General features: G+C 38.4%; 1 protein-coding gene across 1 annotated transcript; it reads left to right on the plus strand.

Moving 5' to 3' along the window:
- The first annotated feature begins 9,254 nt into the window (after nucleotides 1–9,254).
- LOC131150177 (F-box/LRR-repeat protein 4) lies at nucleotides 9,255–59,338 on the plus strand. The gene is made up of 8 exons (XM_058100766.1): nucleotides 9,255–9,654; nucleotides 18,011–18,256; nucleotides 37,450–37,856; nucleotides 38,305–38,490; nucleotides 54,367–54,559; nucleotides 56,519–56,595; nucleotides 57,783–57,933; nucleotides 58,749–59,338. The coding sequence occupies exons 1-8, from the start codon at nucleotides 9,388–9,390 to the stop codon at nucleotides 59,043–59,045; spliced, it is 1,824 nt and encodes a 607-aa protein (XP_057956749.1). The 5' UTR covers nucleotides 9,255–9,387; the 3' UTR covers nucleotides 59,046–59,338.
- Nucleotides 59,339–72,089: the final 12,751 nt, after the last annotated feature.

The raw sequence follows: 72,089 nt of genomic DNA on the forward strand, positions 1-72,089 counted from the left end.
TGTTGGTTATTTGTAGAACTGTGGTTCACGGTCTTGAGTGCATTTTGGTTACTCATTTGGAGGAATCTAACAGGTAAAATTATGGGTTTTTAATGTTACAATTTTGGGAAAAAGGGGGCGATGGGCTGCATCCCTGGTTTTGTTAGAAAACCGTTAATACGTTGTGATATATAATGTATTATAGGGATGGTCGTGCCTTGACTTGTTTAAACTATATATGTTTGAAAAATCATGATTTTAGATTACCAAATGGGTGTGGAATTGTTTGGTTATATGAACATGCATGTGTTGTGTTTTGATGAAATAAAATAGGAACGGGGTTCCGAATTGTTCCAAGCTTTAAAATCCGGCTTTCACCGAAGAGTGCGCAATACCACTAGATCAGGCGGCTTTTGCCGAAGGGTGTGCGAACACCAGATCTGCACCGGTTCAAAGCTGTGGGCTAATGCTATGCCAGGTTACCGAGGGCACCGGCGTTTGCCGAAGGGTGTGAAATATCACCATACTGCCGGAGTTTGCCGAAGGGTGTGAGATATCACCAGATTGCCGGTTTTTATCAAAGGGTGTGAAATATCACCAGATAGTCCAGCGTTGAGCCGAAGGGTGTGACGACACCAGATTGTATTGCTTGTTTTGTGAAAAAATATTGGAATTGGTTTTAACTGTTTTGACTGTTGAACTGTGCATGTTAGTGTGTCATGATAACACTCATATGCCACACACCGATGTAACCTGACTCTTCCTTACTGAGAGGTGTCTCACCCCTGCTATACGTACATATTTTACAGGTCCTTCAAGTAACCGGAACTAGCGTCCTTGTGTTGGGAGCGTAGTGGTTGGTGTACTGAGAGAGGTGCTTGGGTAAGTACTAGGATTGTACTGGGTGGTCTTTTGTGGTTTTGGCTGACACCCGGGTTTGTCTTGTATTATGGATCCTAGTCCTTTTTGTATAGACTCTGGTATGGTACAAGACATATATGTATAGAATGACCTTTTTCCGCTGCGCATATGGTTTGTACATTGATGTGTATAGGGTGCCTGGGAACCCCAAGGGGTTGTACCCTCATTCATTGTGATGTATCGTTGGATTTGTATGATATAGAGACAGGTTAGGTCACTAATTCATCCCTGGGTCCCATTACTAGGTTCGGGGCGTGACAGCTTGGTATCAGAGCTAACCAGGTTGTTAGGTCTTGTAAACTTGGTTAGGCATAGTTGTGTATACATACCAGAGTATAGGATGTTGGAAATGGGTAGAGTAGGTCGAGGGTTGTTTTGTTGCTAGACTGGGACTCATTGGCGGTGTTATGTGTTTCTCCTAGAATGACAATTTCAGTAAAATCACGGCAAAACATTGATGATTTTCGTGTTGGTGTGATAAGACGGACTTGGACCTGTCGGGTGGTAGTTAACATGATTAGTTATAGATAATTGTGTTAATTGTACGTGTTGTAGGAGTACTAATAGCTTCCTATTGTGTTTTCAGAATGAAGCTCAAGGACCTGGGAAGTGGTTCCAAGGAGATGACGAGTGATGAGTCTCCTTCTGTGCCTCAGGGGTTGAGGAGGCAGGTTCTGTAGGAGATCGGGTGGAGTGTTAGGAGACCCGAACGCTCTCCTATGGCTGCGGGGTGCACCATTGAGAGGTTCTCACGCATGCATCCTCCGACGTTCTCAAGAGGACCTGATCCAATGATAGAAGAGGACTGGGTTAAGAAGACCGAGAGAATCTTGGAGGTCCTACACTGCATAGATAGGAAGAGAGTCCTCTATGCTACATTCTAGCTGTTTGGGGAGGCAGGGCGATGGTGGACTGCGGTGAGTCTGCTAGAGAAGCAGAGTGTTAGTCCTATGGAGATGACGTGGAGCCGTTTCAAGGAGGTGTTCTTTGACAGATACTTCTTGACTTCCACACATGACGCTAAGGTGGATGAGTTTTCTACTCTAACTCAAGGAAGTATGACGGTGCAGGGGTATGCTGCTCAGTATATAGAGCTATCTTGTTTTACGCTGTGTTTGATCTCGAACAAGTATGAGAAGACTCAGAGGTTCAAGAAGGGCCAGAGGGTGGACATCCACATATTAGTGGGTATGCTTCAGATCCTTGAATTCTTAGTTTTGGTTGATAAGGCCACTGTGATTGAGACCGATATACAAGAGGATGAGGTGGATCAGGAGCCGAGGAAGAGGCCAGTACTTTCTGGTTCTCAGTCTGTACCTCGTCAGGGATTATGGAAGAAGAGGAATAGGGGCTCGGGTCACCGTCAGAGTACCAAGAATTAGGGTTCTCAGATGAGCCAATTGCATGATCGTTGTATCAGGTGCCACAAGTGGCATGACGATGCATACTAGCCATTTGGGGGTAACTACTACAACTGTGGCCAGTTAGGTCACATGGCTTAGGATTGTCATACACCAAAGAGGGGTACGCCTTCTTTGAGTCAGAATCGGGGAAGTAATCAAGTATCCCGAGGAACATTTTAGGTGAACACAGCTCCGACAAGGGTACTCGCTTACTCCAGCGGATGTTGAGCATGCGGGGAATGTGGTGACAGGTACTATGATGTTGCTTTTAAATAGAGCTGTGGTTTTATTTGATTCGGGTGCGACCCACTCCTTTATAGCTATTAATTTTGTTAAACTGTGTGGGGTGAAGACCCAAGTCATGGGTGAAGGATTGTCTGTAGCTACACCATCTTAGAGTTTATCATTCTGTAGGAGGATGTTAGAAGGCTGCCTAGTGGTAATTCATGAACCGATACCCTTTGCCTTGTATAGATGATCTCTTTGACTAGTTGCAGGGAATGCAGGTCTTTTCGAAGATTGATTTACGTTCAGGGTATCATCAAGTGAGGGTCAGATCTGAAGATGTGGCAAAGACTGCTTTCCGAACCAAATACGGCCACTACGAGTTTTTGGTCATGCCTTTTGGGTTAACGAATGCTCTGGCAGTGTTCATGGATCTTATGAACAGGGTTTTCCATGAGTACCTAGACCAGTTTGTAGTGGTGTTTATTGATGATATTCTGGTATACTCAAGGAGTTCGGAAGAGCATGAAAACCATCTGAAGTTAGTATTACAGATTCTGAGGGAGAAGAAGTTGTATGCTAAGTTGAAGAAGTGTGATTCTGGTTGAATCAGGTTGCATTTTTAGGCCATGTGGTGTCTAAGGACGGAATTTCAGTTGATCCTAGTAAGATTGAAGCTGTGGTCGACTGGGTGAGGCCGAAGAATGTGAAAGAGGTTCGAAGTTTTCTAGGACTGGCGGGTTACTATCGTTGGTTCGTGGAAAGGTTCTCTAAGCTGTTTGGGCCTTTGACTCAATTGACTAGGAAGGGGGTGAAGTTTGAGTGGACCAGTGATTGCGAGCAATACTTTTAGGAGTTAAAGCACCGATTGGTTACTGCTCTGGTTTTGACCATTCCGTCTGGGGATGACAGTTTTGTGATTTATAGCGATGCGTCTGTGAAAGGTTTGGGATGTGTGCTTATGTAGCAGGGTAAAGTTGTAGCATATGCTTCTCGGCAACTGAAGGAGTACGAGAAGAATTACCCTACGCATGATCTGGAATTAGCTATTATTGTTTATGCACTGAAGATTTAGCGACACTACCTGTATGGTGTGTAGTGCGAGGTTTTCACTGATCACAAAAAGCCTTAGGTACTTTTTCACGCAAAAGGAGTTGAACATGAGGCAGAGACGTTGGCTTGAGTTGATCAAGGACTATGATTGCACCATCATTTATCACCTAGGTAATGCCAATGTGGTTGCTGATGTGTTGAGTTAGAAGTCGGAACATGTGACTGTATCTGCAGTAGTAGCTCAGCATCACATCAGACAGGATCTAGAGAACTTGAATATAGAGTTGGTGGCCAGTGACCATCAGGCTTTTATTGCTAGTTTGATGATCCAGCTGACTTTGTTTGAGGGTATTAAAGTCGCGTAGGCTAGTGATGCGGAGTTGGTAGAGGTTGTGGAGAAGGTAAAATAGTGGTTGGCTGCGGAATTTAATATCTCCGAGGGAGGCGTGTTGAGGTTTGGGACCAGGCTATATGTTCCAAACGATGATGAGATTAGAAGGACAATTCTAGAGGAAGCGCATCGTTCGTTGTATACAATACATCCTGGTAGTAAGAAGTTGTGCCGGGATTTGCGTGAGACCTTTTGGTGGAGTGGTATGAAAAGGCAGATTGCTTATTTCGTGGAGCAGTGTCTGATGTGTCAGCAGCTGAAAGCTGAATATCAGAGACCGGTAGGTTCGTTACAACCCTTAGCTATTTCGGAATGGAAATGGGAGCATATTTCCATGGATTTTGTGATCAGATTGCCGCCAGCACTTCACGGGCAGAGTGCTATTTGGGTGATCGTGAATAGGTTGACGAAATCTTCTCACTTTTTATCAATGAAGGTTAGCTATCCTTTAAGTAGGCTAGCAGACATGTACATGCATGAGATAGTTAGAATGCATGGAGTACACGTGTCCATTGTGTTAGATCGAGACCTGAGATTTACTTCTCAATTCTGGATGAACTTGCAGGAAGCACTGGGGACAAAGCTTACTTTCAGTACATCGTTTCACCCTTAGACTGATGGACAGTCAGAGAGGACAATACAGATCTTGGAAGATATGTTACGGGCTTATGTGTTAGATTTCGGTGGTAGCTGGATACAATTTATGCCACTGGTAGAGTTCACCTATAACAATAGCTTCCAGGCTAGTATCGGGATGGCATCGTTCGAGGCTCTGTATGGTCGGAGGTGTTGATCTCCTCTGTATTGGGATGAGGTTGGTGAACGTCAAGTGTTAGGACCTGAACTCGTGCAGCAGACATCTCAGAAGGTGGGTTTAATCCTAGATAGGATTAAATCGACTCATAGTCACTAGAAGAATTATGTAGATGTTCGCCGCCGTGAGTTAGAGTTTGAGGTGGGGGGTAAAGTATTTCTGAGGATCGCTCCGATGAAAGGGGTGATAAAATTCGGAAAGAAAGGGAAGCTGAGCCCGAGGTTTATCGGACCATTCAAGGTTCTTGAGCAAGTGGGTCCAGTAGCCTATAGGATTGTACTACCCCCTAGCACTCTCGAGGATCCATGATGTGTTTCACGTATCCATGTTGAGAAGGTACGTGTTGGATCCATCACATATTATTAGTTACAAGGACTTGGAGATTGGAGATACTTTTGCGTACGAGGAGGTACCTGTTAAGATTCTGGACCATAAAGTTCAGAAGCTACGTACCAAGGACATACCGTTAGTGAAGGTATTGTGGCGGAATCACGAGATTGAGAAAGCTTCTTAGGAATTGGAAGCGGAAATATGCCGGAAGTATCCACAGTTGTTCTGAGTATATGTACATTACCATACTTTGTATTGGAATAGGTGGTTAGTCGTTGGGAGTGCGTATTTGTGAACTCCTGAGACGGTTTATGTATGTAACCATGGTATTCGTCTGCTATAAGTGAGGGTATTTATACATTGTGATAGGCCTGCATTGTAGTAGTCGTGATTTTTTTTTCTAGAGTTGAGTGTGTGTTTGATTATGTGAATGAGTTTGTGAATGAGAGATGGCAAATTTCGAGGACGAAATTTTTGTAAGGAGGGTAGGTTGTAAGAACCCGAACCATGATATATGGATTTGATTAATGAAGAGAAGGGTAAAATGGTAATTGAGCAAGTTTCGTTGACGAAGCCAGAGTTCGTCGACGAAAGCCTTCTGTTACTCAGCGACGAAATGCAAAGGCTCGTCGACGAGGTCATCATCTCTTTCGATGAATTATCTTTAGTGCCTCGTCGACGAAGACACCATCTCGTCGACGAGGGCAGCAGAGTCAAAGGGCTATAAATATCCATTCTCATTACTTCTCAACTAAGAAATCTCAAATCCTCTCTCTCTATCTCTCTAAGAACTCGAAATACTCTCTCTCTCTAGATTTCTTCTTCGTATGTTGCGGGAATCGTAGATCCGACGTTACCACGAGGATCTGACGTTACCACGAGGATCAGGGAAGGATTCTCTACAAGATTTATGGATTGGATATTTATTTCGGGCATTTTGGGGTTTTGGCTCGAAATCGAGGTAAGGCCCGATTTTCAATTCTGTTCCGGTAGTTATGGAGGGAATAGAAATGTGAGTCTATTCTATACTGTGGTTTATAGGTTTTGGGAACTCAGTGTGCTGTTTAGGGGCCATAGAGTTCGAGATTTGTCATTTGGGGAAAGGTAAGGGGATCCAATTTATGTTGGTTATTTTTGAAATCAGATTCGGTAGAACTGTGGTTCACGGTATTGTGTGCATTTTGGTTACTCATTTGGGGGAATCTAATGGGTAAAATTATGGGTTTTTCATGTTACAGGTTTGGGAAAAAAGGGGCGATGGGCTACATCCCTAGTTTTGTTGGAAAACTGTTAATATATTGTGATATATATTGCGTTATAGGGATGGTCATGCCTTGACTTGTTTAAACTATATATGTTTGGGAAATCATGATTTTAGATTACCAAATGGGTATGGAATTATTTGGTTATATGAACATGCATGTGTTGTGTTTTGATGAAATGAAATAGGAACGGGGTTCCGAATTGTTCCAGGTTTTGAAATCCGGATTTTGCCGAAGAGTGCGCAATACCACTAGATCGGCCGGTTTTTGCCGAAGGGTGTGCGAACACCAAATTTGCACCGGTTCAACGCTGTGGGCTGATGCTATGCCAGGTTACCAGGGGCACGAGCGTTTGTCGAAGGGTGTGAAATATTACTAGATTGCTAGCGTTTCCCGAAGGGTGTGAGATATCATTAGATCGTGGATTTTTACGGAAAGGTGTGAAATATCACCAGACATTCCGACTTCGAGCAGAAGGGTGTGACGACACCAGATTGTATTGCTTGTTTTGAGAACTGGTTTTAACTATTGAACTGTGCATGTTAGTATGTCATGATAACACTCATATGCCACACACTGATGTAACCTGATTCTTCCTTACTGAGAGTTGTCTCACCCTGCTATACGTACATATTTTACAGGTCCTTCGAGTAACCGGAACTAGCGTTCTTGTGTTGGGAGCGTAGTGGTCGGTGTACTGCGACAGGTGCTTGGGTAAGTACTAGGATTGTACTGGATAGTCTTTTGTGGTTTTTGCTGACACCCGAGTTTGTATTGTATTATGAATCCTAGTCCTTTTTGTATAGACTCTGGTATGGTACAAGACATATATGTATAAAATAATTTTTTTCCGCTGTGCATATGATTTGTATATGGATGTTTATAGGGTGCCTGGGAACCCCAAGGGGTCCGACCCTCATTCATTGTGATGTATCGTTGGATTTGTATGATATAGAGACACATTAGGTTACTAATTCACCCCTGAGTCCCATTACCGGGTTCGGGGCGTGACACAACTTTTATTTATTTCATTGATCTATGAAGTGAATGCTGTAAGGATAATTGAGAATGGAGCAAAGGTCATCGTCAAACAAGGATATATATATTCAACTTTCTTTTTTACAAAAGAAAGATGAAAGGACTCAACAAGCTGGTTGACATAGTGGAAATTTTCACAGACGATTATCAATCTGCATAGAAGGAACCTTACAAGTTATTCTTTGGAGATTTAACGAGAAACATAGATGCAACTAGGAGAAGAGAACAATGTCGCTTCCATGAAAATGAAGTCTTGGGAACAGGGCAAAGCGGGTATCGCAAGATCAAACACCTAATTCTAGATGACTCATTTGGTGGCGAATGGTGATAAAATAAGCATGTTTAGCAATTGACATGCCCAACAATTTGAACTTGGGCTTTAAACGCCTCTAATAGCTTGGGATTATTGAGAGACATATTCTAGTTGGAATAGAGCTTTTAGAATATAGTGCTAGCATAGAGCAATCTCCCATGGTACCCATACATGTCTTTTGATATTCTTGGAGGTAGGAGTCTAAAAGAAAGATGTAAGAGACTATTGGTAGTTCCTTTCTTGAATGGGCTGTAGGAGCAAGTTTGGTTGCACAATAACGGACATTGGTAAATTCTTAGTTTAAGTAGTGTTGTTGGAATGAATAAAGCAAGAAGAGTGGGAGGAAAATGCCTTTCATATAATGTTGGGATCTAGAAGTGGTGCATCTTATTGACTTGTACATATTCTTTGACTTTTTTTTGGTGGACCATTAAGTTTTCTCATTGTCCATAACAAAAAAAATTAAGGATTAGATAGCAAAAGTAACAAGAAGTTTTGTTTTTTTTTTTCAATCTAAACTTAAAATTTGCGAAATAGTGTAAAATGGTTACTGCATACACATGCTTGGGTGGAGTCCACAACAATTCAATTACTATAAAATTGTCCCTCCATGCTATTGTGTCCCTATTGAGATTTATTTTTCCTAAATAAATAGTACTTGAAATCTTTAATATCAACTTTTAGTAAAACAATTAAAAAAAGGTAAAAAAGTGGAACTTTTTCAATTTTTCTCGATAAAATTAATAAAACAAGATAAATTTGACATTTTCTTGTAACAAGAAAGGCCAAAAATCAAGTAAGAAAACTCAATTTTAAGTTTTTCTATCCAACACTAGAATTTGTAAATTATAAGACATTATAAAATAAAATTGTCTGACCATGTGATTGACCCTTGGTTGAAACTAATTTTTCATAAATAGTTTTAAGATCTTTCTACCATCTCTTGAGAAATAATAAAGTAAAAAGAATAGAAAGAGGAAATTTCTCATTTTCTTACATAAGAGTAACAGTAACATAAATATGTTTGATATTTCTTAGAATATAAAATTGAAGGATTAACTACAATAAGTATATATTTTATTCTATTTTTTTGTTCAAAAATAGAATTTACAAATTACGAAATTATATCAAATTGATAATTTTTCTACGGGTTCGTGTCACACTTAAAGGTTTTTCTGTTTCAAACTAAAAGTCTTTTAAATCTTCAATACCATCTCTCAAGAAACAATAAATTTTTTTTTTAATAATTTCTTTAATAAAATTGATAAAAAAAATTTCTTTAACAATTCCCAAACCAAAGAATTCAGAGATTAACTAACAAAATTTAATTATAATATTTCATCATTGTAAATTATGGAGTTTTATAGGATTGATCCTTCTTCCGTTTTCTTTGAAACTGTAATAATATTTGGGCATTTCTTTTATAATTTTTGAAGTTGTGAGAAATTTAAAAAAAAAAAAAAAAAAACTTTACAGAATAATAGAAAAGGGCTATAAAAACTCAGCCGAGCCTTCCCGAGCTAACCGCCGATTACACCGACTGCCTCCACACTACGAACAAAGGGTACATCGATCCCCCCAACTCCCGCATCTGCGATTTACTTCCCTTCTCTTTTTCTCTCTTTGTCTGCTCCGGCGTAATCGCCTCAGCAACTGCGATGAGAGGCCATGATCGGATCAATACCTACCTTCCGGATGAGCTGATAATCGAGATCTTGCGGCGTCTCGAGTCTAAGAGCAGCCGCGACGCCTGCTCTCTCGTCTGCAAGCGGTGGCTCCATTTCGAGCGCCTCACCCGCCGCTCCCTTCGCATCGGTTCCTCCTCCAGTCCTGACCTTTTCATCGGCATCTTGTCTCGCCGTTTCGCCAATGTCTCCGCCGTTTACGTCGACGAGAGGCTCTGTAACCCTTATCCCTCCCAATGCGTACGTCCCTTCATATTAACCCTACGATTCGTTCTTTCTAATTAGTTTTTTAATTATTGTCTGAACAGTGTACTTCTAGACGTGAAATAGCTACAATTGACTTGTGTAGGGGCGTTTCAATTGTTTCACGAGGAGTCAGAACATTGCTTTTTATTTATTTATTTATTTTAATAATTCTTTAGAACATATTCTGGTTCGGAATGTTTGAATATGAGATTTTGAGTGTATCGGTGTTTGCTTCGTTCATAAGAAAAAATGTAAAATTTTGCAAATTTTTGGGCGTACTAATCAACCTGACCCACTCCTATCACTGTCTAAAACCACTTGTGTCACAATTGAACGCATTGATACACCCACACTGTTGGGAGAGTTAGGAAATTAAAACAAAAAAAAACTTGACATGGCTTTCCTAATTGAGTCATGTGTGCGGCACTTGAGCAGCACGTCGCACCATTTGATGTTCTTTCAAAAACTTAGATTAGTGAGCCTGTGTGATCACTGTGATGTAGGGCAACAACTGAATATCAGAATCAGCGAGAGAGTTGAGAGAATCATGGGGGAGAAGTGGACAGAAGAAGAGAAGGATGGGAGAGAATAAGAAGATGCTGCAGGCAGAGCAGATAACAGAGAAGAAAAGTTTAAGACAACGGTGAGTTAGAGAAGAACAGAAATAGATAGAAATTAGACAGTACATAATAGAGTAGAGAAGGGAGGAGGAAGAGGAAGAGGAAGAGGAAGAGGAAGAAGAAGGAGAAGAGCCTGTACGACAGAGAGGAAATGAGAGTCTTGGAAATCCAATTCAATTCAAATTGATAACTAACCGTCTGATACAGTACAAGAAACTTAGAAAGCACTTATACCCCAACATTACAACAAAAACATATAATTACAAATTGACCGAAGAATACTTTAAAATACACAAAATAAACCTAAATTAACTAAATTTCTAGAATAACCAGAAATTTTCTCAAACTAAAATAAAAGTCTTAGCTGCAATATAAACATCTAGTGTTCTCTTGGTGGTTCTCTGTCAAATTCCCCTTGTTAGAGAAAACTCGACCTCGAGTTCTAAAATGTCGTAGTAGCTTTAATTCCATGAGTGGAAACATAGTCGAGTATGTAGGCAAATCAAGAGGTGGTTTGAACTGCATTGCATCGTCAATCGCCATCGGGAGTATCCAAAAGATCCTCCAGTTGCAAGTAGCATAGAAGGTTGCAATGTTCTCTAATAATAAAATAGCAAGTCCTCCAAACAAGAAATCAATTTAATATTCAAATCTATTGGCAGCTTAAGCAAATACACAGTAGGTCCATATTCTAGAATGATGGATAATGTTTTACTTATTCAACAATAAGATCCATGATTGAACATTTTTCAAAAAACTTTGGAGCAACTAATTGTTCCTCATTCCTTGCGTTAGAAATGGAAAATTGAGGTTGATGAGCAAGGTCATTGACGAACAAACTTATCTCTCCTAGTCGTTGGTAACTTATCTTGAAGTTCATTGCAAGTCACAACAACCAAATTCGGTGGCAATCAAAGCCATCTATGGCCAAGAGGCACCAACAGTGATTAGGGTCACTAAAGACAAGTCTAAGGCCCTATCTTGATAAGATGATTCATGACTCATTCGTTGAAGAATAAAAAATTTGTGAATTATTAATATGCAAGTCATTTATGTAGTCATGATACTTAGTTATGCAACAATTTGGATGGTCAATCTCATATTTGATTGTTTATCCTCAACAATTTGAGTTTCTCTTGAACATCTTAAGGACTATCTCATGGCCATTGAGAAAGTGTTCTAGACTAGTGGAACCCTTTAAGATTGGAAGTGGTGTTATGAGCTGGTAGCGACAGAAATATCTCAGCTTCCAAAGCCATATGATAAGCCTTGAGTAGTGGGTGTTTTCAAACTTGATAAATAATATGCTTTTTGATTTCATCCCTCAACCCTTTTTTGACCATAATCACTACTCTACGTTCCTCACTAAGAGCACAAGGATAAATGAAATCTTCAAATTTAAGATAATAATTGGTGAGACTAGAAGAAAGTTTCCTGGGACACAATTGGTCCACTAATTGTTGAGAATTTCCCACTAGGTGGGAACTAGATATGGATTGGTGCAAATTCAAGGAAGTACTAATAATGTAAGTGACATTAAATCAATTTCGGTGGCGTCCAATAAGTGTAAGTTTATGGAACCTTACTAAAAGGTGCTTAGATTCTATGCTCAAATTAGCAGAATGGTGCTGGCACACTTAGTTTGTTGTTCCAAAGATATGTATTAAACCATGGTTTTTCAACTCGGACTGGGCCAGTCGGTCTGACTTGTCTGATCAGCATGCAGAAACCAGATTTGTGTTAAACCAGTGCTGACCTGGGCAACTCGGCCAGATCTGGTATGAACCGGAGTCAATGGCGGTTCAACCCGCCCATACAACATTCACGCTTCTTCACCAAAATAAAAAAGAAAAAAAGGAAAAGAAAATGCATTTGAGTAGCAGGCGGAAGGATTTGAACCTGGGATGCTAGGCTGATACTACCCATCCACTTCCACCTGGCCCAACTTTGCTATTGCACCTTTCTTCACATAAATGATAAATAGTCCCAACTAAGTAGTGCTCATACATTAAATATTTTTTAATTGTTTCACTCTTTAATAAAATAATAACTAAAATCATACTCTTCTCTGCCTTCTAATATTTGTTTGGTTAACTTATATAAAATAATTATAGTGAGTTTAAAATATATTTTACTATTTTAAAAAACTAAAAAAGTAAAAATTTATCTAAATTAATTTTATTAATTATTTTATTATAATTAGTAAACAAATGATTATGATCAATATCTTTACAATATTATTTTTAATGAATGTAATATTGTTATTGTAAAACTTATACATAAATATATGGATTCTTCATATATATATAATATCACTGGTTTGACCGGTTGGACCGACTCAGTGCTTTAACCGAGTTGATCGCCGGTCCAGGTTTTAAAACCATGTATCAAACAATCAAAATTGGATTTCTTGAGGCCAACATCAAAATTTTGCAAGGGAAAACTAATTTGTCTCAGTAAATCTCAAATACAGCAGCTGTGCCTCAATCTGAATGCTGGCAGGCTTTCAAAGCTTCAAAATTTGCATTGGTCATCCAAGCCAAAATATTGCGAAAATTACAAAGTATTGTGACCAAAATTCAATTTCTTGCAGTTCTGGAAAATGCAGAAGAGACTGGCGGTTTCTCCCGTACACTGGTGTTTGTACAGCTGGCGAGGCTCCTCCGGCAATGGTATTCTAGATTATAACAGGTCGAGGGGTGCTCATTCTACTCGTGGTAGAGGTGTGTTGAAATTACTCAAGGAAATGTGGAGTTTTAAAATGTAGTTGGCTGGGAGAAGTTTTGGTGGTGCGTGGGGCCACAGTCGGATGCAAATGAAATTGCAGGGGAAGCCTTTTGGGGAGGTCTGTTACTGATGGTGAAGGAGGTGTCGTGAAATGATGCTTGTTAAAGGGTGTTCGAAATTTTAGGGGACATGATTGTATTTCTGGGAAAATTTCTGATGATGAACAGTGCTTCAAGCCTTCAAATTTCCTTGATTTCTGTGCTTAGTTGTTGAATTATCTAGTTTGAAGCAATATGGGCAGAAATTGGAAGTTAATTGCAGTTATTTTGGTGGTTGAGGTTCAAATTTGGATGGTCATTTTAAGGAGATGATAACGTACAGTTATGGATGAAGGGCAAGGAAGATTGTGGGTCAAGTGAATGTGCTCTGATACCAAATTGATGTAGGGCAGCAACTGAATATCAGAAAGAGAGAGAGAATTCAGTGAATTATGGTAGAGTAGTAGATAGAAGTAGCGAAGATGGGGAAGAAGAAGAAGCTGCTTTAGGCAGAGCAGATAAGAGAGAAAAAATTAAAGATGGCAGAGAGTCAAATTCAAATTGACAGTTAAATGTCTAATACATTTCAAAGAAAGTATTTATACAGTTATACCCCAAAATTACAAAAAATAACTGGAAAGCACTTAATACACAAAATAAACCTAAGCTAACTAAATTCTAAATAGCCAGAAATTTTCCTAAACTAATATGAAAATCTTATCTACGATATAAACATCTAAAGTTTCCCATTGGTGGTTTTCCATCAATATGGTTGGTAGAATTTATTCAATTTTATGAACAAAGAGCATAGAAGCTGTGCTTCCCAATTTTCTACTATCATAGCCCCTTTTTTTTCAAGAAGCATATAGGGGTATTCATTATGTACTAATCTATCTTGCTAGATGTCACATGTTGAATAAGTTCTGAAAGAGTGGTTTGAGAAAACTAGAACTTTTTATAGATTTACCTATATAATGTCTCTGCATAAAAATTTTTCTAGTATCTTACATTATCCCGTTGTGTATGTGTGCAAGTTTATTCTCGATTTACTCAATGTATTTCCTTATTTGGAAGCATTACTGCTAATTATCTGGTTTCATCCTTAAATATTTAGAAATGGAAGTCATATATAAATTTTGCTCTTGCTATATTTGCACTCCTTTTAAAATACTACTGTGTTACTGTGTTTTCTGCGTGCAATTCTGCTAACTATGTAGCATCTTCTTTTTCAACCTTGAAAAGGTTCTTTTTTGCTAGTATTTCAGATGCTTGTGCAGTTGTGCCATAGGAATGTGCTCTTTTTGGATAAACTACTGTTAAATAGGATACAAACAGCGATTTAAGTAGATAGAAAAATAGGTTGAAGAATGAGTCACAAATTGTTGCTTATTTGTGGTCGTAGTCCTGTTTCTGAGTGGCATTTGAGCATGGGGAAGTGAGTTGGATTTTAGGCATGGTCTTGTTAAGTTTGAAGTTTATGAAAGGCAAATCAATTTGAAGTTTGGGAAAGGGAAATCAATATATTGGTTAGGATTGGAATGTTTGGTTTTTAGTAAGTTTGCAGATGAATCTCTGAATTAAGATTGCTAGATTTGGACTTTGGATTAGATGGATAAACTGTCTGGAATTTATGCAGCAGAAAGTTGAATGTGAGAGGCAAAATGGTTCAGTAGCTAGTTTTTTTTTTTTGATAAATAAAGTAAGTATATTAGATGGCGAAAAAAGAAGGTACAATGTGTGGGGACAAGGAGTCTGCCATAAAAACAGAAAAGAAAGAAAGAAAAATAAAAAACATAAAAACTGAAGATCACACCATGAAACTTGATAACATTAACCAAGAAAATCCCTTTTCAGACCCTTTCCATCATAATTTACCAAACTCTTCAAATTTTCTATTCTCTTTGACTTTTCAATTTACGAATTTTGCCACCATCCAAGCGAACCTCATTTCCTCCAATATCACTCACCCTTCAATCCAACTTATCCAAAAGATCTTGAGCTTCTAAATCCTCCTTGAGAATTTCCTCCACAGGAGTAGGCAATATTCCATCCCTATGCTGTGAATTGTTGACTAAACCCTCATTTTCAAAAATAGGCAGTCCCTCCAAACCTTCCAATGGGGCAGTATGAACATAAGATAAATCCCCTACTTTGTCTCAAGAATCAGAAGCATACCCATATTGTTTCGGAATCTCATCCAACAATAACCCTCCACCACAGTCAAATTCACTCAAACCATTATTTTTGAATCCGAAATATCCCCTCGTTTCTTAACCTCCTTTTCTTTCCTTTCCCCATTACTGCACCCGACTTCCCCTTTGTAAGAGAGTTTTCCACTATGCTAAGTTCTTCCTCTAGAGTCTCTCTTTAAAAGCTTTATCCTTGTCGCACCAAATTTTTTTCTCTCCTCATCAAATACCTTCCTCATCTCGGAGCTCATACGAGCTAACTTCCGGTGAGCATACACTCTACCCTCAAATCTATCAAAATTCAGGAACAAGATATCATCAATCACCCCCATAATTGCTCCTGGATTTTTACGTCTCACCTCCACATTTTTTGAACACTGTTCCAGCCTTGTTACATTCTTAATACCACAGTCTAATTCTAGCTCCGAACTATTAATAATTTGGGTATGTACCAGCCTGACTTGAAGTTTGGAGTGCTGGACTCTGAACGTGAAGTTTAGCCTCCTCCTTCTCGCTGCTCGTTTCCTGAGTTTTAAGGACTGAAATCTGGTCCTTCCCATTCTTGAAATCCGGCTCTGGCTTGTCGGATTCCCTGTTTCTCTGTCCAGCATCCTGATTTCGCCATTTACCTTCTGAATAGAACCCAAGGAATGGGGACCTCCCCTAGACTCCTCATTAGAGCCCAACTTATATAAACCTGTCTTGGGCTTGCTTAAGTCAATGGCCCAGTTTATATAAAAAAGAAATACCCTTTTCATCGATTAGTTGGGCCAGAATCATTCCTCCCGGCCCATATCTCTTTTCTTCCTCCCCCATGAATACAGCCCTAGCAGCTTCTGAAACGAACGACTCCTCCGTTGGAACCCTAGTTACGGTAACTTATCTGGCAAATCCGACTGGTTGACGAAGATTGCAGCCTTCGGAGGTTGCTGGCTGTTTGATGACTGGTTGGCTATGGTTGGTTCTGGTAGATTAACAGTGAGTGCTGCTGAATTCAGAAGGTCAGTCTTGTTCATCTTAACTACACTGCCACATGTACAGCACTTGTCCTCCTTAACGGCTGCCAGAACTTGATCTCCAGAGAGGGCTTGACGATTGCGACCCTTGACTCCATCTATATTACCTTTCAGCATGACCTGCCTCCACGATCTGAAACATGGATGACCATCTGCAACCATAATACCCGAATCTTTTTGTAGCTCCTTTGCCAAGTTGCAGAAAACACTTGCGAAGCATCTCCATCCCTCCCCTTTTGCGCTGTCAGGAATGAACACAGAAAATCTCCTACAATTCCAACCCAATCCTAACTCTAGGAACTTTCCCACCTTTGTCCACCTAATTGACAGCCAATAGTTTGTATTACTCTTGCAAAAACTCTCCTCTCCATCCGACCAAAAACCAACAATCCTTCAACAATCACGAAACGGCCGCCAGGGATGAACACAAAAAATCTCCTACAATTCCAACCTGACCCTAACTCTAGGAACTTTCCCACTTTTGTCCACCTAATTGACAGCCAATAGTTTGTAATACCCTTGCAAACTCCCCTCTCTCCATCCGACCAAAAACCAACAATCCTTCGACAATCACGAAACAGCCTCTTCTGATAACCTAACCCATCTATTACAAAAATCATTCTTCTTGGACACGAGCAAAGATTATCTCCCCTCACCTTTGTCTAGACACAGATCGAAGGATTTTCCTTTGATTAGAATCGCTCGGCTTGTCATAACTTAAACCAATCTTCATTGCAGTGAACACACCGGGGGGGGGGGGGGGGAGAGGAATAGTATTGCGAGGGGGAGAGAGAGGCAAATAGGACCATGATGGTAAGCACCATTTCATACATCTTCTGCAAATTATTGGTAGCTAGTTTGCATTCTGGTCATTGTTTGCTTGCTAGGCAATTGTAAAATGATCCTTATGTCCTTGACTGCTCATGGTAATATGTATTAGTTATGTCATTATTCAGGCTTGTGATGTCATCATCTGCAGTTTTTAATTGAATAGTTTGTCATTTTTTATATACGACATCGTTGACACGCTGAAATAAGACTCAGGATTCTACTATTTATTCATTGTTTCTCTTATTGGTTGAGATTGTCATTGATGGACAAAACTTGTCTAGGTCAAATGAAGTTAAAGTCAGTTGTTATCCTCCTAGGTTAATTGTGGGTTGGAAACAATGTGCAAGATACTGACATAAAGCAGAAAAATTTTGTGACAGCACAACCATTCATGCCAATTTCTAACAGATAAGACTAAATTGTATACAAATTAGCCAATCAAATTCGATGGAGTGGAAATTGCTAATGTCTCAATTTTTTGTGGTTCTCTTATCTCAATGGACATGATATAGATGCCTCTTCATTTTATAGCATGTTTAGTTTGTGAATTTTGACCATGTACACCAAAAAAAAACCTATCACTCACCGTGCTAACTTATATGCTACATCCCTTTTCCCTTTGTATGGCCTCTCATGTGGCCTCCCATATGCAGGCGAGGTCTTTGTACCATGAGCGGAATTGGTTATTCTTGTTTAGTGTGTTGGTGGAATATTGAATTTAAGGTGTTCACCTCTTTTTAATACAGTTTTTCATTCCTCCCTCCTAATACACAGCTTCAATTTAATGTCCATCGACTTTCTTTTTCCTGTGTTCTTAATTTTATAGAGAAGGGTTTTAGTTGATCTTCTTACTACTGGATTTGAGTAGTCATTTTTGTTAGGAACTTAATATATATGTATATAAATATATTTATTTCTTTCTTATGCAGGGAAGAAGGCGTGTTGGTGATCAACCTGTAAATTCATCTCATAAGTTTCATCAGACTAACAAGAAAGGCGGGTCTGAGAGCCGTGAGATTGAACAATACTGCTTAACTGATGCTGGGTTGACTGCTATTGGTGAAGGCTTTATAAAACTTGACAAGTTGAGCTTAATTTGGTGTTCTAGTGTGACAAGTATGGGGTTAAAATCCTTAGCTGAGAAGTGTAGATCCCTAAAGTCTTTGGATTTACAGGTCAGTTTTTAGTTACAAAACTTGGAACCTTTTTTAGGCAGTAGTTTCTCTATCTAAAGTTGTCTCTTTCAAATTCTCTGCTGATGTTGGATCCTTTGAACAGTTTCAGCATCTTTTTGCTCTATTTTTAGTATCATGCACTGTCATGTGGTAATCTTTATGTACACAGCAACTTCATAATTAGAATTGGCCTCTTGACTGATGCGTATCCTTTATTTGAAAGTGTTCTGGGATTAAACCTCTGTGAGCCTGCAACTAACATAACTTGATGCTCCTTGTATATTATTTTCAAGTCTTGCTTGTCACTGCTGTTTCTCAATCAGGTCAAATATGTGCCGGCTGATTTAGTTGATATTTTAACTTATCGCTTTATATATTCATTATTGGTTAATGTTAGATTACCACCTTACCTAAAAACTTTAACAGTTAACACTCCCTCGTATGTGCAGCCTGAGCACTTGGAGAGGTTAACTAATGATAAGCAACATCCATTGTAAGGAATAAGATATTCTTGACAAATAAATAATAAATGTGGGCAACAAGACAAGAACTCAGGACCTCCTGACAACCTGGCTTTCATACCATGGTAAAGTATTTGGTGAATTGAAAGATCTAACATCAATGATAGGTCTCTCCCTAGATACCAATAACCATAATACCCTTACTAACTCACACTAACATTACTCTAGCACATAATAATAATGCTAAAAAAAAAAAAAAGAGCGGCTCGGTGCACAAAGCTCCCGCGTATTTGGGGTCCAGGAAAGGGGCGGACCACAATGGGTCTATAGTTCGCTGCCTTACCTTACATTTTTGCAAGAGGCTGTTTCCACACCTTGAACCCGTGACCTCTAGGTCACAAGGCGACAACCTTATGATTGTGCCTAAGCTCCCCTTCACATAATAATAATGCTAAATGACCAAAATAACCATTAATAATTAGTTCAAGCAATGTCTTAATATGAAGTTGTTATATTTTATATGCCGGGATTTTTGGATGTCAAACTATAGGTTTGAACTTTGAACTATTAAGGTACCACTCTGCCCTAAAAGTTTAAGCAGAAAAAAGGTTTTATCTAACACAGCCCTCCTTGCGCAAGTCCATTTGGCTTGAAAGCATGGACAAGGCAAATGCCCACCATTTTCCATGTGTGTATACGCATTAACAGAATGGAGTTGCTGATAGGAAGAATAGAAATTTACCTGACACAGCCTGGTCTTTGCTTTTTCACATGCTTGTCCGCAAGATTTTCTAATGCTGTTCTTACAGCTTGTTTTTGCTTAACAAGATGCCTTCCAGTGTCTTGTGTTTTTTTTGTTTTTTAAATTTAATTTAATTTAATTTTTTTAATTTTATGGTGGGGCTTCAGGAATTCCCTTCTCCTTTGCTCATTATTTTCTGTTTCCTGTTGTGCCTTGTGTATTTGGTTCACATGATTCATGTTCAGCATTGTCCACCACAAAATCAAATTCCAATTCAAATCTAAGTAAAATTAGTAAATAGGAACCTCTTATAGTTTTGCAATGATTTGGAGACCAAGAATATAATCCCAGTTGGAAATAATTGTCCTTAAATTTAAATACATGAATGACCAAGAACCAAGATCACGAAATTGGAACTTGAAAAGGATCCAATGCAAGTTGTTAGGCTTCAAAAACAAAATACAATTATAAGATGGGGAAGCCACTGGAAGTGCAATTTACAAATTTTTCTTGAATGATGAATTCAACATGCCATGGTTCGGGCTTTAAACTTTGGTGCATCCATTATTTCTTTGAGAGAACCTCCGATTTCGAGACTAATTTTTTCTCAACTTCATCTTGAGCTACTATCTTTTGTAGGCTTGAAGGAAGGCAATTCTTCTATTCCCGAATCTTCCATCAGATCCTGATTAGGATTAATGATGGTAATGAGAGAGAGTCCAAAGCATGGATCCAAACTTGATCATTCTGTATCAAACTTCTCCAACTTTAGCAGCCAAGATAAGTGCCATTTTTTTTTTTCTCTGTTTGCCCTCCCCTTACTTTCTGGCTGGTTCAGACTACTCTGGTTTTGTTTTAATGGACCAGCTGGTTTAGGATATGTAGATGGATTGACAGTTTAGGGTGGGTCCAATTTAGTGTTAGGTTGAGATTAGATTTGGATTTGGATGAGTTGGATTCAAGTAAAATCAAGCTGCCTGGTTTCTTTCAATCCCCTTCTTCAATCAAACTCAAACATATAAAACTGCCTATTTGTCAAACTCTGTTTGCCTGTGGGCTGTGAGGGGATGAATCATTGTCAGGGAAGGTGTGACAACTGACAACAAATGGCAGCACTCGGCTTTGTATGTGGTGAATGAAATGAGTGGCAATCACATGACAGCCAATTATGTATGATGATGTGATATGGGGTTGATGCAGTGGTAAAGCTTGACAGTGAAAATGAATCCCTTATTTGGTTTGTGGAATGAAATTGAAATAGGAAAGGAATCAGGGAGGAATGGAATCAAGGCAAGAATGGAATTGCTTTTGGAATGCAATTACTGCGTTTGGTTAGAACATGGAATGATCGGAAGAATCCAGTTTTGATTTCTTTCCAACATTCTGTATTCTTCAGTGGCTTCTATAATGGAATGAAAATAAGTCATTTTTCTATAAAAACTCTTAGTACATAATTATTTAATTGTAATTATTAATTTTTATTTTATGACAGTGATTTTCATTAGTGTTAATATTTTTTTTAAGTTATTATTATTTTTTTGTTTTTTATAATAATAATTATTTTTTTTATTTTTTATTATTATTTTTCTTGTTGTTATTATTATTTTTGTAGTAATAAACGTTATTGTTATTGTAGTATTATTAGTTGTTGTTATTATCTTTTATTATTTCTATAATAAGTATTATCCTTAAAATAATACTAATTGTTATTATTTTTTCCTTTTTAATTGTTATTCTTATTGTTGTTATTATTATTTTATAGTAATAAATATTATTGTTATTGTAATTATTATTTGTTGTTATTGTTTTTATAATTATAATAACAATTAGTGTTATTATTTGTTGTTCCTTTTGTTTGGCTATTATTATTATTATTATTATTATTATTATTTTCATAATAGTGATTATTATTAGTGTAATTATTTTTATTTATCGTTATTATTATTTTTAATTATTTCTATAATGATTATAATACTTAAAATAATAATAATTATTTTTTAATTTTTTATTATTATTGTGCTTCTTGTTATTATTATTTTATAATAATAAATATTACTATTATTGTAATTATTATTAGTTATTAGTTTAATGTTTTTATAATTATTATTTATTATTATCATTAAAATGATTATTATTATTTTTTTGACTGTTTTTGTTATTAATATTGTTCTTGTTGTACTTAATATTTTTATAATAATAAATATTATTGTTATTGCAATTATTAGTTGTTTTATTATTTTTATTATAATAAGAATAATAATTAGTATTATTACTATTTGTTGTTGTTTTTATAATATTTTTTTATTATAAAATGAGTTTGATTCCAAGGAATGAAGATGGATTCCAGTCAGTCCATTCGAGCTGGAATCACGATTCCCTCATTCACAGGAATCGTATTCCAATTGGAACATGATTTGATCCTTTGATTCTGCAAATTGGACGCAAGAATGCCATTCTATTTATAAAATTTGATTCCATTCCAGACTTGATTTCGCAAACCGAATAGTGGGAAGTTCTCATAAGAACTTGTGGTCAATGATGAAAACTCTTGTATTTTGGCAATGATAATGTTGACTAGCAAAGAGGCAATGAAGAGAATGAGATACTTTAGTTGCTGAAAAGCTACTTCAAAGGGCTTTGACTAATATGAACTATCGTTTACACTGGAACTGGTTTGGAAATTTGGGGTTTTGGAATTTGGATTAAGTGAAGAATTAAGTTCTGTGATTTAGGGGCCAAAATTTAATGGATAGTGAGTAAGACTTCAATCATTGCAAGATTGGGGATTAATCTTTGATATGAGCTTTAGCTTCGATTGTAGTGGTGGCTAGGTTGTGTGAAAATGGAACAAGAGGCTATGTCTTGCAAAAGCATATGTAGCAATGGTTGTTATGATGAAGCTAAAATACAATTGTGATGACAAATGGTGGTGGTATCAATGTGGGTGAATGGTGTGGTGGTGCAATAGTGTGGTGGCAGTGGAGGCAATGCAAAGCAATATAAGTTGAAATTGCAAACCCTATGAGTTTGAGTTAAACTCACATATATCCTTATAAAACATTGACTACCATGGTAATTTAAGTTGATGCCACAAACACCTAAAAAAAAAATATGCAGCCATGTTGGATTAGAACATACTTTGATGTCAATTGATTTTGTCTTATAGGCAATAAGTTTGAATTCAATTCTAAATTAAATTAGTACATGGGAGCCTTTATAGGCTTACACTGCTTGGTGAATAAGAAAAATAATTTTAGAAACCAAATGATTTAATATAATAAGAATATCCTAATGCCCTAATTGAAAAAAAATGGAAATTCAATAAAAATTTTGAAAATATAATAATATTTGTCTTGGTGTTGCATAGTTAGCGCACTAGTCAAGACAAGTTATTTCCTCATGTTGTGAAGTGTGTCCTTATCATGTATTCCTTAACTCAAAAAGGCTTTTAGTGTAATGATCCTTAGATTCATAAATGCTATGTTAGTACTAGTGTGACTTTTTTTTAGTGAACACCATTTTTTTTAGCATCAGATGTTCTTTAGATGAATCTGTTTTGGGTGAATCCGTTTTGAGTTATTTTTATTCTTGTCAACATCCTTGTACCTCTTATCATTCTTTTGCAAGAAACCTCTACTATAGTTCTAGATGTTAGACCTGTTAAGACAGTCACTGCTAAAGAGGGAATTGGTTGCATTGCGGGTCATTGAGCTGCCTCCTCCACCCTCTACTATAATTGATTTTCCTTCTCATGGGCTTGTAATTACTTATTAAAAAGGTGCTAGGTATTCTACTCGGAAATCTTTGGTGTCACCTAACTTGTTGCTATTTATTTTTCTGACTTATATTCTCTTGTTATTCATTCTTTTGACTTGTCTATTTCTTTTGTTTTTTCTATCCCATCTTTTTTTTGTTGATGCCGTTGCAAACCATAAGGGAGTATACTATGGATCTATCAATAAATGTCTTTGACTTATTGAGGGACATAGGATTTGGTAGATCTTCTTTTGGTGTATATACCATTAGCATCTTGTTGGTACTGTTGGAAGGCTGAAAGTTTGGTTGTTGCCTAGGTTATACTTAGACTTGTGGTGTTGATTATTTCAAGACACTTTATCCTGTAGCTTGATTGGATTCTGTTTGGGTTTCGATATCTTGATCTCCTTGGCAATTTATGTTAATTAAATGTTGGAATGAATTCATGTACAAGCTTGGAGGAAAGAGGAATCTTCAAGGTACATTGTTCAATGGGAGAGTGGCAAGGTTTGCAAGTTGCATAAGGCCATTTGTGGTTATACATAGTCTTGTGGAGCTTGGTTCGACAAATTTAACGTGGTCATTGAGTTGGATTTTTGTATAGTGTTATAATGATCAATTTGTTTTTGTCAGGTGAGAGGAGACAAGTGTGTGCGTTTGTTTATTAATGATATCATTTCAAGCAGTGATCCTATTGGAATTATAGATGTCAGTGTTGGCTTCAAAACTAGTTCTAACTTAAGGATCTGGGGACTTTTCACTTTTTCGTTGCTATTAAGGTTGTTAGGTGCAGTAGCCTCAAGGTGATGCCGTTTGTTGAATTCTTTGATATCTTTAAGAGTTATTATTGTACCAAGGGGTTGATGTACATGTTATAAGAGTTTTGATTTTGTTGGATACATTGATGTGGACTAGGATGGTTCAGTTGGAAGATAAGGTCAAATATATTTGTAGGTGGGAATCTTGTCACTTGAAGAAGCAAGAAGAAAGGTACTATGGCGAGATCTAGTGATATTGAGTTCCGAGTTAGGGCACATATAGTTGGTGAGCTTGGTTGAAGTCTTGTATGATTGGAATGGGCTTGTTCTGCAATGAAACCCCTGATTATATTTTGTCATAATGAGGCTACTATATATATTTCAAACAATCATTACAATAATGGAGCATGTTGGGGTTGATTATCATTTTGTGGGAAATGCAGTGATGAAAAAGGCTGTTGCTACACTATTTATGAAGAGAGGAGATTTTGAAGAGACTCAGTTGTGTGCAGGAAGATCAGGTTGCACTTGGGAGTGGGGGGTCTAGACTAGAACAAGGGCAAACAAATTGCCCTATTGGAGGGAGAAGACTTGGAGAATGAAGTAGATGCTCTCAACCCTATTTCATTAGACTATGAAGGGCTCCTTATTGACAGTGCTCACAAGAAGAGTGAACTCCTCGAGAATGATCGGTGCATAGAACTGGAGAGTCTCAAAGTTGGGGTTACAACCATTGATAGGGCATGCAATTATACCTTCTAGGATGTTGGGAGTTCACATGAGGTTCATTCTATTGTTATCCAAAGCACTAGAACCCCATTAATCCATATAGCTTCAACTGATACCTTGGATCCTTCCTTTGTACCTAATTCCTTCCCAAATCACCAATCCTTTGATTTGGGACATGATGCTCTAGAAACCATGCAGGCCAGACGTGCAACTTTTGTTTGTAACCCACTTTTTCCATTGGAATCTTAGAATAGCTTGGAAGCACTTTTGCGCCGTAGGGAGCCATTGGGAGGAGGGTTCTTCCTTATCCATAAACTTATTAGAAGATGAGAGGGATAACTTGGAAACTTAGGAACTTGTGGAAGAGTTGGATCTAGTTTTGATTAATTTGAGGGGAGAGGTTTAGGCTTAGAAAAGGGGATTCTGGGGATAGAAAAAGGAAAAGAAACTAAAGAAGGAGTTGGATAGATTGTCTTTGTCACTTAAGTACGATAGGGGAGGTAAGTCTGTCCTCTAGGGCCCTTACATGTGTGAAATGAAGCTAGTTTCTTGGAATGTGAGAGGTCTAGGTAGCTGTGGCAAGAGGAGTGTGGTTAAGGGGCTATTATTGAAAGCTATCCCTGACATATTGTTTCTTTGAGAGACCAATCGAAAGTTGATTCTTTCATGAGCAAAATGATCTAGAACAATAGGAACAAAGACTGGGTGTGTCTTCCATTGTTGGGCGTCAAAGGGTCAAATTATTGTTCAAGACAGAAGTGGCATCCATTAAGGGGTCTTATTCTTTGTTAGTCCTCTTAGATATTAGAGGTGTAGCTGTGTAATGGAGTGGTAGTTCCCTTTTGTGTATGGAATGAATGCTGTCCCTTTGAGAAGCCAATTCCTCGTGGAATTAATAGATGTTTTTTGGTTTGTGTAGTCATCATTGGATAGTATGATAAGACTTCAATGTATTTCACATCTCTAGAGAGATTCTAGGGATCCCTGGGACCTTTACAAGCATGAGGGAGTTTGATTTATTCATCTTGGACCGTGGCTTTATAGATCTTATTGATAATGATATTTCGCTTGGGGGCTTCTTGGGATATACAGACTTGCTCTCACATTGATAGATTTATGCTCATTAATGAGCGGGGAGATGATTAATGGGTGGGGGGATGTGTTTCCACATCTCGTTTAGCAAATCCTCCCTTGACCTATCTTTGACCATTACAGTCTCCTTTTAGATTCCAACCCTATGAAGTGGGGCCCACCCTATCCCGTTTTAAGAGCATGTGGTTGTATCCCTCCTTTTGAGAGAATGTTAAAGGTTGGTGGGGCATTTGTGTGGTAGAGGGGTGTGAGGGTCTTAAATTCATGAAAAAGTTGGAATTCTTGAGGTCTAAGCTGAAAAATTGCAACAAAGAGACTTCCAAGAATGTCAAAGAAGCAAAAAAATTGTATCCTTTCTGAAATCATGGGGTTGGATAGGCTTGAGAAGTGTGATATTTTAGAGGAAGGGGATAGGAGCAGGAGGGCTGATCTTAATAATGAGTTACAGGTGCTCTTATTGATAGAGGACATGAGTTGGTATTAGAAATCTTGAGTAAAGGGGGTTAAGGACAGGAATTGTCACTAGTTATTTCCAAAGGGTAGCAAATTGTTGGAGGAGGAGAAGTTACCTTAAGGAGTTGATATTAGACTTGGGTTAGGTGGTGAGGATTACTAATTTTTTTGATCTTTTGTTTATTGAGGAAGCCCCTTATAGATTGATGGTGTAAGGCTTTGATATGAAACCAAGAATGTTTTGATTGGTGGCTTGAAAGGCTTTTTAAGGTAGAATAAATTAGAAAAACGGTTTTTGATATGAGCAGAGATAGGGCTCCCAACCCAGATGGCTTCAGAATGGCATTTTTTCAGGATAGTTAGGATATTTTGGAAGTTGATACCCTTTTAAAGGTTTTTTGAAGAATTTCATTGAAAAGTGTGGTGAATACTAGTGTGAACTGTACATTTATCACCCTTATCCTAAAAAAGGAGAGAGCTTGGAAATCTAACCGATCAACCTCATTACTAGTTTGTATAAAATCTTGTCAAAAGTCCTTGCTAATAGACTTAGTGTAATGACCCCAAAAATTATGGGCATGGAAGTGTAAAAAGAAAAAAACAATTTATTAGGTAATTAATTAAATATTATTAAATTGAATTGATTAAATAAATAATATTAAATATATATATATATATATATATATATATATATCTGTGTGTGTGTGTGTGTGTGTGTGTTTGTGTACATATACATATGTAAGGATAAAAGTAAAGAGGAAGAATATAATATAATATATTTATATGCATAAAGATATATATATATATATATATATATATAATATTATATAATATATATATGTAAAAGTAACTGAAGGATCAAAGATCCTTCAGGACATTTCCTAAGAAGTTTAATTTGAACCCCCCCAAGCGTGCTTCTCCACTCTCTCTCCTCACTGTCTCTCAACTTTCTCTCTCCTCGCTTCTCTTGCCTCTCTCTCTCTCCTCGATTTTTTCGGCCAAATGTGCGCTGATCAGAGAACGGAAAATACACCTTGGGTTCCATTCTCCGCCACCGACATTTTAATCGAAGTCGATTTGTTGTAGGAGCGTTGTAGGCACCACTCCTAGGATAAGGTAATCTTTCTCTCTCTCTCCTCAATTTCTCTCAAATCTACAGCCAAGTTGACGATCAGATACCATCACAGGGTCCTAGGTTTGATCCTCGTTATGTTAGTTGGAGCAGATTTTTGATTTGGGGATCCTAGGCACCACTCCAAGGCTAAGGTGAGGAGTACAAATTATGTCAATTATTTTAGAAATTCAACCGGTTAAATATTTTGGAATTAGATTAAACTGCGGGGATTTGATCATATTGGTATTTTTAAATATGATAGAAATTAAGTTTGAATATGGAAAGTGGATCGAACCCGCGTTTTTAGAATTTAACCGGTTAATGAGAGCGTGTGAGCCTAGAAATACTAAGATAATGGTAATTCTGGGGCTGAGTTGATTAAATTGGGAAAATGTGATTTCAGGGTTTTGAGTTCCGAACGCCGCGGGTGTGGAATTAGGAATTAGGAATTTTAGCAGGCCTTTCAGTAAGCCAGGTAAAGGGAATAAATTATAACAATAGTTTTTGGGAAATTAAATGATTGATTAAAGTATGTGAAATGCAAATGTAGTATATAGTTTTGAAAACTATGATATAGATATCTTCCCTGTGATTACTATATTATGATTATCAGATAAAAATTATGTGACATGAGAAATGTGAAATAATAGATTTATACTGGGAATGTGATTTAAACCGAAATATGTGATTTGCACTGAAATAATGATATTATGATACATATTGAAATGTTTTATTTAGATTTGAAGATATGAGAAACCAAGTATTGTTTTGTATAAATATGATGATATAGGATAATGAAGCAGATATGTTTTGCTGGGAAATTATGAAATGTGAAATACAGATATGTTTTATACTAAAACGGTGATATGAGAAATACAAATATGTTTTATCCTGAAATAGATATGTGTTGTACACAAAGGTATTTTATATAGAAATGTTGAATTGATATATGTACAAATATGGGATGAGATATATACATAGATATGTGTTATGCAAAAATGATGAAATGAGAATTATACAGAAATGATGAGAATGATACAGAAATGATGAGAATTACAGAAATGACGAAATGTGAATATAGAAATGTGGCAAAGAGAACCCCGATGGACCATAGTATACAAAGCACGGTACTGTGCTAGATATGTATTAGTGCAACCACACGTTTGGTTCAGAGTGTGGCGAGACAGTCGATTGGGCTAGTGAAGGGTTGTGTTGCTCCCTGGAGGCCGGACCAGGATTGGGCAGGCCAATCGTACTACAGATGCGTTCCCTGTTTTGATCTAACCGGGTAGGCCAACCGCGGTTAGGTCCAGCCTTTGGGCCGCACAACCCGATCATTAGGGGTGAATACATAACGATGTGAATATCCTCAGGGCAACCATGAGCTACAGACGCGACGTGTATTGTATACTGGTGGATGCTCATAAGTTAGAAAATGTTATGAAAAGTGAAAAGCAAAATGAACAGCCGTGAGCTACAGACGCGACGTGCTATATGCTGGTGGACACCCATAGGCTAGAGAATGTGAATATGAATATGAGAAATGAAAGAATGTGAAATTAATATAAGAAATGAACAGCCATGGGTTACAGACGCGACGTGCTATATGCTAGTGGACACCCATAGGCTAGAGAATGTGAATATGAATATGAGAAATGAAAGAATGTGAAATTGATATGAGAAATGAACAGCCGTGGGTTACAGACGCGACGTGCTATATGCTGGTGGACACCCATAGGCTAAAGAATGTGAATATGAATATGAGGAATGAAAGAAAATTTGAATATGAATATGAGAAATGAAAGAATGTGAATATGATTATGGGAAATGAGAAAGTATGTATATGAATATGAGAAAAGAAAAGTATGTGTATGATATGAGAAATGAATGGGTACGTATATGATATGAGAAAGGAAAGAGTATGTATATAATGTGAGATTTGAAAGCACATGAATAAGATTTGTGAAAATGAAAATATATGTATATGATTATGAAAGTGATATGAAAGCTTTTGAAAATACGTTTTACATACATATATGATTATGAGTACATATTTGTATATTTTTCCCAGCTGGTATACTTATTTAAATGGATGTGTATAATATATCAAAACTCATGTGTCACACACTGTCAATAATTTATTCCGTATTACTGAGAGGCGTCTTACCCAAAATCTAAACATTTCAGGCAATCAGGACAGATCAGTAGAGAGAGCTCCGAGATAGAGGGGAGCTGGTACCCTGATAGACAGGGTAAGTGTTTTGAGTTGGGAAATGTGATTTATGAAATTTCCTGGTATATCTGGGTAGATTCTTGGAGTTGTATATGTGTATGTACAGATGGGCGGTACTCTGGTATTGTATTGTATTTGGTTGGTATTGTATATTGGGCTCAGTTATGATATGTATTCCGCTGCATGAGTATTGTGATTCTGGATGGACTGATCACCCGGTACCCCACTTCGGGTCGGGTCATATCGACATATGGTATCAGAGATGTTTGTGATATTGATTAATTATTGTTGTTTATTAGAAAAATAATAATGGTAGAAAAATCAGGTCGTCACACTTAGACTAGTCTTGGGGGATGCTATCACTATGGAGCGGTCCACTTTTATTCACGATAGATAGATTTTAGATGCTGTGTTGATGGCTAACAAGGTGGTAAGAGGACATGAGGAGGGGAAGGAAGGGGCTTCTCTTTAATTTGGACTTCTAGAAAGTCTACAAAAAGGTAAATTGGAGATTCTTTGACAACGTGATGTGTAAGAAAGACTTTGGGGACCTGTGGAGAAAGTGGATCAAGGGGTGCTTGAGCTTGACCCATCTGTCAATCATTGTTGATGGTCAACCTAGAGAGGTTGGTTTAGGGTCTTTAGAGGTCACAAAGGGATCACTCTCTCCTTTGCTGTCGACTCTTTTAGCAGACACCTCGAATAGGATGCTTCTACATGCTCAAGGGTTGGAGGTGATTAGAGGTCTCCATGTGGGGAGGGGAGGAATTGGAGGTTTCACTCCTTTAATTTGCTTTTGACACCTTGCTCCTTCTCGAGGATAACATAGCAAAATTTTGGAAAGCCATTTTTCTTTTCAGCATATTTTGGGTTTAAAAATAAACTCATTCAACAGTGGGATTGCTAGCATCAATGTAGGGATAGGGTCTTATGGAGCTTCAAAATATTAGAGGGTTGTGCTTCCCTTGGGTGGTCCCTCTCCTATCTCAACCTCCCTTTTGGAGGTAATTCAAATTTTGAAGCCTTTCTGGGCCTTGTTAAAAAAGGTTGGTAGGAGACTAGAGGCTCGAAAGAGGGCATATTTTTCTATTGGGGCCATGCCACACTCATTAGTGTCATCCTATCCAACATCCCAATCACTACCTTTCCCTGTTTAAAGTTCCTTCGAAAGTAGCTAGATATTTAAAGAGGTTGACGTGTTATTTCCTTTGGTCTGGTCTAGAGGAGGGTAGGAGAGACCATCTAGTTTGCTAGGAGGTGGTTAGCAGACCTAAATCTAAGGAAAAGGGGGGGGGGGGGGAGGATTTGGGATCGGTAATGTGGTATCCAAAAACATCTCCCTAATAGGCAAGTGGCTTTGGAGGTTTACTCCAAAATTGATTCCCTATGGCATAAGGTGAGAAAATGAAAATATGGGAACCCACAGAATAGGTGGTTAGCAGACCTAAATCTAAAGAGGGTTTGGGATCGGTAATGTGATGTCCAAAAACATCTCCTTAATAGGCAAGTGGCTTTGGAGGTTTTCTTTAGAGTTGACTCCCTATGGCATAAGTTGATAAAATGAAAATACGGGAACCCATGAAATAGGTGGAAAAATAAATGGCTGGTATCATCTATTATGTGTGTCCTTGGAGCTAGTCCATTCTTTCCTATTTGGTTAAAGGTGGGTAAGACTAGAAAAGTTCGACTTTGGGAGGCTGTTTGGGTAGGTTTAGTTATCGTTAGAGCTGAAGGTGCCTTGTGTATTTAAACTTTCCTCATTAGATAATGCTTCCATAAGCTCTTTCATTTCTTTCGAGGGGGGTTCTTCTTCATGGGGTTTCCAATTTTTTAGGAATATTAATGAAAGAGAGTTCGATGGGCTCACTATCCTAATTTCCTTGCTAGACCATCTCATTTCTTCTAGAGGAGGGGATGCGAGAGTCTGGGAGGGTGATTCTTTGGGTATGTTGACGTCAAAATTTTTTTCTCCTCCCAACTTTTCCCTTGAAACCACATCCTTTGGAGGGCCAAGTGATGTAGGACAAGAAGCAAGACCTTAGGAAGGTCCATGTTGGAGACTACTTAAGAAGAATTGAATTGATAATTGTTGGGTTTAATCGGCAGTTTATTATGTATTTAGTTTAATTAGTATAGTATTATGTGTATTTTGGGGGTTTGTTTGCAATATTTGTGTAAAGAATGGGTTTATTTGTAATTCATGTAGTTTTAGGGGTATGTGGTGTAATTTTATGTGTTTAGGCTTTCTTATAAACAGTGTGTGAAAGCCATGTGGTAAGTTATTGATGAATGTGAATTGGAATTGAACGTGAGTTCCCCCCGGGTATCTCCTCTCTCCTCCCTTCCCTTTCCTTCTTTTCTAATTCTCCCATGGCTGCAAAACCTTGAGGAGATACTAGGGGGAACTCACGTTAAATTCCAATTCACATTCATTGATAACTAACTTACCATACGGCTTTCACACACTATTTATATGAAAGTCTAAACACATAAAATTGCACACATACCCCTAAAACTACATGAATTACAAACAAACTCATTCTTTACACAAATATTACAGTTAAGCCCCCAAAATACACACAATACTATACTAATTAAACTAAATACATAATAAACTGCTAATTAAACCCAACAATTATCAATCCAATTCTTCTTAAGCAGTATCCAACATGGATCTTCCCAAGGTCATGCTTCTTGTCCTACATCAACTCTCCCCCCATTAGAAAAAATTTGGCCTCAAATTATGAAATGTCGGAGGATCAAAATGGAAATGCAAACTTGGAATCTTTGAAAGCCAGCACTTGAATGAGACAAGAAACCATGTTCCAGTGGCAGCACCATAGACTTGACTTGAGAATTAGCATCAATGAACTCATCGGGGATGACAAACTCTACAATAGGAGTGTTTGAAAGACTTTTTAGGTCTTCAAACACATTCGTTGCCTTGGTTGTGGTGTCTTCAAGTTGAGTAACTTTGACATGATCAATAATCTCATATTCTTTGTCCTGGTTGGTTGATAGAGCAGGCTTTAAAATGATTTTCTTTCCATTATAGTGGAAGACATGTGTTCTCATGTCCTTAACTCACACCCAGATCATCCAACCAAAGAGAACCAAGGAGTACATGGCCAATCTTCATAGGTATGATATCACACCAAACATTAGCCAAATATTCACCTATTTGGATAGGAACCAAATGTCTTCCATAAACATGTACAATAGAGTTATCAACCCATCACATCTCACAGGGCTCCGGTTGAGGTTCCAGGTGAAGCTGCATTTGAGTGACTCCATTTATGGAAACCACATTCATTGGACATATTCCATCAATAATGATTTTGCAAACCTTTTCTCTGCATTTGAGAAAGGTGTTGAAAAGCTTGAAATTGTGCCGAAAGTTTGGCAAATGGCATTCCTTTTTGCTATAGTTTGTCACCATGTTGCTGAATTTATGCATATATATGCTGTATCACAACCCCTTAACACAATTTCCCACAAGCCTTACTCCCAATTTCTTAAAAACTATCTTTTGTTGATCTTGATATTGATTGTCCTGCTGAATGGAAACAAATTCACGAAGAAACTCACAAATTACAGCAACAAAACCTGACTTCTGATGTTGGCAGCGATAATTTCAGGGTTTTGTGCCAAAATTATCATGCTTGCTTGCAATATGCTGTCAGTGATCAAAATATCATGCTGCATATCAAAATGTCATGGAGAAAACACCAATTTCTTGTAGCTGGGAATCAATTTCTCGCGATTCTGGTAGCGGGGGAGTATGGCAGAATCCCACTTGCAGTTGCCGGCACATGGGAGTGTGAGTTGCCGGCGGCGACTTTCCGCCAATGATTTTCTGGGGAGTGGTAAATCGAAGGGTGGTGAGTTGAATGGTGTGTAAAAAAACTCCGGCAAGGGTAGATTTTGAAGGGGCCTGCGGCTGGAGAATTTCAGGTGGCACGTAGGCCTTCACTGCTGGTCGGTTGGTGATGAAATTTTGAGGAGTCGGGGGGGGGGGGTGGGTTCTGTTTTTGGTAGTGTGGGTGGTGTTGCAGAATCTAGGCTGGAAATCAGGGTTTCGAAAAATGGGACATGACTGGAATTTCCTCAAAAGTTCAGAAACTGCAGAGCTTTTCATTTTTTTTATTTTTAAAACTGACATTTCCGAAACAGAAAACCAGAAGTTTGAATCAGGGAGATAGGAGGGAGGAAGAAGCATGGAATGAAGAAGAGACTAGAGAAGAAGATAGGAGGAGGAAGGAGGAGGGGAAAGGAAGGAGGAGGAGGGAAAGAAGGTAGAAGGAAGGAAGAAGAACAGAAAATCCGAGGAGAAAAGAGGGAGTTCAGATCAGCAGACAAGAAAGGAAAGAGAACTGAGAGAACTAGGGGAATTATGGGGAGAGAAATCGAATAAGAGGAGAAGAAGAGAAAGAGAAGAGAAACAATGAAGAAGAAGAAAGAGGGCAGAATGCTGCTGGGCAGCAGGGAATTAAGGACAGAGCAAGAGATCAGAACAGAGAAAAGAAAGAAGAAGAGAGAAGGAAGAAGAAGAGAAGAGGAAAAGGGTGAGGGAGAATGGGTGGACTGAAATGGAAGAATGAAGATCATGGTTGGGCTCTGATACCGAATGATGCAGGGGCAGCATCAAGGTTCTGCTGCCATGGGAGAATTAGAAAAGAAGGAAAGGGAAGGAAGGAGAGAGGAGTTACTAGGAGGGAACTCACATTCAATTCCAACTCACATTCATCAATAACTAACTTACCACATGGCTTTCACACACTATTATAAGAAAGCCTAAACACATAAAATGACACACATACCCCTAAAACTACATGAATTACAAACAAGCCCATTCTTTACACAAATATTACAAACAAGCCCTCAAAATACACATAATGCTGTACTCATTTAACTAAATACATAATAAACTACTAATTAAACTCAACGATTATCAATCAAATTCTTCTTAAGTAGTCTCCAACATGGATCTTCCCAAGGTCTTGCTTCTTGTCCTACATCACTAAGGTTTCTGGGAAGATTCAGGCTTTGTTTGGATTGCGATTCTCGAAAGGATTTAGCATACATGATTTGGTTGAGAGAAGAAGGCCGTACAAGGCTTCTTAGCCCCAACATTTGTATTGTGTTGCAAACGCAATGAAACAAACACCCATCTCTTCGTGCATTGCAGTGTGGCAATACGACTTTGGAACACTCTCTTTTCTTATGCAGGGGAAGAGTGGGTGCTGCCGTGGAAGATGGGAGACCTTTTACCAGTAAATTATAGGGGCTTTGGAAAAAATAGAAATGGTAGAGCTTTTTGGAGTGCGGCAGTTTTCACCATTCTTTGGACCTTGTGGATTGAGAGGAATTCTAGATTTTTTAAGAGTTGGACAACCTGGTCATGGCTATTATGGGATAGAGTGATCTCCATTGCATCCTTTTGGGTGCACTCTCTTGGTATTTTTTGGGGTTTGTCGCTTTCTGATCTGAAAAGGGATTGGAAGGCAGCACTCTTGTAATTAAATACATGTATTTTGTCTGTATTTCTTCTGCTTTTTTGATCTCTAGACCTTTGGTGAGGACTTCTTGTCCCTCCAAGACATGTAATCTGCATTTTTTGGATGTTTGTAAAATTGTCTTCTCTTCCTCAAAAAAAAAAAAAAAAAAGCCATGATTGGGTGATATTATGTAATCCTAGCTTGAGGGGAAGTGCTAGAGTGGCTGCCAAATTCCTCTTATACGACAACAACCAAGCCTTCAGTCCCACTGGGTGGGGTCGGCTATATGAATCCTTTTCTGCAAGTTTACACAATTTTGTGTAATATACTCTTGACAATTTGGGGGCTGTTAAATCTTTACCATCTCATCTTCTTCTTTGTCTTTTTATTTTATTTTTTCTCAACCCCACTCCTAATTCTCACAGTGCCTTTATAATCAGATTAGATCTTTGAGGTTTATAACAAAGCTCTAATGTGACATTGAAGATTCACCGAACCGAAAAGTTTAAGTCACTGGTTTAGGCATGGTTTTAACTTTTAAAACCCGGACTGGTAAGCCACCGGGTCGGTTCGACCAATGGTTGAACCAGTGATGCCAATATGGTGTAATATGTAATATATATATATATGCGAAATATATATGCTATAATATTTTCTTCCAAAAATAATATTACACCATTTACATACATAAATATTATAAAATATTAATTGTAATCTCACACATTAGTTCATTGAAAGTCAAAAAATAGTGACTAACGGTCATCTTAATTAAAAATTTGAATCTCTTTTCTTGTTTTCAAAAAATATTCTTTATAATTTATTATTTTATTTTTTATCCAAAAAATATTAATTGAAGTTGGTGTATTTGTTATCCTAGTGTGTGTCTATTTTATTATTTTATTTATTTTTTGTTTTATTGGAAGGAGATAGGATTTATTAGCTCGGGAAAAGTAACTTGAACACATTACATAAGATACACTCCATCATTTAATGCAACCAACAAATTAGTGCAGTGGTTACTGTCTTTCCTATACATCTTGGGTTCAAGTCGAGCTCCCTATACTTTCCTAAATATTTTTTTCTCTTTAAAGGACTGGGTTGACCCACCTTCAGCCCCGGTTCAGACTGGTTCTGGCTGGTTCAGCCCCGTTTGACCGCATCAATCCCGGTTCAGCTCATTTCTGGTTCTGGTGAGCCGACCGGACTGGCCAGGTGGCCGGTTCTGGTTGAACCGGGTCAAACCGGCCAGTCTGGTCCGGGATCTCGATATCTTGCATGAATGATTTCTCTCTGGTTTATGACTGCAATAACATCAAGTCATATAAATCCATTTTGCAAACATTAGGACGCATATAAAGATGGAATTTTTAGCTGTTGTAGCTCAACAATACTCCCTTCCATGATGTGACCGCTCCAATTCTTTGCAGATTTAATTGCAGTAAAGGGGTGGTACATCTCTCATTTTGGGCCCCAGTCTGTGTTTTTTGGTCCTTTTTGTAAATCTAACTCATTTTAACACTCCTTACTGAGGTACTTTAATATCAGGAAGGAAAAATGTATTGTACCGAAACAGTGAAACTTATAAATTGTACTTAAAACTATCATATTTTGAACTGTACAAATTTTGAAGGAACTGAGACCTATCGTCTGTTAACTCCCAAGGCCCTTTGCATCCAAGCCAATTGTTTGCTTGTTGGTTAAATTGCTGAGGCTAGCTGAAGGATGTGGTACTCCATTTTCAGTGCCACATGAGCACTTTTAAGGCTATCGCTCGCAACTTTGTTGATTTTCCTTACCAAAATGTTGTGACATCAAAGCTTGTCATGTTGGCATGTTGTAGCAGACATGGCCCTGCTTTTTGTCAAGGCAACCAGAGCTATTTTCTCTGGAGATTTCAGGTTTGATTGGCAAACAATTGGGTGGTTTTGACTTAAAAAAAAAGTGGGTTTTGGTAAATGAAAAAATTATTGCCCAGAGGCTTTCCTCATTATACATTCTTGGCTCGTTTTTTAAATGCTCGAGGACCTAGAACTGGCATAGACCAGATGAAAATGGGGCTGGTTTTAGCAAGGTTTAAATTTTGCTGTGTCTCCATCCCTTTTCTTCCCTTTTTATTTTCCTTCTTTTTATCTATTGTTTCTTGGTAGTATTGATGCTAATAATTGGCTATTTGGAAACCATGAAATTTTTTGCTTGTTTAATTTTTATTTTGACACTGCCATCAAACATATGACAAATAGTTTCTCTTTCTTACTTGAGGTGTTATAGAACATAGCATTAGCTGTCTTTCTGACACTGTTTAGCCAATCATGGTTCATAATAGGCTCTGAATTTTAATTCCCGTTTTGTACTTACAGGGTTGCTATATTGGGGATCATGGTTTAGCTGCTGTTGGGGAGTGTTGTAAGCAGCTTGAGGAGTTGAATTTGCGTTTTTGTGAAGGCTTGACTGACAATGGTTTAGTGAACTTAGCCTATGGTTGTCGACAATCACTAAAAGCTCTTGGCATTGCTGCATGTGCAAGAATAACTGATTTCTCATTAGAAGCTGTAGGGTCTCAGTGCGTATCTCTTGAGAGTTTTTCATTGGATTCAGAGTTTATTAATGACAAAGGGATTCTTGCTGTGACCCGGGGATGCCCTCTTTTGAAAGCACTGAAGCTGCAGTGTGTTAACCTTACAGACATGTCTTTGCAAGCTGTTGGCACTTTTTGTTCATCTCTGGAGTTGTTGGCTTTATACAGTTTTGAGAGATTCACGGACAAGTTAGTGAAATCTCAATATCTCAGACATTTCTTCCTCTTTGGCTATTTCTCTGCTCTCCCTCTTTACTAGTTCCCTATCTGAAATAATTTGAAAGCTTTGGCCTGGTTGCATTGATTCATTTATGTCTCTGTCCCATCATGCTGTGAGCTATATGGAGTCCTAATATGATTTTGCAGGATATTAATTGCTTTTAAGATTAGAAAGCAAAATTTCTTTAAGCATCAGAGAAGAACTTTAGGATTTTATTTCCTTTCCATATCAACATACCACCACATAACAGTTTGAATTCAAAATTCTATTTAAAAAATTTATGTTGATTTATGCATCTTAGTGTGGTGCTGCAAGATTGATTGTAGAAGTTTAAAGCAGTTTGTTACCTTTTTAACATTTGTTATGTTGTTGTTTTTCAACTTGTTCAAATAATAATTTTTGTGTGTACATTCACAGGAGTCTACGTGCTGTTGGAAATGGATGTAAAAAGTTAAAAAATCTTACACTAAGCGATTGCTATTCCTTTAGCGACAAGGGTTTGGAACTAATTGCAGCTGGATGTTCTGAACTTACACATCTTGAGATTAATGGCTGCCACCATATTGGAACAGTTGGGTTGGAAGCTGTTGGAAGATTTTGCCTGTATGTCTCTTATTGGCCTATATAAACAATAATATCGTCTTTAATAGCACATGGATGCATTGATTGAAACCATGATTTGGTTCTCAACCGCTAGATAGCCACTTTCCTTATGCTCTCTAGTCAGTCATTCCTTTACCTTATATGCCTTTACAGCTTTCATGTTAAATTTACATATTTGCCTCTCTAAGTTCTGTTTTAAATATGCAAATCCTATGAGGATTTAGTTCATCATGTAGAAGTATACTATTGCTGATAAAATAACCTCTATACAAAATGCCAACATGGATAGAAAAGGAATGGTTCGAACAGCATCTACTGACTAGCCACAGTAATTGCACCTATTAAAGCAACTAAAAAGATTAAGAAATAAGTTCAAATGGAAGAAAAAATTTGTTGATAAACAAATCCTAATTTGTTGACTATTACTTAACAAATCTTTCTTTATAATCTGGTTTGACCTTGTAGTCTATAGAAATCGTGAGCATCACCATTTAGATTCCAGATTCAAGCGGCAGGGTTGGGGCTTGTAGCTATTGTTTTTGAGAAATGGTCAGGTTTGGCCCATTCCTTGAAAGAAGTTTTTATGGGATCTTTACCTACCAAATTTTGACTTCTGGTTCCGGTGAATGAATAATCATTGATGACTCCTCTTTCCAATTTTCTAAGTTTTTGTCCTTCACCCTGTGTATCTGTTAGAGAATAGTCAATTATTTTCCATTTTCTTTGTGTTAATGGTTATTTAGTCATTTAGCACTATTGTTATGTGTTAAAGTTGTGTTAGTAATAAGTCTGAGTTAGTAAGGGTATTATGTTCATTGGTATTGTACTTGACATATAGTATAAATAGAGGGAGAGACCTATAATTAAAGGTCGGTCTTCCTTTTTACCCAATTATTCAACGTGGTATCAGAGCATGTTTTTGAAACGTAAACCCTAATTATTACCACCCCATCAAAAATGAAGCCTAAAACCCTAAATCTGCTGCATGTCTACCATCATAGAAGAATTTCCAGCAGCGCTATAGCCCTAGAAAACAGCCAGCAGCTGCTGGAAGTCAGACCAGTCCCTGGAAATTTCCTGGGCGACACTGCCAGTTCAGGAACACAAAATCTGCTATAGATATTGCAAAAACAATGCCATAGTCACCCACAGGCATTGCCAATCTGCCCCCTACTGAAATCCCATCACTAGGAAGTGCCCCATGTGCTCTCATGCACTGGTGGAAGGCTGCTCGGGGATGCGACGATGTGTGAAGCTTCTTCCGGGCATTTTTTGACCTGAAATCATCTAGCACTGATCAAATCCCTCTATTAACACGTTGATGGAGTTTTTCCTGTTGTTTTTTGTCCAAAGATCTCACCTTTTTCAATTGATCATGTGTGGCACCTGAAGAATGGTTGTTTGTTTTTTTTTTTTTTGATCTGTAAATGAAAATTATATTGATCAAAATGGATATATACAGAAACTCTGGGCATACCCGAGAGAGGGAAGACCAAGTTTCCCCTTCTACAAAATTGCAAATACAATCAACCTGGGCATGCCCAGGGGCTTTTAAAGCCGTCAAAACAACTCGAAAGTCAAAAGCCATAACCAAAAAGTAACTCAACAAAAGCCCAAAGGTACCTTTGAAAGAACTTGACTAACGCCGGAAAGAAAACCATGTTGATTAAAACCGCAGCCGGAATCAAACCAAGCATCAAATGAATAACCACGATGCAAAAACAGATAAACAATGCTTATCTGTTTGATGCCAAAGAATGGTTGTTTGATGCTTGATGAAGCTGTTTATCAATGCTTATTGAGTTTATTGGGTCTGAAACAGTGGGTTTGCTGTGTTTCTGATTCAATGTTCTAATTCCTTCCATATACCAAAATATCAAGCTGTTGGGCATGTGTTTTGCTCAACAATCCAATCTTTGTTTTGACCATGCACCCATGGTAATTCATTAGTTGTTGTTCAGTGTTAGTAAAAGTCATTGGTGACTCTCTTGTAGCAGTGGTAGCGATCATGAGCTGTTTCTTGCAAGGCTGTTGTAGCGTTATGTAAGTTTGTTGGTGATTTCTCCGTGGTAGTTTTGGTGGTTCACCTCTCCAATTGTTCCAATGCTGTGTGTTGGTTTCTTGGGGCTGCATCTGAGTTTCTTGGTGCTGTGGCAGCCTTGTACTGATTTATTTGTGACTCGTTCATGGTGGGTCACCTTGTTCGTGATTGTTTTGATTGTTCCAACAATTAATCTTGTTATCATTGGTCTAAGTTTGTGAGTGTTGGGATGGAGTTTGCAAATCCCAAAAGTATGGTTCCCTCGTTAGTCACTTGTTTAAGTGAACCGCATATGGTGACTGTATCAACAGAGGAGTATTTAAGGTTTCTACAGTATCATTCGTCTCAACAAGCATCCTATCACATTGCATCTTTTGCCCAGAAAGAAAATCCTACAGTTTGTATGTCAGCTCGTATCTCTCCCTCTAGTCCTTGGTTTACCGATTTTGCTGCCACTGACCATGTAACATGTGCAAACAACTTTTATTTCTAAACTCTAGTACCCTAAAAATCCATCTGAAATTACCTTTGCTGATGGGTCCACTATTTCTGTTAAGGGGGTTGGAACAGTAAATCCTACTGCTTCCATCTTTCTTTCTTTTGATTTATACATTGCTAAATCCCCTTTCAACTTCATGTCAGTTTGTAACTTAGTAAGCTTACAAAGTCAATAAATTTTTCTGTCACTTTCTTTCCTTATTCTATGGTTATTCAGGATCTGAAAATGAGGAAGACAATTGGCATATGGCGCAAGGCTCATGGACTTTACTACTTTTGAGTTGCCTTCACCTCCCATTCTCTGCATAGTTGTAGCTACACCACGTCAAATCCATTTAACGCCTTGGTCATCCGTCCTTGGACAAGTTGAAACAGTTAGTTCCTAGGTTTTGTGTCTAATCTTGAGTGTTAATCTTGTCAATTGGGAAAAAAAATCATCGTGTTCCCTTTGCTTCCCAAGATGACAAACGGGTGGTTAGTCCTTTTCATGTTAGTAAGAAAAAAAAAAAAAAAAAAAAGAAGAAAAAAGGCAGCCCGGTGCACAAAGCTCCCGCGTATGCGGGATCCGAGGAAGGGGAGGACCACAATGTTTGAGGTCCTAGTCGTGTCACATCGAAGTTGGGGCTTTGATACTTTATTACATTTGTTTATGGCTACTCTAGGATGACTTGGTTATATTTAATGAAAGACCGTTTTGAGTTATTTAATATCTTTTGTGCCTTTTGTTCTCAAATAAAGACTCAATTTGATGTGTCAATTAGCATACTTCGTAGTGATAATGCTAAGGAGTACTTTAGTACCCAATTCACTACCTATATGACTAATTCTGGTATGATCCATCAGTCCTCTTGTGCCCACACTTTGCAATAAAATGGAGTTGTAGAGCAGAAAAACAGACATATTCTTGAAGTCACTTGTACTCTATTGTATCAAATGAACGTCCCCAAAGTTTTTTGAAGTGATGTGGTGCTCACAACTTGCTTCCTTGTTAATAAAATGCCATCCTTTGTCCTTGGTGGTAAAATCTCATATTCAGTTATCTTCCCTAAGGCCCCTTTGTTCTCTCTTCCTCCTCGTATATTCGGTTGTATATCCTTTGTCCATAATTAACTCTAGGAATGAATAAGTTGGATCCTTATGCTATCAAATGTATTTTTTTTGAGCCATTCCTATACTCAAAAAGGGATATCAGTGTTATAGTCTTACTTTACATCGATTCTTCGTCTTTGCTGATATCACCTTTTTTGATTCTATACCATACTACTCCGATTCCTTGAGTTTTGTTAACCTTGACGAGTCCCTTGCTCCGCAGCTCTGCCTTGCCTTCCAGGTCCAAACCTATTATCTATGTCCAGTCCTCCTACATCTTCATCTAGTTTGAGTCCTTCTCGTAGCTTGGATCATCCCAATTTGCACACATGTCTACTCAAGGAAGGAGAACCTCCTTCGGCTTCTACTATTGCGCCTCTAGTTCCCTCATCAGATGGTCTTATTTCCTATGATGTTGATCTTCCTATAGCTGTTTGGAAAGGTATACACACTTGTACCCAACATTCAATCTCTAATTTTTTTTTTGTTATGATTTCTTGTCACCCTTGTATTATTGTTTTGTTAGTGCTCTATCTTCTATTGCTCTTCCAAAATCTATTTCTTAGGCCCTATTGCATTATGGATGGAGGACTGAAATGCTTGAAGAGATGCGTGCACTACAAGATAAGGATACTTGGAATACACTTAGAAGTACCGTTGGTTTTATGGATCGTTTTGAAGGCTTGTCTTGTTGCTAATGGTTGAAGAGATGCGTGCACTACATGATAATGAGTTTGTGGTTGGTTGTCGTTGGGTGTATAATGCGAAGGCCAATATTGATGGTTCTATGGCTCGTTTGAAGGCCCGCTTTGTTGCTAAGGGATATACTCAGATGTACCATTTGGATTATTCAGATACATTCTCTCTGGTTGCTAAAATTGCCTCAGTAAGTTTGTTAATCTCTTTAGCCACCACTTGTCATTGACCTTTACATCAGTTAGATATAAAGAATGCTTTCCTACATGGTGATCTTCATGAGGAGGTATATATGGAGCGACCACCTGGGTTTGTTGCTTATGGGGAGTCAAGCTCAGTGTGTTGGCTTAAAAGATCATTATATGGATTAAAACAATCTCCAAGAGCATGGTATGGCCGTTTTAGTGCTATAGTACTTGAGTTTGGCCTCCAATGGTGTGTAGTAGATCACTTTGTATTTTATCATCATACTCCATCTGGTAGGATTTTGCTTATTGTGTATGTGGATGGCATTGTGATCATTGGTGACGATGATCGAGGCATCCAGGACCTATGGCTTTTCCTACAGAGTAAGTTTAGACCAAGGACTCGGGACCATTGAAGTACTTCTTGGGTATAGAAGTATCAAGATCTAGTATAGGAACTGTCTTGTCATAGAGGAAGTATGTTCTTGATCTTTTAGATGAGATGGGGTTGTTTGGATCCAAATATTTTGATATTTCCATGGATCCTAATAGTAAGATATGAGTGATTTGTTGCCTAACCTAGGTTGGTACGGAAGACTTGTTGGAAAGTTGAATTATCTTGCAGTCACACGACCAAATATATCCTTCGCAATAAGTGTTGTGAGTCAGTTTCTCAATTCCTTGAGAACAAGTCATTGGGATGCTGTAATTTGCATTTTGAGATATCTCAAAGGTGCACTAGGAAGAGGTCTCTTATATCAGGATTAGGGTCACACTCTTATTTAGGGTATATAGATGCATATTGTGTCGGGTCACCTTCCGACCGAAGATCCACAATCGGATATTGTAGCTTTGTTTGCGGTAATGTGGTGTCTTGGAAAAGTAAGAAGCAAACTGTGGTGGCTTGGAAAAGTAAGAAGCAAACTGTGGTGGCTTGGTTAAGTGTTGAGTTAGAGCATAGGGTTATGACGTGCACTACATGTGAACTTCTTTGGTTGAAGAATATGTTGAAAGAATTAGGTTTTTCACATTCTCAACCTATGGAGTTGATGTGTGATAATAGAGCTGCTATTCATATTGCCTCCAATTCATGAGTGGACAAAGCACATTCAAGTCGATTGCCGCTTTATTTGGGAGAAACTTGTACACTCATGTGAAGTCTTAGTATCAGCTTGCTGATTTGTTCACTGAAGCCGTGGGAGGTGCTCATGTGAAATTCATTTGTAACAAGTTAGGAGCATCTAATATATATGCTGCAGCTTGAGGGGGAGTGTTAATGGTTATTGAATCATTTAGCATTATTATTATGTAGTAGAGTTATGTTAGTAATAAGTGTGAGTTAGTTAGGGTATTATGGTAATTGGAATTGTACTTGACATATATTATAAATAGGGAGAGACCTATCATTGAAAGAAGGTCCTCCATTTACCCAATTATTCAACACTTTGCATGGAAATTTTTGATTGCTTCTACTGTACCATTGATTCACCTTCAACAAAATCATGTCTAGTATAAAATTTGTTGTGAATGTTAGGAAGGGGAGGGAAAGAGATGAGAAGAGAATTCTTCTTCTTCTTCTAGATTATACTTGTCCTACATCACAATGTGAATAGTGAAAAGTAGTTAGCAGATATTTTACTAAAGCTCTACTAAATTTAATAATATTAGAGGTGAGATTGGGCTGAGTACTTTGAATGATTGAGTGTTGTGTGCATGCTTTCTTATGTAGAGATTTGACCTTATGACACACATGATTGAGAAAACCTCTATATTGAGAAGGAAATTGAAGTTCCTTAAATATTCAATTTTTCATGAAATATTTCTTGTCTAAAAATCATTTCAAAAATATTTTCAAGATTAGAGAAATCATTTATAAATGCTTTTGAAAATTAGATTTTTGTATGCGCATGGTTGAACGAAAAAAAAAAGAAAAAAAGAAAAGGAGAGGATCTTATAGTGCATATTTGGAAAAAAGGAAGAAATTCATTTTTTTATCATTTGAATTTTCCCTCATGTGTGCGCGGTTAACTGTGGGTCTTAGGAAGTTATTGTTTCTATTGAGTTACCCTTAGATCACTTTGCACCCTGTTCGCATTTAATCTCCCCTCTTTGGGCACTCTTTTGCTTGTTTGAAACCCTAACCCTAAAATCTCTCTTCCCCCTTGCTACAAGGCTCTATGTTTCCCTTCACTGGTTAGCGCTTTTGCTCTTGCTCTTACAACATGGCTTTCACACACTTTTTATAAGAAAGCCTCTTTACATGAAATTACAGAAAATCCCCTAAAATTGCATGACATTACAAACATACCCCTAGAATGCACAAATACAACAAACAAGCCCCCAACATGCATAATCCTAATACAAGAAAACTACACACATAATTGAACAACTAACTAAGCAAGATTGATGAGCCACAGTGATTGCACCTATTAAAAGCAGCCAATAGAATTAAGAAATAAGTTCATATGGAAGAAAAATTGTTGATAAACGAATCCTAAATTGTTGACTACTACTAATCAAATCTTTCTCTATAATCTGTTTTGATCTTGTAGTCTATAGAAATTGTGAGCATAATCATGTAGGTTCCATATTCAAGTAGTTATAGTGGTGCCTGTAGCCATTGTTTTTGAGAAATGGTTGGGTTTGGCCCATTCCTTAAAAGAAGTTTTTATGGAATCTCTGCCTACCAAAATTTTGACTGACAAAAACTTAAAAGATAGCGTTGTGGATGTAACTAGAGTAAGGGATAGAATTATAAAAATCAAGATGGTATTAGGACGAGATAATAAATATCATTAGTGTTTATGCTCCTCAAGTTGGCTTAGTAGAAAACCTTAAGAGACAATTTTGGGAAGATATGGATAGTATTATACAAGGCATACCAGGGACTGAGAAAATATTTATAGGAGGAGATCTGAATGGACATGTTGGAAGAGATAATAAAAATTATGAGAGGATACATAGAGGATATGGATATGGAGACAAAAATGAGTCTGGGGAGATGATCTTAGACTTTGCTATGTCATATGATTTTAGTATAATGAATACTTGCTTTAAGAAGAGAGAAGAACACTTAATAACATTTAAAAGTGGACAAAATAGAAGTCAAATAGATTTTTTTTTTAACTAGGAGGGTAGATCGTTTATAATGCAAGGATTGTAAAGTTATTCGAGGTGAAAGCCTTACCACACAACATAGAGTCTTAGTGTTAGATATATGTATTAAAAAATGGAAGAAAAATGATAAAATAAACCAGTGTAGGAGAACTAGATGGTGAAACCTAAAAGGAGAAAATATAATAAAATTTAAAGATAAAATGATCAAAGATGGGGATTGGACTTTAGAGGATGGGATAGATACAAATACTCTTTGGAATAGATTAGCTAGCTCTATTAAAAAATAGCAAAAGAGATTTTAGGTGAATCAAGGAAGATTCTCGAATAGTAAAGAAAGTTGGTAGTGGGATAAAGATGTACAAAAAATCATAAAGACAAAAAGAATTTGGTATAAAACGTGAAAAAAATGTAGAAACAGAGATAACTTTGAAAAATATAAGGAGGCAAGAAAAGATGCAAAAAGGGCCGTTAGTGAAGCTAAATATAGATCATTTAATAGTTTGTATGATAGATTAGGTACAAAAGAAGGGGAAAGAGATATATTTAAACTTGCTAAAGCTAGAGAAAGGAAGAGCAAGGACTTAGGAAATGTATAAAAAGTGAGGATGATGTTGGCTTGGTTAAGGATGAAGATATTAAAGAAAGATGGCGAAGTTACTTTAGTAAGTTGTTTAATGAAAACCAAATAGAAGGTTTAAACTTAGAATTGTCAAATGAGGAAAAGACTAAAAATAAAAGATTTATTCGCAAAATTAGAGTTAAAACGAAGTTAAGTTTGCACTAAAAAAAGATGAAAAATGGGAAAGCTATGGGACCAGATAACATCCCAATTGAAATTTGGAAATGCTTGGGTGATAACGGAATTATATGGTTAACTAATTTATTTAATACAATTGTAAAAACTAAGAAAATGCCAGATGAATGGAGGAAAAACACTTGAATACCTATATACAAAAATAAAGGAGATATTCAAAATTGTAATAACTATCGTGGAATTAAACTTTTGAGTCATACGATGAAACTATGGGAAAGAGTAGTTGAACAAAGATTAAGGTTAGAAACGAAGATCTCAGAAAATCAAATTGGTTTTATGCCTGGGAGATCTACCATAGAAGCTATTTATCTTTTAAGAAGATTAATGGAAAAGTTTAGGGAAAAGAAGAGGGACTTGCATATGATATTTATTGACCTTGAGAAAACATATGATAGGATACCTAGAGAAGTTCTATGGTGGGTTTTAGAAAAAAAGGGTGTATGTTGTAGGTATATCGATGTCATTAAGGATATGTACGATGGAGTAATGACTAGTGTAAGGATTGGACTATAGATGGAGAAACTAGAGAATTTCTAATTACCATAGGTGTACATCAAGGATCTGCTTTGAGTCCTTATCTTTTTGCTTTAGTGATGGACCAATTAACTAAGAGTATTCAAGAGGAGGTTCCATGGTATATGTTGTTTGCAAATGATATTGTATTAATTGACGAAACTAGGGACGGAGTAGAGGCTGGGTTAGAATTATGGAGAGAAACTTTGGAATCTAGAGGCTTTAGGATAAGTAGAAATAAAACAGAATATATGAAATGTAATTTTAGCAATGATAGGAGGAATATTGGAGGCAAAGTTAAACTTGATGGTGAAGAAAAAAATAGCACTTGTAGATTTCGATACCTTGGATCTATTATGCAAGCTGAAAGAGAAATTGAAGATGATGTAATGCATAGAGTTAAAGTAGGTTGGGTAAAATGGAGAAATGCTTCAAGTGTGCTATGTGATCGTAGAATACCCTTAAAATTGAAAGGAAAGTTTTATAGGACAGCTATAAGATCAACTATGGTGTATGGATCGGAATGTTGGGCGATGAAGAAACATAATATCCAAAAAGTAAAAGTTGTCGAGATGAGAATGCTTAGATGGATGAGTGGTATAATATTGAAAGATAAATTAAGGAATGAATATATTCGTGGTAAGTTAGGTGTAGCTCCTATAGAAGATAAGATGAGGGTGGGACGACTGAGATGGTATGGACACTTGCAACGTAGGTCTTATAGTGCACCTATGAGGAAGAGTGACTTAGTTACTGTGGGTGGCAGTAGAAGGGGTAGAGGAAGACCTAAAATAACTTGGGAGGAGATAGTGAGTAAGGATTTAATATCCTTGAATCTATCAAAAGAAATGGTCCATGATCGCATAAATTGGCGGAAAAGGATTCATATAGCCGACCCCACTTAGTGGGACTAAGGCTTGGTTTTGTTGTTGTTGTTGTAGTTCCAGTGAATGAATAATAATTGACGATGACTCTTTCCAATTTTCCAAGTTTATGTCCTTCACTCTGTGTGTCTGTTACAGAATAATCAATTATTTTTCCATTTTCTTTGCATGGGAATTTCTGATTGCTTCTACAACATCACTGATTCACCTTCCACAAAATCATGCCTTGTATAAAAATCTGTTGTAAATGTTAGGAAGGAGAGAGAGAGAGGTGAGATGAAGGAGGAGTACCATCTGGTTTATCATTTGCAGAATTTTCTGGGTGTGAAGGCATGAAGTACCATCTGGTTTATCTTTGGAAGACGAAGTAGGATCCCAATGGCTGAGCAATAAAGCAGACATGAAGGCATGCGGCAATATAGCTGACATGGAAGCTTTAATCCCCAAGGAGAAGAAGTAGGATCACAATGGCTGAGCAATAAAGCAGACGCATGAAGGCATTAACCCCCATGGATCCCAATGAATGAGCAATAAAGCAGACATGAAGGCGTTAAACCCCATGATTTCCCTTGAAGCATTAAATGCAAGTACTGGATGAAGAAGAAGTACTGGAGAAGTACCATCTGGTTTATATTCGCAGAATTTTGCAGAAATGAAGGCTTGAAGTACCATTCGGTTTATCTTTTGTAGAATGAAGTATGATCTGAATGGCTGAGCAATAAAGCATACATGAATGCATTAACCCCCATGATTTAACATGAAGCATTAAATGCAAGTACCATCTGGTTTATCTTTTGTAGAATTTTGCAGACATGAAGGCATGATGTACCATATGGTTTATCTTTTGTAAAATGAAGTATGATCCCAATGGCTGATTGATAAAGCAGACATGAAGGCATTGATCCCCATGATTTTCCTGCATTAACGCCCACAATTTCCCTTGAAGCATTAAATTCAAGTACAAGATGATGGAGAAGTACCTTCCAGTTTATCTTTTTGTAGAATGAAGTATCATCCCCATGGCTGAGCAATAAAGCAGACATGTAGGCGTGAAGTACCATCTGGTTTATCTTTTGTAGAATGAAGTCCCATCCCAGTGGCTGAGTGATAAAGCAGACATTACCATCGGGTTTATCTTTTGTAGAATGAAGTACCATCCCAGTGGCTGAGCGATAAAGCAGACATGAAGGCATTAACCCCCATGATTTCCCTTGAAGCATTAAATGCAAGTACCATCCAGTTTATCTTCTGTAGAATGAATGACTGAGCAAAAAAGCAGACATAAAGGCATTAATCCCCATGATTTCCTTTGAAGCATTAAATGCAAGTACCATCTGGTTTATCTTTCGTAGAATGAAGTATTATCCCAATGGCTGTGCAATAAAGCAGACATGAAGGCATTAAACCCCATGATTTCCCTTGAAGCATTAAATGCATCTCTCATGAGCTAGGCTGGTGATCTACAGTATGAGAGGCTACTGCCTCTTCCCACATGAAGGATCACCATGATAAACAATAAGGGAGAGAGGTGATCTCCTTGCGTCAACCCTCTAGAGGATTGGAAAAACTCTAGAGGATTGGAAAAAATTTGAGAGGCAGCCAATAATGAGCATGGGGAATGGTGAATGGTAGCAAACTGATGAGTGATGAGTCCCCAAATGCCATTCCTTTATCCTTTTAGGAATGCTGAGGAGAAAATCCCAACTCGCAGATGGTCAAAAGCTTTTGTCATATCTTTGTAAGCCACCCCTCTTCCTTGCCTTGGAGTAGGCGTCCACAACTTTAAGAGGCAATGAGGGCTGCATCTCTACCTGCCACAAATGCATGTTGGTCCTTGCATCAACCCTCTAGAGGATTGGAAAAAATTTGAGAGGCAGCCATTAATGAGCAGGGGGAATGGTGAATGGTAGCACACTGATGAGTGATGAGTCCCCAAATGCCATTCTTTTATCCTTTTAGGAATGCAGAGGAGAAAATCCCAACTCTCAGATGGTCAAAATCTTTTGTCATATCTTTGTAAGCCACCCCTCTTCCTTGCCTTGGAGTAGGCATCCACAACTTTAAGAGGCAATGAGGGCTACATCTCTACCTGCTACAAATGCATGTTTGTGCTGGCCAATAACTACTACAGGAAACTCATTTCTCCTGCAGTAACCAACTGCAAGCTTGCTGGGAAACCTATTTCACCCTCCCCCACAAAGGTTGTTTTTTTTTTTTGGTGTGCGCGGGAGTAACTCTTGGGAAGATTCTCACGATTAATATCCTGCAGAAAAGGGGACTTCCTCTTATCAACTGATGCCGAGACAATGGATCATATCCTTTTGCATTATTCTTGGACCAGAAATCTCAGTGATCTGGCCACTGCTCTTATCAGGCATTGGCAGGTTAGTGCTATAATAGTGGAGAAAGAAATCTGGGCATGGAAAGGTATCTGTGCAAGGAAAGAAGGAAAGCTTTTACTTTTATTCTCCTTATATTTTGGATTGAATGGAGATAGAAATAGTATAGCCGTTGAAGGATCAGTGATGTCAATGAATATAATTAAAGACAGATGGACTAACACTCTTAACTGGGTGGTATAGTAGCTGTGCACGATAGATACTCATACAAATATCTATTTTTGACACCCTTTATTGCAGGTGATTTCACTTGACACAGTTTTGCTCATGGGCGATACCCCTTTGGTTACCTTTAATGACTTTTATCTTTGCTAAACCCGCAAAAGCAGTTCTTCCATCTGTGACTTCAGTTTTTCTCAAAATCTTGCTCCACCCTGGAAGGGGTTGTGTTTGCTGTTGCCAGTGTTGGTGTCAAAGGAAGGTGCAAACCATGATGATGGTCACAGCCTTCGTTCTGCAATTCCAGTGAGGGCACTCTTTCCTCCCTCCTCAGGTTTCCTTCTCAATTTCTTTCAGCATTTGGTCTCTTTCAAAATTCTGCCCCTCTTCCATCATGGCCATGATCGAGGATGGTTGCAAGGCAGTGTGATGGGGGTTTTGACCCACTGCAATGGTAGCTGGGAGATGACTTTGAGGGAAATTGAGGCCTATGGCACAATTGTGGTTCTCCTTACATTACACAGAGAAATCATACCTGTGTCTGGGATTGGTGGTGTTCCTGTTCCTGCTACAGAAATCATAAAGCTTGCTGCCATTGGAGTCTGAAGAGATCAAGTAGCAATATTGACATTAGATTTTAGGTCTGCCCTGTTGGTGATGGGGCCCCCAAAAAACAATCCTTAATGTTGCCTTTACAAAGTTCAAATCAGCAATTATAAATTAAATTTGCAGGCACATGGCATCGTGGTTTTAGGAATCAGCAATCTAACCTTCCCCAATTGTACTCTTTCTTAAACACTACAACAACTTCTGCTACTGCCATTTGCACAAGAATGAGGTGGCATAGGCTGTTCTCTCTCTATTTTAACAAGACGAGCATATGCTGGTGAACACAAGGATAAGGGGCCATCAGATGTTTTTCTAAGTCTATTTTAAAAAAGAAGATATGACAAAGAAGATTGAAAAGAAGCCAGAAGATGACAAATACATCATCTGCTCTAAGAAACTTGTGGGCTGTCCTTGGAAATCATTAGAGCTTTGAAGTAACTGAGAGTGCTCGCTGTTCTTTGGCACTGTCAGAATCCTGAAAAGCTTGGGGCTGGAAAATTAACAATGGTTAACCAGGTTGCCAAGAAGCTATGGAAACTTGCAGTTCTGTGAGGGTCCCATAATGCTGCTGGTCATTTGCCCCATGGCTGATGCCTCCCTCCTTAGTATTGTCTTCTTTCTCTACTTCTTTGTGGAATGCAGTTTTGGTGGATGAAGTATAGTTGTGGTGGGTGCATTGCTTGAGGAATATTGGGGTCTATGGCATGATGGTGGATCTTGGTTTGGTTGAGGTTTGTTTTCCGTTTCTGCCCCCATTTTACCACTTTCTCATTCTCCCTTATTTTTTATTTATTTCCTTTTTTCTGTTGGAGCTGCATTCAGTGACGGGTTGTCATTTTCCCACAAATCATTCTCTTTAGTATTGTTCCCACATATAGAGGGATAGAAGAAGTAATTAAGATATAGGAGCTGTAGCCTGCATCGAGTGCTTTACCTTTGGATGTTTGGTCAACTTTCATGCCAACAAATTTCAGGGAGAATCATCTAGCTCTATGTTTGAGTGGCATTTCACCCTTAGCCACATCCTTCCACTGATTCGTCAGCATTAGTTGGTTCTAATTTTCCTAGATTATAAAATATTGTTGTTAATCTAGAAAATACAATGAAGTTGAAAAAACAAAGGCTAAAACTAAAGGAATGGGAACATTACTCTTGTTTGTGGGTGTGTGTTTTCATTCTTAATCATGATAATTTGGCATTATCATCAGTATAATATTTGTCTGCTAATATTAGTTGGAAATTCTATTAGTGATTTACAAGGAGTATTCTGTCTAGCGTCCAACACTTGTGGACAACCAGCAGTACTTACAGTATACCTCCTTCTCACACTGGATAGAATGAAGAGGTTGTTTTTGGGATTCTGTTCTTTTTATGGTCGTTTCTTCCCTCATGTTTTAAGGAAATTTAGTCCCTTTTTCTTAATCTTCATTGGTGAACTTCGTTTCTTATTAATAATAACAGTAGTAATTGTTGAAGAATCAAAATATTAATAGTACCAGTAAAAAAATGGTTTTTATGTTATCCCAAAAAAAAGGCTTTCTAACACCAATGACATGCAATGTAAATTTAAGCAACTCACAACATTTAAGACTTGGTTTGTCATTGTTGTTCTTGTTGATACTTATTTTATTTTATTTTATTTTATTTTTTCCTTAAATCTTTGACGAAATATTTGTTTACATAGACTTGTCAAAGAATATTGACTGGTGTAATTCCTTATGTGCTCCTCATTTCCCACCAAGTGTTGATAATATGTTGATGCTTTTGGCCATTCTGCACATTGTGGAGTAACATAGTTTTGCTAGATATTTCATTTTAGCAATGACTTGCATTTCTAGTTCAAGATTATTCTATGCTTGTTAAAACGTCTTGTACTGGTAGCTGGCATTAGAGTATTTTATCAGTGCTACTGATGAATCAACTCCATTTAACATTTTTCCCAGGGGAAAAAAAATTCCTGTGATTCTAACAAATTTGACGCATTTGTCTGGGGGCAATTTTGGAGTAAAAAAATCTGCCAACTTAAGTCCACAAATTATATTTTCATTTATTGCCACTTCACCCGCATGGTGCTGCCTTGGTCCAAGTTGGTGATGTTGGCTTAATGCATCTTTGGTAAGTGGACTCGGAGCTTTGGCTATTAAGAACCTGTGACACTCAATTGAGGAAATCTTTTTTTTTTTTTTTTTTCCTCTCTTCTTCTTCTTCTTCTTCTTTGTGATCCTTGTAGAAGTGAAAGGTATGGAGCAAAAACACGCTTTGCGCTCCATGGGGCTGGATTTTTGTGTATGGCTGAATCCAGACTGGATATTTGTTACAATATAGGTCTTTTGGTGATCAGGAGAACTGTTGGTGTTTGAAGCAACTCTATCAGTGCAACATTACATGAAATTCCGGTGCTTTGCGATTAATATTATTTGTTCTTGGGTTTTTTCAAGGCTAATCTGTTGAAATATGTACCTCACATCTTCTTGCCTACTTTATGTACTTGAAAACTAATAACATATTTTAATGCATGAATCTGAAAAATGAACTCTTATTTTTTTCATTAATGAATAAATAAACATAAATAGGGTAACTGTTGTTATAGATTCAGTTATTGCATAATTTATGTGTTTATATGTTCTAAAATGCCTTGCCTTTTATTTTGGAGTCAGATGTATGATTTACATGAAGTTATTATCAAGTGGCATCATTGCTTTATGTTCCTGTGTTCTCCTTTATTTTACTTCTACTATTTGCATTTTTTCTTTGTTGTTAGTCATCAAATAATTGGATTGTGGCTAAATATATTAAATTTTGTTACAGTTGGTGAACTGAATGTAGGCATCTGTTAAATGTTATTGTGATGTTGTAGTTTCTTTAATTGTAGGCGGCTTAAGGAGTTGGCTCTATTGTACTGCCAAAGGATTGGTAATAATGCCCTCTTTCAAGTTGGCAAGGGTTGTAAATTCTTGCAAGCCCTTCACTTGGTAGACTGCTGTAATATTGGGGATGATGCCATATTCAGTATAGCAAAGGGATGCAAGAACTTGAAGAAACTTCATATTCGCCGATGTTATGAGGTGTTTTGTTTCCCCCGCCTGTGTTGTTTCTGCTTCCATTTTCCAGTATAGTTTATGTTGTACTATGGAGATGTACTTTTGTTCTTTTTGAATTATTATTTGCATTTATTTTGCATCCTAAAGTTTTTATTTTTGGAATACTTGTAGTGTGTATGATTGTTCTGTTCAGCATTCAATGTATATTCCTGAATAATCTGATTTTTAATTATTCAATCATTTTGTTTTACCTAGTTCAATGTTACCCACCTAACCCCCAAAAAAAAAAAAAGTTCTATGTTACCCAGATTAGTCAACATTTATATATTTCAATGCAACAACCAGATGTTATTTGTAATAAATAGTTTTTTTGGTTGGTTAATTTGTTCCATTTTATTTATGAAATGGGTTGAGTTGGTACTAGTCTGGATATGACAAAATCATTTTACAAAGAATGCTGTGAGATAGGACTTTGTGGCAAGTTGGGTCATGTTTGTCTGATCGATGAAGAGATATCCTGGAGATATGTTCAAATTAAGCAAGGTGGCTCAGGCTTTATCCGACAGATTTTTCTCTAGCACAAGTATCTTCTTTGGGTGTGTGACTAGTTGGATGTCTATGCTGGTTGAAAAGTTGCAAAGGGGTTCAAGGAAAGTCGTTGATGTGGGAAGAATGTATTTGAGGTCTTCACAGAGTTCTAATTTGAAAGTGCTCCAAGGGAAGATCTCTGTTTGTCACGGGTAATACTTTTTGTTAGGTAGCTCAGAGACCTAGATGGCTGAATGAGATTAGAGGTAGGAAGAGAAAAGGGAGTTACTGTTCTACTTGTAAACCCTAATTCTGTAGCTCATAATTTTGATAGCAGTAGAGCATTGATATCATCTAAAGAAATGGATATAGGGGTGAATGGGTTTTGGAAGTTCTGAAATCTGAGTTGCCAAGAAATCTCTTTCTTTTCAAGTTTCCTCAGAAGGAGGCTGCTCAGAAAAGGCAATCTCAAGTGGGCTGAAGGGTTAGGGTTTTGTATGTTAGGTTGGTGGTTCCTGCCTACACTGTAGCTGGTGTCATGAAGTTGAAGCCTCACCAAGGACTTTCTGGGTTAGAGTTACGTGCTTATCTGCTCACTCCTGAGATGAAGTGTTTCAAAGATCAGGGATGCCTGGGGATTCATTGAGATTAATGGTGCAATGAGAGCAAGGAGTCATCTCAAGTGGGTTTTGGTGATAAAAATGCCAAAATTCAAGCTGCAGTGATGGTGAAACTGGGCACTTGGGTGGTGGATGTACCTTTGTAAATGAGAGCAGGGTATGAGCACAAAGATTCCTAGGTGGAAGATGGGATAAGGGGCAGGAAGCAGCATGGAAAGCACCTGAGACAGGCAAATAAGAAAGAATAGAAATAAGGGACCAGGGTGTGGGACTGTTCGGGGTCGTCATCATTCAAATTTGAGTTTTAAATAATGGGCCTAGAGAGCAATTGGGTGGTACAGGACCTATGGGCCTCAACACAGGAAAAAGGGGGGGGGGGGGGGGAGGGGAAGCCTGAAGTTTCTAATTGCTGTTGGCTCCATGGACCCCCTAAAGCCCAGATGGAAGTGGGCAGAAGGCTATGCACATTTAAGCAAATAAAACCCATTAAGCCCATTTATACACCAAGGCTCAAATTTATAATCTTCTAAGAGTACAACTAAATAGAACTCCTATACTACAATTAAAATCCCCAATTTATGAAAATTACTAATTAATTGAAAAAATTAGTCTTCCTTACCATTCATTTGATTTAAACAGGTCTTTTTAAAAATCTATGACTGTCAGATGGATGGTATGCCTTTTCTTTGTTCATTAGCAATTCTTAATCCCTTATTTGGCCTCTATCATCTTTGTGGGGGAAGTGCTGATTTTTTTCTGGCATTATAAGCTAACATTTATATATTTTACTATTGGATATATAATTTTGTACTGATTGTGTTTTGGTCATTAATAGGTTGGAAATAGGGGGATTATAGCAATTGGGGAGAATTGTGAGTTTCTCACTGATCTGAGCCTTCGATTCTGCGATAGGTAAAATTTCTTGGCCTTATCTTTTTCTTTCTCAACCACTTTTTTTTTCTAAGAAAAGAAGAAAGAATGAGGAGCTTCTTGTGCTTGGTGGACATGCCATTATGTTAAATTTTTTTTTTTTTTGGTTTTTTCTTTTCTCATGATAATTCTTGGTGTTTAATTGCACATTTTATTTTCATCCTCATATCTAAAGTTTTAGTATGATTCTGTTGCTACATTCTGTTTTCTGTCTGCTTTTTAACCCTTCCCGAAAGTGCTGCTAGATGTATATGATGACTTCAATGTTGATAGTGCTATTATACTGTTGATTTTGGACCAGGCAATGTCTGCCTTGGGCCTAATATGACTTTCTTTTGTTACTTTGCACTATTTTGATAAAAAAAAAAATTAAAATGGTGTAACAGTATGTTAAATCTGAAATAATGTTTCAGTACAATGCCATCATTACATTCCTCTGCTCAGATAGGTGTAGCTTCTATAGAAGATAAGGGAGAGACGACTCAGATGGTATGAACAATTGCAATGTGGGCCACATAGTGCACCTGTGAGGAAGAGTGACTTAGTTATTGTGGGGGGCAGTAGAAGGGGTAGCCTAAAATAACTTGGGAGGAGATTGTGAGTAAGGATTTAATATCCTTGAATCTATCAATAGAAATGGTCCGTGATTGCATAAATTGGCGGAAAAAGATTTATATAACCAACCCACCTAGTGGGACTAAGGCTTGGTTTTATTGTTGTTGTTGTGAAAATGTAGTTGGCTGTATATGGCACTTTATGGTGTGGTATGAACACACTGGTCATGGGCAGGCTAGTGTTGATCTTGTGAATGGTATATTGGTAATAGTCTATGCTCCAGCTCCTCCCACAAGTTTCATGTTTCTCATTAGTACTATTATTCTTTTTAATCTATGACTGCTTTGGTTAATACCCACTTATTGCATTTCTGGTCCATGAGGTGGCTTAAAACGACTACAAATCACTAAATCTGCAGAGTGACTTAAAAGTTAGATGGGGCGTGTTCTTGCTTTCATTGAAGTTTTCAGGACATCAAAGATATGCAGTGGCTTTCAATGTCTTTCAAATGTTTTATGGAATGAAGTATTCATTACGGATTATCTTTATTATGTTTGCCTCGCTCTTTTATATTATTTAAGTTTTATCTGATTCAGTCATTATTTAATTGCTAGGGTAGGGGATGAGGCCCTTAATGCTATTGCTCAGAGCTGTTCCCTACGTCATTTAAATGTAAGTGGTTGTAACCAAATTAGTGACGCTGGGATAATAGCTATTGCAAAAGGATGCCCTCAACTCTGTTACCTTGATGTAAGCGTTCTTCAGGTGCGCTCTCTCTCTCTCTCTCTCTCTCTCTCATGGTCTTATTGTGCCTTCAATGTTTTGCAGTTGTGTGCGTACATGGATCATTGATTTCATGTTTGCATGTCCCTATTACACATGCTATTGTGAGGCCTTTCCCTTTCCCAGTATTAGATTGTGCAAGGTTGTGGAGGGGAAGGTCTAGACATGAGATATTGATATTAACCTTATCTACCAAAGGCTTTTTTAACCCATAAACATTGACAGCTTATTTTACTCCCTCTGCATCAATATCCTCCTACAGACTGGTATTTTTTTCATTGTAACAGCATACTATGGTTGGTAACTCTAATTCCTACTAACAATGCTGACTTATGCATATGATCTTTTTGCCCCTATAACATTCTTGCTTTGTTTTGTATCATTCTCAATTATTTATTGAATATGACTCTCCGACTCTGCAATTTTCTTAGAATGAACTTACTGGAATGGTCTATTTCAAGCAACTGTCCCTAATAGGTCTGTTTAAACAGAGAGTTATCAGTTTATTACAATGTTTTATAACTAGAGCGCAAAATTTATTATTATAAAGTGCAATAGATGAATGGGGATATGTCCAGATGGATGTAATTCTAATTGGAGGTAGAAAATTTTCATTGATGTGTGCTTGATGTCGTAATTGGACAATGCCAGTTAAATCTTCCTGTGCTGTGGTATGGTGGATCACATTGATTTTTGAGCAAGTCAAACCCTGTGCACTACTAGGAACGCTCTTTTTATTCATCTTTAACTTGAATTCAGTTCATTTATTTTTCTTATGTTTTGTACTTTTTTGACAGCACCTGACGGATACGGCAATGGTTGAGATAGGTCAATGCTGTGTGTCACTAAAGGACATAGTGATATCCCACTGCCGTCAAATAACGGATGTAGGTCTATCCCATCTTGCTGGAAATTGCAGAATGCTTGAATCCTGTCACATGGTATATTGCCCTGGTATAACTTCTGCTGGAGTTGCTACCATGGTTTCAGGCTGTGCCAACATTAAGAAGGTCCTGGTTGAGAGGTGGAAGGTGAGCCAGAGAACAAAACGAAGGGCTGGTTCCATAATTACCTATCTCTGTGTTGACCTTTAGATCTCCCCTTTCCCAATTAGTGTGTATAGATATAATTACCAATCTCTGTGTTGATCTCCTCCTCAGTTAGTTTTATATATATATATATATATATATATATATAGAGGCGTATTTGAGAGTTGGGAAGTACTTGCGCATGTGCTTGTAGGTTTTTTTAAAAATGTTTTTTTTTTATATCTACTTTTTGGGTTTGGTCAGTGTGCGACATCTGCTCTTAGCCTACAACTTTTGTAATAACAATAGCAAGGGAATAATTTTCAGTTTTCATTTGTATATTATAAATTATTACCTTCTATTTTCCTCCTATGATCCCTATCAGGGATATCCCTCTCTCTCTGAGCGAGGGAAGAATGAGGAACGGATCAAATATGCGTGTAATTCATCAGAATATAGACAGATCTTCCATTTCATCGCCTTACAGTCACAGATCTTCCATTTCATCGCCTTACAGTCACAGGTACCACAAGCTCCTTGATGCATGTAACGTTTGGGTGAGGCGGCAATTTGCATGCAATGTGATTCTTGACTGAAATTGTTCCATAGGGGAGCAATTGCAAATGCATTGAACTGGGTGGGGAAGTAGGGTTCGGTAGAGACGGTCTTGTAGATCAAAGATGCTTTCTGTTGGGGTGGAAATTGGTTGGGTGCCCGAAACGGTTGTTCATACACTCCCGCATATTGAGATCGCCCAACTGTTCCGAGAAACCCTGCACGGGAAGACACAGAGGTACCAGAGTTGTATTTTGGAGAAGCCCTTCCAACCTAGTAGGCTTGCCCTGTCAATTCTACTTGTTTATACCAAGTCTGTAATTAGTTGGCTTGTCCTTTCAATTTAGTCACTTGCACTCCTTTCCTTTTATTCATATTCGCCCTCATCGCTCCCTATCATGACAATTCAAAATTGGTCACCATCCTAATTAGGGGTACAAGTACATCCAAGCCGAGCTGTGGCCAGCTTGAGTCCGACTCATCTATTTAAAGGAGAGCTCGAGCTAGGCTCAAGTTTAAAGCTTTTCTTTTGAGCTCGACTTGAGTACAATTCGATTAAAGCTCATTTCACATTGATAAACAAGCTGAGCTTGGGTTAGAACTTGATGCTAGTTTCGAACTAATAAATGAATCAAGTCCCTATATTATTTAAATTAATTCATAATTAATAAAGATAATTAGAGAAAAATATATTTTAAAGTAAAAATTTTAAAATCAAATATTAAATGAGATTAAGATCAAGTTTGTTTATGAACTACTAATAAACTAGTAAATGAACTTGTAAACGTGTCGGCTCACGAGCTACTAAGTGAGTCGACTTAAAAGTTGTTAAATGAGTCATCTCGCGAGTCTAACAAGTTGAGTATGATTTAAATGGAAAAAAGAAAAGAAAAGAAAAGCCTCAACTAGTTTAGTTGATGAGCTTGACTATTTGAGTTTGAACTTAGTAGGGTAGTCTCCTTTGGAGCACACAGAAGAATTAGGGTTTTGATCACTTATGTCCTTGCTTCTGTGCATAAGGGATCGTGTATACTTCTATGTTTATTCTTAAATTTCTCTCCATTAGCAGCTTATATGTGGGTATTCAAATTGATTATGGGGAGGTTACCTAGTAACTTGCTTTTTCTTTTCCACTATGAGAACCTCCCATGATGAAAATCATCCAATTAGTTTTTAAACTATTTATGTCGTATTTGATTTTTCAAATCAAATGGGATGGGGTGGGGAAGAAATTTAATGAAAACTTGAATAGAGCATAATGAAATGAAGTTATAAATTTAATTTAATTTTTTTAATTACATTTTATTCTTATATACCAAATCTATAATTAGTTGGCTTGTTCTTTCAATTTAGTTACTTGCACTCCTTTCTCATTTTGCATCTTTGCCCTCATCACTCTTTAATATGAAAATTCAAAACGGTTTGCCATCCTAATTAGGGGTGCAAAAAAGCAGAGTTGTGGCCAACTCAAATTTGGCTTGTTTATTTGAAAGAGAGCTCGAGTTAGGCTCAAGTTTAAAGCTTTTCGTTCAAGTTCAACTTATTTAACATATATATAACTCAAGCTTGGCTTGAGCAAGCTTGAGTTTAGCTTGATTAAAGCTTATTTCACATTGATAAAAGAGTCTTAACTTTGAGCTAGAACTTGACTTGATTGAAGCTAGTTTCAAACTAATAAACAAATCAAGCCACAAACTAATCAAATTAGTTGATAATTAATAAATATAATTAGAGAAAAATAGATTCTAATGTAAAAAAATTTAAAATAAAATATATATTGAGATTAAAATCATGTTAGTTCACAAATTACTAATGAACTAGTAAATGAGCCAGTAAATGAGTCGGCTCATGAGCTACTAAACGAGCCGACTTACGAGCTATTAAATGAGTTAGCTCACGAGCCTAACAAGTTGAGTATCAACTCATTTAGATGATGAGTTTGACATTTGAGATTGAACTCAACTCATTTAACGTAATAAAATGGGTTCAAGTGAGACACTACAAAGTCAAGTATCGAGTAGCTCACTAGCGACTTGACTCATTTGTAGCCCCAATACTAATGGTTTAGGTTTGACAAGATTCGATTGTTTGTTTTCTTATTTATATGTTTTCGTGCATATAATACATGTTTAAAGTGAAACGGCAGGCATGCAAGCCCCACAATTTTTAGAAAATATTCATATGTTTTTCCCCTCCTCTCTTTGACTAGAGTTTGAGGGTCCTCGTGGGTCCCACAAACTTTCTTTAATTATTTATAATTTATTTTTAGAACTCCTTTCTTTTTCTTTGGCGGGCTCCACTAAATTTTGTAAGTTTATTTATTAAACTTTTCTCTTTGTATAGTGATTCCATTAATTTTTTTTCATTATTTTTAAAATTATATATTTTTGTTTATTGGACAAATTTACAAATCTAAACATGAATGAATTCAAGTAAATAATTTTTTAAAAAATGATCCCGACTCAACAACTTTGCATCACTTTATTTCTCAATACTTTTATATTATAAAATTAATCTAAATTATTAGTTTCTACTTTCTTTATCATAGATTTATACTTGCATCTACTAAAAGTATAGAATCGGTTTTAATTTGTATTATTTGAAAATATAGAAACATATATACCATGTTACATTTTTTTTTTACATATATTATATACATTAAAATTAGCATAAATGATTGAAAATATTTTTGAAATATTCAACATAATATATACAATAAAATATAATTTTTCTTCACTAAAATTATAGAATTAATTTTAATTAACATTATTCAAAAATTTTGAAATATATATATTGGTAGGTTCGCCAAGGCTTGGGTTCTTAACTACCAAAAATACAATTTTTAAAACCTAACGAATCCCAAGTTTTGTAAAAAGTGAGAAAGTCAGGTGTCGATCCATAGGGATTGAAGTGCAGTTATAAACCACTTTCAATCTAGTTTACTACAACTTTGTTAAAAGAAAGTAAAAAGAAGAGATTTTGATTGAGTTTTCTAACAATTCTACTGAAAGCATGTAAAGTCTATATTAACTCTACTCCTACAAAGTAGTGCTTAGTTATAAATCTGACTTAACATGTTGTGTGCGTAAACTACGTTTGGTCAGCTATCCGTATTAGGCTAGACGGTGCAAGGAACCGTTTAAGGGCATAGGGTAGTAAGGGTGCACCAATCGTTTGGAGCACAATCGGGAACCAGAGTATACCTTATCTCAATTACCACGCAAAACTTTTTCAGGATCCGTAGCATACTACGTATATCTGACTAAATCGATAGTAGTGCTATCCTATCTCTAAGACTTCATCACAATCCAAGCATGAAAAGGAAAGTAGTAAAGGAAAGCATATAAATGAAAGCAAGTAAATGAAAGCAGTAAATGGAAAGCATGTAAAAGATCATTCCTTTGTATTGAAATCATCTGTCACTAACGACTGGAGACTGAACAATCGTCTAATCTACTCGGAAAGCACAAGAGTTTCGGCAGTTGTCACAGACCTTCAAATACTTCATGCATTAACCAGAACAAGTATTGAAATCTATTCTAAAATCAACTCTAAGTGGATCTCAACGACGTCTTAAGTATGTCACTAACCTAAGAAAGGCCAAAGAGGAACCCTAAGAACATCTTCAAAGCTACTATTTATACCCATTAGGGCGTACAAGGTTTGAATTTCAAAATAGGATAGTTTGCAGCAAATATCGCATAAAAGATCGTCGTTGTCGACCAAGTCGCACCCCTATTTTCCCTTGGTCGTGCCTTGGTCGAGGTTCACGGGAAATCAAGAATTCAACTTAAGATCTTCTTGACCTAGTCGCACCATTGGGTCTTGCTGGTCGAATTGATGGTCGAGACTTGCAGGATCTCGATCTTCAAGAAATCTCATGAACTCGACTTGGTCTGTCACGCCCCAAACCCCGAAATGGGACCTAGGGGTGAAAATGTAATCTAACCTGTCCCTGTATCATACAAATCACCACAGATACAGTACAAATGATGAGGGTCCGACCCCGTGGGGTTCCCAGACACCCTAAACACATCCAACACAACAAAATATACGCAGCAGAAAAGGTCATTCTATATATATATATATATACAGTACCACACTAGAGTCTATACAAGAGCAGAACACGACTTTATCAAAAACGTACAAACGGGTGCTCAAAAACATCTCAAAATGGCAACCCACCAAAATACAGTCCTAGCACTTATCCAAGCGCTAATCGCAGTACACCGGCCACTACGCTCCCTACACCAAGACGCTAGTTCCGGTTACTCGAAGGACTTATAAAAATGTATGTACAGCAGGGGTGAGACACCTCTCAGTAAGGAAAAACACAGGTTATATCAGTGTGTGGCATTTAAGTGTTATCATGATGCAACATACACGTAGTTAAATGCAATCCAGTACTAGTTTACACAGCGCATACACGCACACATACACATGATCAGCAATCTTGGTGTCGTCATACCCTTCGGCCCGAAGCCGGCCCGCGACATACGACATTGGCCCATAGCCAACCCGCCAACACGGAGCCACCGGCACATGGCTAGTCCCCGACTCCCATGGCATCGTACCAACGCTAACTGGTGGATCCACACCCTTTGGCCTAATCTGCCGGTATAGGCTCACACCCTCGGATATAGAGCCAGACACTCTTACCTACATGGCAGGCGATAAACACACGCCTTCAGATATTGAGCCGGACACTCTCAGTACCTAGAGCAATTCGAAACCCCGTTCCTACTAGTATTTCAACAGTCACACACACATGCATGCTCATATAACCAAACAAACCACACCCATTTGGTAATCTAAATCATGGTTTTCCAATCAAATACAGTTTAAACAAAGTCAAGGCACGACCATCCCAATATCACAGTATAAATCACACATACACTCGGTTTTCAACAAAACCTAAGATTCAGCCCGTCGCCCCTTTTTTCCCAAAACTGTAATAATGAAAAACCCATAATTTTTTCCATTAGATCCCCCCCAAATGAGTAGCTAAAACACACTCAGGACCTGGACCACAGTACCATCGAGTCCGATTTCAAAAATAACCAATATAAATATAGTTCCCTTTACCTTAACCCCGTAAGCAAATCCCGAACTCCAAGGTCCCTAAACAGCGAACCGAGTTTCAAAACCTACAAATCACAGTACAAAATATGTTTACAAGACAGTTACCTACAAATCTACCAGATTAGAATTGAAAACCGAGCCTTACCTCGATTTTATGCCAAAACCCGAAAATCTCTGAAACGAGATTCTGATTCGTAGAAGTTGTAGAGAATCCTTCCACGATCCTCGTGGTAGCTTCCGTTTTCTGATTCCGTCAACGATCGGCGAAGAATTCTAGAGAGGAGTAGGGAGAGGTTTAGAGAGAGAGAGAGAGAGAGAGAGAGAGAGAGATAAAAATCTAAGTTTGCTTAGCTTGGAAGAAATGAGAATTTCCTTTTATAGCCCTTTGACCCGGGGAATTTTCAATTTTGCCCCTCTCTTAATATTTAAACCCATTTTTCATATTTCGGGTTCTTACAATCTCCCCTCCTTATAAAAATTTCGTTTTCGAAATTTGCCATCTCTCATTCCCAAATTCATGCATACAATCAAATACATAGACACAACTCAAGAGCGAACTGACGATCATCACAGCACAGTCCCATCATACACATACACATACATACCCTCACTTATGGCGAAGGAACACCGTGGTTACATACACAATAGTCTCAGGAGTTCACAATACTCACACTCTAGACGACTAACCACCTATCCCAACCCATAGTAGGATCATGTACAAGTGCTCAAAATAACTGTGGATACTTTCGGCATATTTCCGTTTCCAGTTCCCAAGAAGCTTCCTCAACCTCGTGGTTTCTCCACAATACCTTCACTAACGGTATCTCTCTGGTACGAAGCTTTTGAACTTTACGGTCCAAAACCTGAACAGGTATCTCCTCATACGCTAAAGTATCTCCAATTTCCAACTCATCATAACTAATCACATGTGAAAGATCCAACATGTACCTCCCCAACATGGAGACGTGAAACACATCATGGACCCTCGAAAGTGCTGGAGGTAATGCAACTCTGTAGGCTACAGGACCCACTCGCTTAAGTACCTCGAATGGTCCGATATACCTCGGGCTCAGCTTGCCCCTCCTGCCGAATCTCATCACTCCTTTCATTGGAGCAATACGCAGAAATACCTTACCTCCCACTTCAAACTCTAACTCACGGCGGCGAACATCTGCATAACTCTTTTGCCAACTCTGAGTCGATTTAATCCTCTCCCGGATCAAACCCACTTTCTCAGACGCCTACTGCACAAGTTTAGGTCCTAACACCTGACGTTCACCAACCTCATCCCAACACAAAGGAGATCGACACCTCCGATCATACAAAGTCTCGAACGGTGCCATCTCGATACTAGATTGGACGCTGTTGTTATAAGCAAACTCCACAAGTGGCATAAACTGTATCCAGCTACCACCGAAGTCTAACACACAAGCTCACAACATATCTTCCAATATCTGTATCATCCTCTCCGACTGTCCATTAGTCTGGGGGTGGAACGCTGTACTGAAAGTAAGCTTCATCCCCAATGCCTTTTGCAAGCTTATCCAGAATTAGGAAGTAAACCTCGAGTCCCGATCTGATACTATAGACACCGGTATTCCGTGCATTCTCACAATCTCATGCACATACAAATCTACTAGCCTACTCAAAGGATAGCTAACTTTCATCGGTATGAAATGAGCAGATTTCGTCAATCTATTCATGATCACCCAAATAACATTCTGCCCGTGAAGCGCTGGTGGCAAACTGGTCACAAAATTCATGGAAATATGTTCCCATTTCCACACTGGAATAGGCAAAGGCTATAACAGCCCTGCCGGCCTCTGATGTTCAGCTTTCACCTGCTGACACGTCAGACACTACTCCACGAACTGAGCAATTTGCCTCTTCATACCAGACCACCAGAAGGTCTCGCGCAAGTCCCGATACATCTTTGTACTACCAGGATGTACCGTATACATAGAACAATGTGCCTCCTCTAGAATCATCCTTCTGATCTCATCATCATTCGGAACACACAGTCTGGTCCCAAACCTCAACACACCTCCTTCAGAGATGTTAAACTCTGTAGCCAATCCCTGTTGTACCTTTTCCATAGCCTCTGCCAACTCTGCATCACTAGCCTGCGCAACTTTTATACGCTCAAATAGGGTCGGTTGGACCACCAAACCAGAAAAATAAGCTTGATGATCACCAACCACCAACTCTATACTTGAGCTCTTCAAATCCTGTATGATGTGACACTGAGTTACAACCGCAGATATAGTTGTAGGTCCTGACTTCCGACTCAACGCATTAGCCACCATATTTGCCTTCCCCGGGTGATAACTGATTATGCAATCGTAGTCCTTAATCAACTCTAGCCACCGCCTCTGCCTCATATTCAACTCCTTCTACGTGAAGAAATACCTAAGGCTCTTATGGTCAGTGAAGATCTCACATTGCACCCCGTACAAATAGTGTCGCCAGATCTTCAGTGCATATACAACAACAGCCAACTCCAGATCATGCGTAGGGTAATTCTTCTCATACTCCTTCAGTTGCTGAGAAGCATACGGCACAACCTTACCCTGCTGCATAAGCACACATCCTAAGCCCTTTAGAGACGCATCGCTATAAATCACAAATCCACCATCCCCCGAAGGAATGGTCAACACTAGAGCAGTAACCAGCCGGTGCTTCAACTCCTGAAAGCATTGCTCGCAATCATTGGTTCACTCAAACTGGATTCCCTTCCTGGTCAATCGAGTCAGAGGTCTAGACAGTTTAGAGAAACCCTCTACGAACTGACAATAGTAACCCGTCAGTCCTAGAAAACTCCGAACCTCTTGCACATTCTTCGGCCTTACCTAGTCGACCACAATCTTGCTAGGATCAACTGATATTCCATCCCCAGTAACCACATGGCCTAAGAATGCAATCTGACTCAACCATAATTCACATTTCTTCAACTTAGCATACAACTTCTTCTCTCACAGAATCTGTAACACTAACCTCAAATGTTCCATGTGTTCTTCCGTACTCCTCGAGTATACTAGAATGTCATTAATGAATACCACCACGAACCGATCTAGGTACTCATGGAAAACCCTGTTCATCAGATCCATGAACACCGCTGGAGCATTCTTCAACCCAAAAGGCATGACTAAAAACTCGTAGTGGCCATATCTGGTTCGGAAAGCTGTCTTCGCTACATCCTCCGCTCTAACCCTTACCTGATGATATCCTGACCGCAAATTGATCTTCGAAAAGACCCGCGTCCCCTGCAACTGGTCAAAGAGATCATCTATACGAGGTAAAGGATAACGATTCTTCACAGTTACCTTGTTAATCTCACGGTAATCAATGCACATCCGCATCGACCCGTCCTTCTTCTTCACAAACAGTACTGGAGCTCCCCAGAGGGAAATACTAGATCGAATGAATCCCCTGTCCAGTAATTCCTGCAACTGCTCCTTCAACTCCCGAAAGTTCTGCTGGAGCCATCCGATACGGAGCTTTAGAGATTGGTGCCTTACTGAGCAGCAACTCTATCGCAAACTTCACCTCACGATCTAGAGGTAAACTAGGTAAATCATTTGGAAACACATCCGGGAATTCGTTGACTACCCGAATATCCTCGAGTCTCAACTCATCCCACAGCGGTTCCTTCATACAAGCTAGGTACCCCTGACTTCCGTCCAGGAGTAGCCTCCTTGCCTGTAGTGCTGATAGAATCTATGGCGCTAAACGCACACACAATCCCACGAACTCGTACTCTTGCTCCCCAGGAGGTCTGAAAACTACCACCTTTCTATGACAGTCGATCACGGCATAATTGGAGAACAACCAGTCCATCCCCAGAATGACGTCGAACCCTAACATGTCGTATACCATAAGATTCACTAGTAACAACTTTCCCTGAATTTCCACTGGGAAGTCTATCAACATCTTCCTACAGAAAGATACACTCCTAGATGACATAGTAACAACTAATACCTCATTCATGTCTCGGGTCTCAATCCCACACCGTCCCACAAAATTTACAAATACAAAAGAATGGGTTGCACCCGAATCAAACAGAACAGAAGCTTTATTCGAAAGCAATAATAAGGTACCTATCACCACTTTACCTGCATGCTCAGCGTCCGCTAGAGTAAGAGAGTATACTTTGGCCGGAGCTGTATTCATCTGAGCGGTTCCCCGAGGTATCTGATTACTCCCTCGGTCCCCACTAACTGCAGGCATGTCTCGCCTCTGTGCTCGACAATCACGAGACATGTGGCCTGGCTGGCCACAGTTGTAGCAACTACCCCCAAATGACTGGCACTCTCCCTCGTGCCACCTGTGACATCTGGTACAACGACCACCGGTCTGGCTCATCTGAGAGTCCTGGCGCTCGGTATTCTGGCGGTAACTCGAGCCCTTGCTCCTCTTCTTCCATGATCCCTGACGAGATCCTGTCTGAGAACCAGAAGGTACCGTCCTCTTCCTCGATTCTTGATCCACCTCGTCCTCTCAAATACAGTCTCGATCACCGTGGCTTTATCCACCAACATCGAGAACTCGCGGATCTGAAGCATACCCACTAGTCTGCAGATATCCTTCCTCAAACCCTTCTCAAACCTCCGAGTCTTCTCATACTCGCTTGAGATCATACATGGTGCAAAACGGGACAACTCTATGTATCGAGCCGCATACCCCTGCACCGTCAAACTCCCCTGAGTCAGCATAGAAAACTCATTTGCCTTCGCATCTCGTACGGAAGTCGGGAAGTATCTGTCAAAGAATGCCTCCTTGAATCGGCTCCACATCATCTCCTTAGGACCAGCTTTCTGCTTCTCCAATAGATTCACCGCAGTCCACCATCGACCTGCCTCCCCAAACAGCAGGAAGGTAGCATAAAGAACTCGCTGCCTATCCGTGCAGTACAAGACCTCCAAGATCCTCTCAGTCTTTTCCATCTAGTCCTCTACTGTCGTCGGGTTAAGTCCTCCAGAGAACGTCGGAGGATGTATGCGTGTGAACCTCTCAATGGTGTACCCCGCAGCAGTAGGAGAGCGCTCGTGTCTCCTCACACTCCGCCTGATCTCCTGCAATACCTGCCTCGTCAAACCCCGAGGCACAGAAGGAAACTCATCACTCGCAGTCTCCTCGGAGCCACTTCCCAGGTTATTATCCTTGGGCTCCATTCTGCAACACAATAGGAATCTATCAGTATCCCTATAACATAAACGGTTAACACAATGATCTACACTAATTTTGTTAACTACTTCCTACCAGGTCTAGGTCTGTCCTATCACACCGACACGAAAGTCATCAATGATCTACCCTGCTTTTACTGGAATCGTCATCTCAGGAAAAACACGGAATACCATAGAAAATTCCCGGTCTAGCAACCGAACAACCCTCAACCAACTCTACCTATATCCACATCCTATACTCTGGTATGTACTCATAACTAAGCCTAACCAAGTCTACAAGATCTAGTAACCTAGTTAGCTCTGATACCAAGCTGTCACGCCCTGAACCCCAAAATGGGACCCAATGGTGAAAATATAATCTAACCTGTCCTTGTATCATACAAATCACCATAGATACAACACAAAGGATGAGGGTCCAACCCCATGGGGTTCCTAGGCACCCTAAACACATCCAAACACAATCATATACGTAGCGAAAAAGGGTCATCTATATACATATGCAGTACCATACTAGAGTCTATACAAGCGCAGACACAATGCTTTATCAAAAACGTACAAACGGGTGCCCAACAAATCCCAAAATGGCAACCCACCAAAATTACAGTCCTAGCACTTACCTAGCGCTAAATGCGGTACACCGGCCACTACGCTCCCTACACCAGGACGCTAGTTCCGGTTACCCGAAGGACTTGTAAAAATGTACGTACAGTAAGGGTGAGACACCTCTCAGTAAGGAAGAACACAGGTTATATCGGTGTGTGACATTTGAGTGTTATCATGATACAATATACACGCAGTTAAATGCATTCCAGTACTAATTTGCACATTGCATACACGCACACATATGGAGGCCATTTATACGCAGCCTCGTCATAATACATACACATGATCAGTAATCCTCAGTGTCATCACATTCTTTGGCCCGAAGTCGACTTGCGACATACGACGTTGGCCCATAGCCAACCCGTGAACACGGCACCACCGGCACATGGCTAGTCCCCGACTCCCATGGCATTGTACTGGCGCTAAACTGGTGGATCCACACCCTTCGGCCTGATCTACCGGAATAGGCTCACGCCCTTAGATATAGAGTTGGACACTCTTGCCTACATGGTAGGCGATAACACGCCCTCAGATATAGAGCCGGACACTCTCAGTACTTGGAACAATTTCGGAACCACGTTCCTACTTGCATTTCAACATATCATAGACACATGCATGCTCATATAACCAAACAAACCACACTTATTTGGTAATCTAAATCATGGTTTTCCAAACAAATACAGTTTAAACAAATTCAAGGCACAACCATCCCAATATCACAGTATAAATCACACATATACTCGGTTTTCAAAAAAACTCGGGATTCAGCCTGTCGCCCTTTTTTTCCCAAAACTGTAATAATGAAAAACCCATAGTTTTCTCCGTTAGATCCCCCCTAAATGAGTAGCCAAAACACACACAGGATCGTGGGCCACAATTCCACCGAGTCCGATTTAAAAAATAACCAATATAAACATAGTTCCCCTTACCTTAACCCCATAAGCAAATCCCGAACTCAAAGGTCCCTAAACAGTGAACCAAGTTTCAAAACCTATAAATCACAGTACATAATATGTTCAAAAGACAGTTACCTACAAATCTACTAGATCAGAATTGAAAACCGAGCCTTACCTCGATTTTACGCCGAAACCCGAAAATCTCTGAAACGAGATTCCGATCTGTAGAAGTTGTAGAGAATCCTTCCACGATCCTCGTGGTAGCTTCCATTTTCCGATTCCATCAACGATCGGTGAAGAATTCTAGAGAGGAGTAGGGAGAGGTTTAGAGAGAGAGAGAGAGAGAGAGAGAGATAAAAATCTAAGTTTGCTTAGCTTGGAAGAAATGAGAATTTCCTTTTATAGCCCTTTGACCCGGGAAATTTTCAATTTTGCCCCTCTCTTAATATTTAAACCCATTTTTCATAATCGGGTTCTTACATGGTCGCCCTTCATGGTCCCTTTGGTTGAGCTATTGGTGGAGACTCTTAGTATCTCTAGCTCAGTCAGCTTCAGTGTCTCGACCTGGTTGCCCCTGAGGGTCACTTGGTCAATCACTTGGCTGAACTTTGCAGCATTTCGTCTTCAGTCTGAACCTTAGAATCTACAGCTTGTGATCTGGTTGCCCCTTGTATTGCTGGTCGCACCACATGGTCAAACAGAATCCTTTCTCCTTTGATGTGTGTTAAGGCTTCAGGAGCTTAGCTGAACATCCGATTTGGCTTTGTGTACTCCAATTTCTCCCTTGGCTT

This window comes from Malania oleifera, chromosome 3 (genome assembly GCF_029873635.1).
Source record: "Malania oleifera isolate guangnan ecotype guangnan chromosome 3, ASM2987363v1, whole genome shotgun sequence".
Lineage (NCBI taxonomy): Eukaryota > Viridiplantae > Streptophyta > Magnoliopsida > Santalales > Ximeniaceae > Malania > Malania oleifera.

Bases quoted from the DNA above. Each gene is read 5' to 3' on its own strand.
- LOC131150177 (XM_058100766.1), top strand. From the start codon at position 9,388: ATGAGAGGCCATGATCGGATCAATACCTACCTTCCGGATGAGCTGATA. The intron at 38,491-54,366 runs GTATGTCTCTTA...CTTTAATTGTAG, and splicing joins GCTGTTGGAAGATTTTGCCT to GCGGCTTAAGGAGTTGGCTC. The intron at 56,596-57,782 runs GTAAAATTTCTT...TTTAATTGCTAG, and splicing joins AGCCTTCGATTCTGCGATAG to GGTAGGGGATGAGGCCCTTA.